Source organism: Salmo trutta, chromosome 21 (genome assembly GCF_901001165.1).
Source record: "Salmo trutta chromosome 21, fSalTru1.1, whole genome shotgun sequence".
Lineage (NCBI taxonomy): Eukaryota > Metazoa > Chordata > Actinopteri > Salmoniformes > Salmonidae > Salmo > Salmo trutta.
The window spans coordinates 50,468,805-50,521,304 of NC_042977.1; the positions used below are offsets into that span (position 1 = coordinate 50,468,805).

The following is a 52,500-nucleotide window of genomic DNA, read 5'->3' on the forward strand; positions in this document are numbered from 1 at the left end:
GCCCTTCCACTGTTCGACCATGGTTTACTCCATCAGCCCTTCCACTGTTTGACCATGGTCTACTCCATCAGCCCTTCCACTGTTGGACCATGGTCTACTCCATCTCTCAGCCCACTGTTGGACCATGGTTTACTCCATCAGCCCTTCCACTGTTGGACCATGGTTTACTCCATCAGCCCTTCCACTGTTCGACCATGGTTTACTCCATCAGCCCTTCCACTGTTTGACCATGGTCTACTCCATCAGCCCTTCCACTGTTGGACCATGGTCTACTCCATCTCTCAGCCCACTGTTGGACCATGGTTTACTCCATCAGCCATTCCACTGTTGGACCATGGTTTACTCCATCAGCCATTCCACTGTTGGACCATGGTTTACTCCATCAGCCATTCCACTGTTGGACCATGGTTTACTCCATCAGCCCTTCCACTGTTGGACCATGGTTTACTCCATCAGCCCTTCCACTGTTGGACCATGGTTTACTCCATCAGCCCTTCCACTGTTCGACCATGGTTTACTCCATCAGCCCTTCCACTGTTTGACCATGGTCTACTCCATCAGCCCTTCCACTGTTGGACCATGGTCTACTCCATCTCTCAGCCCTTCCACTGTTGGACCATGGTCTACTCCATCAGCCATTCCACTGTTGGACCATGGTTTACTCCATCAGCCATTCCACTGTTGAACCATGGTTTACTCCATCAGCCCTTCCACTGTTGGACCATGGTTTACCCCATCAGCCCTTCCACTGTTGGACCATGGTTTACTCCATCAGCCCTTCCACTGTTCGACCATGGTTTACTCCATCAGCCCTTCCACTGTTTGACCATGGTCTACTCCATCAGCCCTTCCACTGTTGGACCATGGTCTACTCCATCTCTCAGCCCTTCCACTGTTGGACCATGGTCTACTCCATCAGCCATTCCACTGTTGGACCATGGTTTACTCCATCAGCCTTTCCACTGTTGGACCATGGTTTACTCCATCAGCCCTTCCACTGTTGGACCATGGTTTACCCCATCAGCCCTTCCACTGTTGGACCATGGTCTACTCCATCAGCCATTCCACTGTTGAACCATGGTTTACTCCATCAGCCATTCCACTGTTGGACCATGGTTTACTCCATCAGCCCTTCCACTGTTGGACCATGGTTTACTCCATCTCTCAGCCCACTGTTTGACCATGGTTTACTCCATCAGCCCTTCCAGTGTTGGACCATGGTTTACTCCATCTCTCAGCCCACTGTTTGACCATGGTTTACTCCATCAGCCCTTCCACTGTTTGACCATGGTTTACTCCATCAGCCCTTCCACTGTTGGACCATGGTCTACTCCATCTCTCAGCCCACTGTTTGACCATGGTTTACTCCATCAGCCCTTCCACTGTTGGACCATGGTCTACTCCATCAGCCCTTCCACTGTTGGACCATGGTTTACTCCATCAGCCCTTCCACTGTTGGACCATGGTTTACTCCATCAGCCCTTCCACTGTTGGACCATGGTTTACTCCATCAGCCCTTCCACTGTTGGACCATGGTTTACTCCATCAGCCCTTCCACTGTTGGACCATGGTTTACTCCATCAGCCCTTCCACTGTTGGACCATGGTCTACTCCATGTAGATCCATTAAGTGTGTTCCGTCTAGTAGCGGTTAGCAGCCTGTGGACCAACCAACCGTATTTGGTCCTTGCAGTTGTCCATGACAGATAACTAGAGGAGGACTGTGGATCCTCCCTGAAGGACTCTGTTCTGTATGGACCAGTACCAGTTGGACCAGTACCAGTTGGACCAGTACTAGTTGGACCAGTATCTGACCATTTGGACCAGTACCAGTTGGACCAGTACTAGTTGGACCAGTATCTGACCATTTGGACCAGTACCATTTGGACCAGTACCAGTTGGACCAGTACTAGTTGGACCAGTATCTGACCATTTGGACCAGTACCATTTGGACCAGTACCTGTTGGACCAGTACCAGTTGGACCAGTATCTGACCATTTGGACCAGTACCATTTGGACCAGTACCAGTTGGACCAGTACCAGTTGCGGTCAGAAGGTTTTGGACCATCCCATGCGGTCCAGCCTGCTCCAGCCTAGTCCTCAGTCCATCTGAGCTGCATCTCTTCCACTGACGCCCAGCGATCACCATCCCAGGTTAGCGGGGGTCAGAGGTTAGTGGTGGTCAGTGGTTAGCGGTGGTCAGTGGTTAGCGGTGGTTAGCGGGGGTCAGTGGTTAGCGGGCGTCAGTGGTTAGCGGTGGTCAGTGGTTAGCGGTGGTTAGCGGTGGTTAGCGGGGGTCAGCGGTTAGCGGGGGTCAGTGGTTAGCGTGGTCAGTGGTTAGTGTGGTCAGTGGTTAGTGGTGGTCAGCGGTTAGCGGGGTCAGTGGTTAGCGGGGGTCAGTGATTAGCGGGGGTCAGTGGTTAGCGGAGGTCAGTGGTTAGTGGGGGTCAGTGGTTAGCGGGGGTCAGTGGTTAGCGGGGGTCAGTGGTTAGCGGGGGTCAGCGATTAGCGGGGGTCAGTGGTTAGTGGTGGTCAGTGGTTAGCAGGGGTCAGCGGTCAGCGGAGGTCAGTGGTTAGCGGGATGGTCAGTGGTTAGCGGGATGGTCAGTGGTTAGCGGGGGTCAGCGGTTAGCGGGGGTCAGTGGTTAGTGGTGGTCAGCGGTTAGCAGGGGTCAGCGGTCAGCGGAGGTCAGTGGTTAGCGGGATGGTCAGTGGTTAGCGGGATGGTCAGTGGTTAGCGGTGGTCAGCGGAGGTCAGTGGTTAGCGGGATGGTCAGCGGTTAGCGTGGTCAGTGGTCAGCGGAGGTCGGTGGTTAGTCGGGGTCAGCGGTTAGCGGTGGTCAGCGGTCAGCGGAGGTCAGCGGTTAGCAGGGGTCAGTGGTTAGCGTGGTCAGCGGAGGTCAGTGGTTAGCGGGATGGTCAGTGGTTAGCAGGGGTCAGTGGTTAGCGGAGGTCAGTGGTTAGCGGTGGTCAGCGGTCAGCGGAGGTCAGCGGTTAGCAGGGGTCAGTGGTTAGCGGGATGGTCAGTGGTTAGCAGGGGTCAGTGGTTAGCGTGGTCAGTGGTTAGCGGTGGTCAGCGGAGGTCAGTGGTTAGCGGTGGTCAGCGGTTAGCGGAGGTCAGTGGTTAGCGTGGTCAGTGGTTAGCAGGGTCAGCGGTTAGCAGGGGTCAGTGGTTAGCAGGGGTCAGTGGTTAGCGATGGTCAGCGGAGGGTAGTGGTTAACGTAGGTCAGTGGTTAGCGTGGTCAGCGGTTAGCGTGGTCAGTGGTTAGCAGGGTCAGCGGTTAGCAGGGGTCAGCGGTTAGCGGGGGTCTGCGGTTAGCGGAGGTCAGTGGTTAGCGTGGTCAGCGGCGGGGGCTCCCAGTCAGGCTGGTAGAAGTGGATGTTGAAGGTTCGAGCCCAGCTGGTGAAGACCCTCTTCTCTGTGATAAAGCGGTGATGGCTGCCACTGCGGTCTCGCTCATGGCTGATGTACATGGCACACTCCTCTGGACCGAGGGGCTCGTAGTAGTGGTAGGGAGAGGGGGAGGACGGGGGCTGGGGCTCTCTAGGAGGGGAACAGAAACACAGGATAGATTATTTGAGAGAGAGAGAGATAGATAGGGAGAGAGAGAGAGACATAGGGAGAGAGAGAGAGACAGAGAGAGAGAGAGTGCGAGAGAGAGACATAGGGAGAGAGAGAGAGAGAGACACATAGGGAGAGAGAGAGAGAGAGGGAGAGAGAGAGAGACATAGGGAGTGAGAGAGAGACATAGGGAGAGAGATAGAGAGAGAGAGACATAGGGAGAGAGAGAGAGAGAGACATAGGGAGAGACAGACAGAGACAGAGAGAGAGAGAGAGAGAGAGAGAGACAGAGAGAGAGAGAGAGAGAGAGAGAGAGACAGAGAGAGACAGAGAGAGAGAGAGACAGAGAGAGAGAGAGACAGAGAGAGAGAGAGAGAGGAGGGAGAGAGACAGACAGACAGAGAGAGAGAGACAGAGAGGAGAGAGAGAGAGAGACAGAGAGAGAGAGAGAGACAGAGATCAGTTCAGGTCAGATCTCACCTGCAGTGGTCTGGAGCCACCATGCCATAGACATTGATGCGGTCACACAGCTCCATAGCTATGGTCATAGTGAACCAACCAGTACTCAACCACGAGTTAGAGATACGCCTGGAGGAGGGAGAGAGGGAGGGGGAGGGGGAGGGAGAGAGGAGGGGGAGGGAGGGAGGAGGGGGAGGGGGAGGGAGGGGGAGGGAGAGAGGGAGAGAGGGAGGGAGAGAGGGAGGGGGAGAGGGAGGGAGAGAGGGAGGGAGAGAGGGAGGGGGAGGGAGGGGGAGGGAGAGAGGGAGGGAGAGAGGGAGAGAGGGAGGGGGAGGGAGAGAGGGAGGGGGAGGGAGGGAGGGAGAGAGGGAGGGAGGAGGGAGGGAGAGAGGGAGAGAGAGAGGGAGGGGGAGGGAGAGAGGGAGAGAGGGAGGGGGAGGGAGGGGGAGGGAGAGAGGGAGAGAGGGAGGGGGAGGGAGGGAGAGAGGGAGGGAGAGAGGAAAAATGGTGGTGGGGGGGATAGAGAGAGAGGGGAAGAGGAGGTGGAATGAGGTTATAGAAGATATCTGATTATCTGGCATAGGTAATCAGTAACTCCCATGTCCATGTAAACTCGTCCACCAGACGTCGCTCCTCAGTAAAAGACACATGACAGCCCGATTGGAGTTTGCCAAAAGGCACCTAAAGACTCTCAGACCATGAGAAACAAGATTCACTGGTCTGATGAAACCAAGATTGAACTATTTGGCCTGAATGCCAAGCGTCACGTCTACAGGAAATCTGTGGCTTTAGATAAATGTACTTAAAACCCTATTGAAGGAATACTCCTTTAGGAAATCTGCTGGACCGGCAAATGGAAGGGTTTTCAGCGGTTGAATTACATTTATTCAAGGGAACCAAGTGTGTAGGAGAGGCGTGCATAAGAAAGGCCGACATTTCCTACGACTGAATCGGGCGCTAAATCCTCTCCAAAGTGATTTTCCTGGTGGTGTCTGAAGGGAGCCTGGTGTAATCAGGACTTGTGTCCCCAATGGCCCCCCTATTCCCTATATAGTGTACTACATTTGACCAGAGATGACTATGAGTCCTGGTCAAATGTAGTGCACTATGTAGGGAATAGGGGGGCCATTTAATCAGATAGGATCCCAGGTGCAGACTTCCAGAGCCACGCCTCAGAGCGAGAGAGAGAGGGAAACAAAGCCTTTCATGCTTTTTGTTTTGTTCAGTATCAATGGGTAGAGATTCAGAATGGAGCACACTATGAGCGAGCGAGATGCCTAACTGCCCCCACTATCTGAGGGAGATGAAACTGTTTCACTATCTGAGGGAGATGAAACTCTGACCCACTATCTGAGGGAGATCCTGAAGCATGCATGAGAGCACCAGCTGTTCTGGACAACTATGTGATTACGCTCTCCGTAGCCGATGTGAGCAAGACCTTCAAACAGGTCAACATTCACAAAGCCGCGGGGCCAGACGGATTACCAGGACGTGTACTCAGAGCATGCGCGGACCAACTGGCATGAGTTTTCACTGACATTTTCAACCTCTCCCTGACTGAGTCTGTAATACCTACATGTTTCAAACAGACCACCATAGTCCATGTGCCCAAGAGAGCGAAGGTAACCAGCTTAAATGATTACAGCCCCGTGGCACTCACATCAGTAGCCATGAAGTGCTTTGAAAGGCTGGTCATGGCTCACATCAACACCATCACATAAACCCTGGACCCACTCCAATTCACATACCACCCCACAGATCCACATATGACGCAATCTCAATCGCACTCCACACTGTCCTTTCCCACCTGGACAAAAGGAACACCTATGTGAGAATGCTGTTCATTTATTACAGCTCAGCATTCAAAACCATAGTGCCCACGAAGCTCATTACTAAGCTAAGGACTCTAGGACTAAACACCTCCCTCTGCAACTGGATCCTGGACTTCCTGATGGGCCGCCCCCAGGTGGTGAGGGTAGGTAACAACACGTCTGCCACTCTGATCCTCAACACTGGGGCCCCTCAGGGGTGTGTACTTAGTCCCCTCTGTACTCCCTGTTCACCCACGACTGCATGGCCAAACACGACTCCAACACCATCATTAAGTTTTCTGACGACACAACAGTGGTAGGCCTGATCACCGACAACGATGAGACAGCTAATAGGGAGGAGGTCAGAGACCTGGCAGTGTGGTGCCTTTCTGTCAATGTGAGCAAGACAAAGGAGATGATCGTGGACTTCAGGAAAAGGAAGGCCGAAGAGGCCCCCATTAACACCTATGGGACTGAAGTGGAGCGGGTCGAGAGTTTCAAGTTCCTTGGTGTCCACATCACCAACAAACTAGCATGGTCCAAACATACCAAGACAGTCATGAAGAGGGCACGACAACACATTTTCCCCCTCAGGAGACTGAAAAGATTTGGCATGGGTCCCCAGATCCTCAAAAAGTTATACAGCAGCACCATCGAGAGCATCCTGACCGGTTGCATCACCGCCTGGTATGGCAACTGCTTGGCATCCGACCGTAAGGCGCTACAGAGGGCAGTGGGTATGGCACACTATATCACTGGGGCCAAGCTTCCTGCCATCCAGGACCTCTATACCAGGCGGTGTCAAGGAAGACCCCAAAAATGTTCAAAGACTCCAGTCACCCAAGTTATAGACTGTTCTCTCTGCTACCACACGGCAAGCGGTACCGGAGCACCAACTCTAGGACCATAAGGCTCCTTAACAGCCCCCCCCCCTCACTTTGTTTTTACACTGCTGCTGCTCGCTGTTTATTACCTATGCAGTCACTTTACAAATCACCTCGACTAACCTGTACCCCAGCACATTGACTCGGTACCGGTACCCCCTGTATATAGCCTCATCACAACCTGGTAACCCTTGTATAGAGCCTCCACATTGACTCTGTACCGTAACACACTGTATATAGCCTCCACATTGACTCTGTACCGGTACCCCCTGTATATAGCCTCCACATTGACTCTGTACCGTAACACACTGTATATAGCCTCCACACTGACTCTGTACCGTAACACCCTGTATATAGCCTCCACATTGACTCTGTACCGTAACACCCTGTATATAGCCTCCACATTGACTCTGTACCGTAACACCCTGTATATAGCCTCCACACTGACTCTGTACCGTAACACCCTGTATATAGCCTCCACATTGACTCTGTACCGTAACACCCTGTATATAGCCTCCACATGGACTCTGTACCAGTAACCCCCTGTATATAGCCTCATCACTACCTGGTAACCCCTGTATATAGCCTCCACATTGACTCTGTACCCCTGTATATAGCCTCCACATTGACTCTGTACCGGTACCCCCTGTATATAGCCTCCACATTGACTCTGTACCGTAACACCCTGTATATAGCCTCCACACTGACTCTGTACCGTAACACCCTGTATATAGCCTCCACATGGACTCTGTACCAGTAACCCCCTGTATATAGCCTCATTATTGTTATGTACATTTACTTTTTGATTTAGTTAACTTTTTTTTCCATTAGTTTATTTAGTAAATATATTAGTAACTCAATTTCTTAAACTGCATTGTTGGTTAAGGGCTTGTAAGTAAGCATTTCACCGTAAGGTCTACACCTGTTATATTCAGCACATGTGACAAATACAATTTGATTTGATTACATTTTTTGGATTTGAGATTAAGTTCTTTCTTCAAAATCAATCATATATATATTTGAAGAAGAAAAAAGCCAAAATGTTGCCAATTCTGATCACGACTTCTAATGTAACTTTTGTAATGTTTTCCTTTCTTTAAAGGAAGCAGTTTACTTATTTATTCAAACTTACTTTGGGAGATAACGCAAATCTTCAAGTCTCATTCACGGTTCATCTCTGACTCCGAGCGACTCCTGTCACACTCAGCATTTTTACAGTACTCTAGCTTGCAGGTAAAACTCACCTGTCCTTGCCCGTCTCCTTCTTGAAGAGTTCGTCAAACTGCAGCATCTTCTGCCTGGAGATCATGTAGACTTTTAGTTTGGGCAGCACCTGGTTCATCAACCTCAGGTTATTGTAGACCAGACCTTTCCCATCCCGCCGCATGTAACTACTGGGCCCCCAGAAGATAAACACTGTGTCCTGGAGGGAGGAGAATGTAATGTTACTACTGATAAACACTGGGTCCTGGAGGGAGGAGAATGTAATGTTACTACTGATAAACACTGGGTCCTGGAGGGAGGAGAATGTAATGTTACTACTGATAAACACTGGGTCCTGGAGGGAGGAGAATGTAATGTACTACTGATAAACACTGGGTCCTGGAGGGAGGAGAATGTAATGTTACTACTGATAAACACTGGGTCCTGGAGGGAGGAGAATGTAATGTTACTACTGATAAACACTGGGTCCTGGAGGGAGGAGAATGTAATGTTACTACTGATAAACACTGGGTCCTGGAGGGAGGAGAATGTAATGTTACTACTGATAAACACTGTGTCCTGGAGGGAGGAGAATGTAATGTTACTACTGATAACACTGGGTCCTGGAGGGAGGAGAATGTAATGTTACTACTGATAAACACTGTGTCCTGGAGGGAGGAGAATGTAATGTTACTACTGATAAACACTGTGTCCTGGAGGGAGGAGAATGTAATGTTACTACTGATAAACACTGTGTCCTGGAGGGAGGAGAATGTAATGTTACTACTGATAAACACTGTGTCCTGGGGGAGGAGAATGTAATGTTACTACTGATAAACACTGGGTCCTGGAGGGAGGAGAATGTAATGTTACTACTGATAAACACTGGGTCCTGGAGGGAGAATGTAATGTTACTACTGATAAACACTGGGTCCTGGAGGGAGGAGAATGTAATGTTACTACTGATAAACACTGGGTCCTGGAGGGAGGAGAATGTAATGTTACTACTGATAAACACTGTGTCCTGGAGGGAGGAGAATGTAATGTACTACTGATAAACAATGGGGGAGAATGTAGTTACTACTGATAAACACTGGGTCCTGGAGGGAGGAGAATGTAATGTTACTACTGATAAACACTGGGTCCTGGAGGGAGGAGAATGTAATGTACTACTGATAAACACTGGGTCCTGGAGGGAGGAGAATGTAATGTTACTACTGATAAACACTGGGTCCTGGAGGGAGGAGAATGTAATGTTACTACTGATAAACCCACTGGGTCCTGGAGGGAGGAGAATGTAATGTTACTACTGATAAACACGGGTCCTGGAGGGAGGAGAAGGTAATGTTACTACTGATAAACACTGGGTCCTGGAGGGAGGAGAATGTAATGTTACTACTGATAACACACTGGGGTCCTGGAGGGAGGAGAATGTAATGTTACTACTGATAAACACTGGGTCCTGGAGGGAGGAGAATGTAATGTTACTACTGATAAACACTGGGTCCTGGAGGGAGGAGAATGTAATGTTACTACTGATAAACACTGGGTCCTGGAGGGAGGAGAATGTAATGTTACTACTGATAAACACTGGGTCCTGGAGGGAGGAGAATGTAATGTTACTACTGATAAACACTGGGTCCTGGAGGGAGGAGAATGTAATGTTACTACTGATAAACACTGGGTCCTGGAGGGAGGAGAATGTAATGTTACTACTGATAAACACTGGGTCCTGGAGGGAGGAGAATGTAATGTTACTACTGATAAACACTGGGTCCTGGAGGGAGGAGAATGTAATGTTACTACTGATAAACACTGGGTCCTGGAGGGAGGAGAATGTAATGTTACTACTGATAAACACTGGGTCCTGGAGGGAGGAGAATGTAATGTTACTACTGATAAACACTGGGTCCTGGAGGGAGGAGAATGTAATGTTACTACTGATAAACACTGGGTCCTGGAGGGAGGAGAATGTAATGTTACTACTGATAAACACTGGGTCCTGGAGGGAGGAGAATGTAATGTTACTACTGATAAACACTGGGTCCTGGAGGGAGGAGAATGTAATGTTACTACTGATAACACTGGGTCCTGGAGGGAGGAGAATGTAATGTTACTACTGATAAACACTGGGTCCTGGAGGGAGGAGAATGTAATGTTACTACTGATAAACACTGGGTCCTGGAGGGAGGAGAATGTAATGTTACTACTGATAAACACTGGGTCCTGGAGGGAGGAGAATGTAATGTTACTACTGATAAACACTGGGTCCTGGAGGGAGGAGAATGTAATGTTACTACTGATAAACACTGGTTCCTGGAGGGAGGAGAATGTAATGTTACTACTGATAAACACTGGGTCCTGGAGGGAGGAGAATGTAATGTTACTACTGATAAACACTGGGTCCTGGAGGGAGGAGAATGTAATGTTACTACTGATAAACACTGGGTCCTGGAGGGAGGAGAATGTAATGTTACTACTGATAAACACTGGGTCCTGGAGGGAGGAGAATGTAATGTTACTACTGATAAACACTGGGTCCTGGAGGGAGGAGAATGTAATGTTACTACTGATAAACACTGGGTCCTGGAGGGAGGAGAATGTAATGTTACTACTGATAAACACTGGGTCCTGGAGGGAGGAGAATGTAATGTTACTACTGATAAACACTGGGTCCTGGAGGGAGGAGAATGTAATGTTACTACTGATAAACACTGGGTCCTGGAGGGAGGAGAATGTAATGTTACTACTGATAAACACTGGGTCCTGGAGGGAGGAGAATGTAATGTTACTACTGATAAACACTGGGTCCTGGAGGGAGGAGAATGTAATGTTACTACTGATAAACACTGGGTCCTGGAGGGAGGAGAATGTAATGTTACTACTGATAACACTGGGTCCTGGAGGGAGGAGAATGTAATGTTACTACTGATAAACACTGGGTCCTGGAGGGAGGAGAATGTAATGTTACTACTGATAAACACTGGGTCCTGGAGGGAGGAGAATGTAATGTTACTACTGATAAACACTGGGTCCTGGAGGGAGGAGAATGTAATGTTACTACTGATAAACACTGGGTCCTGGAGGGAGGAGAATGTAATGTTACTACTGATAAACACTGGGTCCTGGAGGGAGGAGAATGTAATGTTACTACTGATAAACACTGGGTCCTGGAGGGAGGAGAATGTAATGTTACTACTGATAAACACTGGGTCCTGGAGGGAGGAGAATGTAATGTTACTACTGATAAACACTGGGTCCTGGAGGGAGGAGAATGTAATGTTACTACTGATAAACACTGGGTCCTGGAGGGAGGAGAATGTAATGTTACTACTGATAAACACTGGGTCCTGGAGGGAGGAGAATGTAATGTTACTACTGATAAACACTGGGTCCTGGAGGGAGGAGAATGTAATGTTACTACTGATAAACACTGGGTCCTGGAGGGAGGAGAATGTAATGTTACTACTGATAAACACTGGGTCCTGGAGGGAGGAGAATGTAATGTTACTACTGATAAACACTGGGTCCTGGAGGGAGGAGAATGTAATGTTACTACTGATAAACACTGGGTCCTGGAGGGAGGAGAATGTAATGTTACTACTGATAAACACTGGTCCTGGAGGGAGGAGAATGTAATGTTACTACTGATAAACACTGGGTCCTGGAGGGAGGAGAATGTAATGTTACTACTGATAAACACTGGGTCCTGGAGGGAGGAGAATGTAATGTTACTACTGATAAACACTGGGTCCTGGAGGGAGGAGAATGTAATGTTACTACTGATAAACACTGGGTCCTGGAGGGAGGAGAATGTAATGTTACTACTGATAAACACTGGGTCCTGGAGGGAGGAGAATGTAATGTTACTACTGATAAACACTGGGTCCTGGAGGGAGGAGAATGTAATGTTACTACTGATAAACACTGGGTCCTGGAGGGAGGAGAATGTAATGTTACTACTGATAAACACTGGGTCCTGGAGGGAGGAGAATGTAATGTTACTACTGATAAACACTGGGTCCTGGAGGGAGGAGAATGTAATGTTACTACTGATAAACACTGGGTCCTGGAGGGAGGAGAATGTAATGTTACTACTGATAAACACTGGGTCCTGGAGGGAGGAGAATGTAATGTTACTACTGATAAACACTGGGTCCTGGAGGGAGGAGAATGTAATGTTACTACTGATAAACACTGGGTCCTGGAGGGAGGAGAATGTAATGTTACTACTGATAAACACTGGGTCCTGGAGGGAGGAGAATGTAATGTTACTACTGATAAACACTGGGTCCTGGAGGGAGGAGAATGTAATGTTACTACTGATAAACACTGGGTCCTGGAGGGAGGAGAATGTAATGTTACTACTGATAAACACTGGGTCCTGGAGGGAGGAGAATGTAATGTTACTACTGATAAACACTGGGTCCTGGAGGGAGGAGAATGTAATGTTACTACTGATAAACACTGGGTCCTGGAGGGAGGAGAATGTAATGTTACTACTGATAAACACTGGGTCCTGGAGGGAGGAGAATGTAATGTTACTACTGATAAACACTGGGTCCTGGAGGGAGGAGAATGTAATGTTACTACTGATAAACACTGGGTCCTGGAGGGAGGAGAATGTAATGTTACTACTGATAAAACACTGGGTCCTGGAGGGAGGAGAATGTAATGTTACTACTGATAAACACTGGTCTGGAGGAGGAGAATGTAATGTTACTACTGATAAACACTGGGTCCTGGAGGGAGGAGAATGTAATGTTACTACTGATAAACACTGGGTCCTGGAGGGAGGAGAATGTATGTTACTACTGATAAACACTGGGTCCTGGAGGGAGGAGAATGTAATGTTACTACTGATAAACACTGGGTCCTGGAGGGAGGAGAATGTAATGTTACTACTGATAAACACTGGGTCCTGGAGGGAGGAGAATGTAATGTTACTACTGATAAACACTGGGTCCTGGAGGGAGGAGAATGTAATGTTACTACTGATAAACACTGGGTCCTGGAGGGAGGAGAATGTAATGTTACTACTGATAAACACTGTGTCCTGGAGGGAGGAGAATGTAATGTTACTACTGATAAACACTGGGTCCTGGAGGGAGGAGAATGTAATGTTACTACTGATAAACACTGGGTCCTGGAGGGAGGAGAATGTAATGTTACTACTGATAAACACTGGGTCCTGGAGGGAGGAGAATGTAATGTTACTACTGATAAACACTGGGTCCTGGAGGGAGGAGAATGTAATGTTACTACTGATAAACACTGGGTCCTGGAGGGAGGAGAATGTAATGTTACTACTGATAAACACTGGGTCCTGGAGGGAGGAGAATGTAATGTTACTACTGATAAACACTGGGTCCTGGAGGGAGGAGAATGTAATGTTACTACTGATAAACACTGGGTCCTGGAGGGAGGAGAATGTAATGTTACTACTGATAAACACTGGGTCCTGGAGGGAGGAGAATGTAATGTTACTACTGATAAACACTGGGTCCTGGAGGGAGGAGAATGTAATGTTACTACTGATAAACACTGGGTCCTGGAGGGAGGAGAATGTAATGTTACTACTGATAAACACTGGGTCCTGGAGGGAGGAGAATGTAATGTTACTACTGATAAACACTGGGTCCTGGAGGGAGGAGAATGTAATGTTACTACTGATAAACACTGGGTCCTGGAGGGAGGAGAATGTAATGTTACTACTGATAAACACTGGGTCCTGGAGGGAGGAGAATGTAATGTTACTACTGATAAACACTGGGTCCTGGAGGGAGGAGAATGTAATGTTACTACTGATAAACACTGGGTCCTGGAGGGAGGAGAATGTAATGTTACTACTGATAAACACTGGGTCCTGGAGGGAGGAGAATGTAATGTTACTACTGATAAACACTGGGTCCTGGAGGGAGGAGAATGTAATGTTACTACTGATAAACACTGGGTCCTGGAGGGAGGAGAATGTAATGTTACTACTGATAAACACTGGGTCCTGGAGGGAGGAGAATGTAATGTTACTACTGATAAACACTGGGTCCTGGAGGGAGGAGAATGTAATGTTACTACTGATAAACACTGGGTCCTGGAGGGAGGAGAATGTAATGTTACTACTGATAAACACTGGGTCCTGGAGGGAGGAGAATGTAATGTTACTACTGATAAACACTGGGTCCTGGAGGGAGGAGAATGTAATGTTACTACTGATAAACACTGGGTCCTGGAGGGAGGAGAATGTAATGTTACTACTGATAAACACTGGGTCCTGGAGGGAGGAGAATGTAATGTTACTACTGATAAACACTGGGTCCTGGAGGGAGGAGAATGTAATGTTACTACTGATAAACACTGGGTCCTGGAGGGAGGAGAATGTAATGTTACTACTGATAAACACTGGGTCCTGGAGGGAGGAGAATGTAATGTTACTACTGATAAACACTGGGTCCTGGAGGGAGGAGAATGTAATGTTACTACTGATAAACACTGGGTCCTGGAGGGAGGAGAATGTAATGTTACTACTGATAAACACTGGGTCCTGGAGGGAGGAGAATGTAATGTTACTACTGATAAACACTGGGTCCTGGAGGGAGGAGAATGTAATGTTACTACTGATAAACACTGGGTCCTGGAGGGAGGAGAATGTAATGTTACTACTGATAAACACTGGGTCCTGGAGGGAGGAGAATGTAATGTTACTACTGATAAACACTGTGTCCTGGAGGGAGGAGAATGTAATGTTACTACTGATAAACACTGGGTCCTGGAGGGAGGAGAATGTAATGTTACTACTGATAAACACTGTGTCCTGGAGGGAGGAGAATGTAATGTTACTACTGATAAACACTGGGTCCTGGAGGGAGGAGAATGTAATGTTACTACTGATAAACACTGGGTCCTGGAGGGAGGAGAATGTAATGTTACTACTGATAAACACTGGGTCCTGGAGGGAGGAGAATGTAATGTTACTACTGATAAACACTGGGTCCTGGAGGGAGGAGAATGTAATGTTACTACTGATAAACACTGGGTCCTGGAGGGAGGAGAATGTAATGTTACTACTGATAAACACTGGGTCCTGGAGGGAGGAGAATGTAATGTTACTACTGATAAACACTGGGTCCTGGAGGGAGGAGAATGTAATGTTACTACTGATAAACACTGGGTCCTGGAGGGAGGAGAATGTAATGTTACTACTGATAAACACTGGGTCCTGGAGGGAGGAGAATGTAATGTTACTACTGATAAACACTGGGTCCTGGAGGGAGGAGAATGTAATGTTACTACTGATAAACACTGGGTCCTGGAGGGAGGAGAATGTAATGTTACTACTGATAAACACTGGGTCCTGGAGGGAGGAGAATGTAATGTTACTACTGATAAACACTGGGTCCTGGAGGGAGGAGAATGTAATGTTACTACTGATAAACACTGGGTCCTGGAGGGAGGAGAATGTAATGTTACTACTGATAAACACTGGGTCCTGGAGGGAGGAGAATGTAATGTTACTACTGATAAACACTGGGTCCTGGAGGGAGGAGAATGTAATGTTACTACTGATAAACACTGGGTCCTGGAGGGAGGAGAATGTAATGTTACTACTGATAAACACTGGGTCCTGGAGGGAGGAGAATGTAATGTTACTACTGATAAACACTGGGTCCTGGAGGGAGGAGAATGTAATGTTACTACTGATAAACACTGGGTCCTGGAGGGAGGAGAATGTAATGTTACTACTGATAAACACTGGGTCCTGGAGGGAGGAGAATGTAATGTTACTACTGATAAACACTGGGTCCTGGAGGGAGGAGAATGTAATGTTACTACTGATAAACACTGGGTCCTGGAGGGAGGAGAATGTAATGTTACTACTGATAAACACTGGGTCCTGGAGGGAGGAGAATGTAATGTTACTACTGATAAACACTGGGTCCTGGAGGGAGGAGAATGTAATGTTACTACTGATAAACACTGGGTCCTGGAGGGAGGAGAATGTAATGTTACTACTGATAAACACTGGGTCCTGGAGGGAGGAGAATGTAATGTTACTACTGATAAACACTGGGTCCTGGAGGGAGGAGAATGTAATGTTACTACTGATAAACACTGGGTCCTGGAGGGAGGAGAATGTAATGTTACTACTGATAAACACTGGGTCCTGGAGGGAGGAGAATGTAATGTTACTACTGATAAACACTGGGTCCTGGAGGGAGGAGAATGTAATGTTACTACTGATAAACACTGGGTCCTGGAGGGAGGAGAATGTAATGTTACTACTGATAAACACTGGGTCCTGGAGGGAGGAGAATGTAATGTTACTACTGATAAACACTGGGTCCTGGAGGGAGGAGAATGTAATGTTACTACTGATAAACACTGGGTCCTGGAGGGAGGAGAATGTAATGTTACTACTGATAAACACTGGGTCCTGGAGGGAGGAGAATGTAATGTTACTACTGATAAACACTGGGTCCTGGAGGGAGGAGAATGTAATGTTACTACTGATAAACACTGGGTCCTGGAGGGAGGAGAATGTAATGTTACTACTGATAAACACTGTGTCCTGGAGGGAGGAGAATGTAATGTTACTACTGATAAACACTGGGTCCTGGAGGGAGGAGAATGTAATGTTACTACTGATAAACACTGGGTCCTGGAGGGAGGAGAATGTAATGTTACTACTGATAAACACTGGGTCCTGGAGGGAGGAGAATGTAATGTTACTACTGATAAACACTGGGTCCTGGAGGGAGGAGAATGTAATGTTACTACTGATAAACACTGGGTCCTGGAGGGAGGAGAATGTAATGTTACTACTGATAAACACTGGGTCCTGGAGGGAGGAGAATGTAATGTTACTACTGATAAACACTGGGTCCTGGAGGGAGGAGAATGTAATGTTACTACTGATAAACACTGGGTCCTGGAGGGAGGAGAATGTAATGTTACTACTGATAAACACTGGGTCCTGGAGGGAGGAGAATGTAATGTTACTACTGATAAACACTGGGTCCTGGAGGGAGGAGAATGTAATGTTACTACTGATAAACACTGGGTCCTGGAGGGAGGAGAATGTAATGTTACTACTGATAAACACTGGGTCCTGGAGGGAGGAGAATGTAATGTTACTACTGATAAACACTGGGTCCTGGAGGGAGGAGAATGTAATGTTACTACTGATAAACACTGGGTCCTGGAGGGAGGAGAATGTAATGTTACTACTGATAAACACTGGGTCCTGGAGGGAGGAGAATGTAATGTTACTACTGATAAACACTGGGTCCTGGAGGGAGGAGAATGTAATGTTACTACTGATAAACACTGGGTCCTGGAGGGAGGAGAATGTAATGTTACTACTGATAAACACTGGGTCCTGGAGGGAGGAGAATGTAATGTTACTACTGATAAACACTGGGTCCTGGAGGGAGGAGAATGTAATGTTACTACTGATAAACACTGGGTCCTGGAGGGAGGAGAATGTAATGTTACTACTGATAAACACTGGGTCCTGGAGGGAGGAGAATGTAATGTTACTACTGATAAACACTGGGTCCTGGAGGGAGGAGAATGTAATGTTACTACTGATAAACACTGGGTCCTGGAGGGAGGAGAATGTAATGTTACTACTGATAAACACTGGGTCCTGGAGGGAGGAGAATGTAATGTTACTACTGATAAACACTGGGTCCTGGAGGGAGGAGAATGTAATGTTACTACTGATAAACACTGGGTCCTGGAGGGAGGAGAATGTAATGTTACTACTGATAAACACTGGGTCCTGGAGGGAGGAGAATGTAATGTTACTACTGATAAACACTGTGTCCTGGAGGGAGGAGAATGTAATGTTACTACTGATAAACACTGGGTCCTGGAGGGAGGAGAATGTAATGTTACTACTGATAAACACTGGGTCCTGGAGGGAGGAGAATGTAATGTTACTACTGATAACACTGGGTCCTGGAGGGAGGAGAATGTAATGTTACTACTGATAAACACTGGGTCCTGGAGGGAGGAGAATGTAATGTTACTACTGATAAACACTGGGTCCTGGAGGGAGGAGAATGTAATGTTACTACTGATAAACACTGGGTCCTGGAGGGAGGAGAATGTAATGTTACTACTGATAAACACTGGGTCCTGGAGGGAGGAGAATGTAATGTTACTACTGATAAACACTGGGTCCTGGAGGGAGGAGAATGTAATGTTACTACTGATAAACACTGGGTCCTGGAGGGAGGAGAATGTAATGTTACTACTGATAAACACTGGGTCCTGGGAGTGGAGGAGAATGTAATGTTACTACTGATAAACACTGGGTCCTGGAGGGAGGAGAATGTAATGTTACTACTGATAAACACTGGGTCCTGGAGGGAGGAGAATGTAATGTTACTACTGATAAACACTGGGTCCTGGAGGGAGGAGAATGTAATGTTACTACTGATAAACACTGGGTCCTGGAGGGAGGAGAATGTAATGTTACTACTGATAAACACTGGGTCCTGGAGGGAGGAGAATGTAATGTTACTACTGATAAACACTGGGTCCTGGAGGGAGGAGAATGTAATGTTACTACTGATAAACACTGGGTCCTGGAGGGAGGAGAATGTAATGTTACTACTGATAAACACTGGGTCCTGGAGGGAGGAGAATGTAATGTTACTACTGATAAACACTGGGTCCTGGAGGGAGGAGAATGTAATGTTACTACTGATAAACACTGGGTCCTGGAGGGAGGAGAATGTAATGTTACTACTGATAAACACTGGGTCCTGGAGGGAGGAGAATGTAATGTTACTACTGATAAACACTGGGTCCTGGAGGGAGGAGAATGTAATGTTACTACTGATAAACACTGGGTCCTGGAGGGAGGAGAATGTAATGTTACTACTGATAAACACTGGGTCCTGGAGGGAGGAGAATGTAATGTTACTACTGATAAACACTGGGTCCTGGAGGGAGGAGAATGTAATGTTACTACTGATAACACTGGGTCCTGGAGGGAGGAGAATGTAATGTTACTACTGATAAACACTGTGTCCTGGAGGGAGGAGAATGTAATGTTACTACTGATAAACACTGGGTCCTGGAGGGAGGAGAATGTAATGTTACTACTGATAAACACTGGGTCCTGGAGGGAGGAGAATGTAATGTTACTACTGATAAACACTGGGTCCTGGAGGGAGGAGAATGTAATGTTACTACTGATAAACACTGGGTCCTGGAGGGAGGAGAATGTAATGTTACTACTGATAAACACTGGGTCCTGGAGGGAGGAGAATGTATGTTACTACTGATAAACACTGGGTCCTGGAGGGAGGAGAATGTAATGTTACTACTGATAAACACTGGGTCCTGGAGGGAGGAGAATGTAATGTTACTACTGATAAACACTGGGTCCTGGAGGGAGGAGAATGTAATGTTACTACTGATAAACACTGGGTCCTGGAGGGAGGAGAATGTAATGTTACTACTGATAAACACTGGGTCCTGGAGGGAGGAGAATGTAATGTTACTACTGATAAACACTGGGTCCTGGAGGGAGGAGAATGTAATGTTACTACTGATAAACACTGGGTCCTGGAGGGAGGAGAATGTAATGTTACTACTGATAAACACTGGGTCCTGGAGGGAGGAGAATGTAATGTTACTACTGATAAACACTGGGTCCTGGAGGGAGGAGAATGTAATGTTACTACTGATAAACACTGTGTCCTGGAGGGAGGAGAATGTAATGTTACTACTGATAAACACTGTGTCCTGGAGGGAGGAGAATGTAATGTTACTACTGATAAACACTGGGTCCTGGAGGGAGGAGAATGTAATGTTACTACTGATAAACACTGGGTCCTGGAGGGAGGAGAATGTAATGTTACTACTGATAAACACTGTGTCCTGGAGGGAGGAGAATGTAATGTTACTACTGATAAACACTGGGTCCTGGAGGGAGGAGAATGTAATGTTACTACTGATAAACACTGGGTCCTGGAGGGAGGAGAATGTAATGTTACTACTGATAAACACTGGGTCCTGGAGGGAGGAGAATGTAATGTTACTACTGATAAACACTGGGTCCTGGAGGGAGGAGAATGTAATGTTACTACTGATAAACACTGGGTCCTGGAGGGAGGAGAATGTAATGTTACTACTGATAAACACTGTGTCCTGGAGGGAGGAGAATGTAATGTTACTACTGATAAACACTGGGTCCTGGAGGGAGGAGAATGTAATGTTACTACTGATAAACACTGGGTCCTGGAGGGAGGAGAATGTAATGTTACTACTGATAAACACTGGGTCCTGGAGGGAGGAGAATGTAATGTTACTACTGATAAACACTGGGTCCTGGAGGGAGGAGAATGTAATGTTACTACTGATAAACACTGGGTCCTGGAGGGAGGAGAATGTAATGTTACTACTGATAAACACTGGGTCCTGGAGGGAGGAGAATGTAATGTTACTACTGATAAACACTGGGTCCTGGAGGGAGGAGAATGTAATGTTACTACTGATAAACACTGGGTCCTGGAGGGAGGAGAATGTAATGTTACTACTGATAAACACTGGGTCCTGGAGGTAGGAGAATGTAATGTTACTACTGATAAACACTGGGTCCTGGAGGGAGGAGAATGTAATGTTACTACTGATAAACACTGGGTCCTGGAGGGAGGAGAATGTAATGTTACTACTGATAAACACTGGGTCCTGGAGGGAGGAGAATGTAATGTTACTACTGATAAACACTGGGTCCTGGAGGGAGGAGAATGTAATGTTACTACTGATAAACACTGGGTCCTGGAGGGAGGAGAATGTAATGTTACTACTGATAAACACTGTGTCCTGGAGGGAGGAGAATGTAATGTTACTACTGATAAACACTGGGTCCTGGAGGGAGGAGAATGTAATGTTACTACTGATAAACACTGTGTCCTGGAGGGAGGAGAATGTAATGTTACTACTGATAAACACTGGGTCCTGGAGGGAGGAGAATGTAATGTTACTACTGATAAACACTGTGTCCTGGAGGGAGGAGAATGTAATGTTACTACTGATAAACACTGGGTCCTGGAGGGAGGAGAATGTAATGTTACTACTGATAAACACTGGGTCCTGGAGGGAGGAGAATGTAATGTTACTACTGATAAACACTGGGTCCTGGAGGGAGGAGAATGTAATGTTACTACTGATAAACACTGGGTCCTGGAGGGAGGAGAATGTAATGTTACTACTGATAAACACTGGGTCCTGGAGGGAGGAGAATGTAATGTTACTACTGATAAACACTGGGTCCTGGAGGGAGGAGAATGTAATGTTACTACTGATAAACACTGGGTCCTGGAGGGAGGAGAATGTAATGTTACTACTGATAAACACTGGGTCCTGGAGGGAGGAGAATGTAATGTTACTACTGATAAACACTGGGTCCTGGAGGAGGAGAATGTAATGTTACTACTGATAAACACTGGGTCCTGGAGGGAGGAGAATGTAATGTTACTACTGATAAACACTGGGTCCTGGAGGGAGGAGAATGTAATGTTACTACTGATAAACACTGTGTCCTGGAGGGAGGAGAATGTAATGTTACTACTGATAAACACTGGGTCCTGGAGGGAGGAGAATGTAATGTTACTACTGATAAACACTGGGTCCTGGAGGGAGGAGAATGTAATGTTACTACTGATAAACACTGTGTCCTGGAGGGAGGAGAATGTAATGTTACTACTGATAAACACTGGGTCCTGGAGGGAGGAGAATGTAATGTTACTACTGATAAACACTGGGTCCTGGAGGGAGGAGAATGTAATGTTACTACTGATAAACACTGGGTCCTGGAGGGAGGAGAATGTAATGTTACTACTGATAAACACTGGGTCCTGGAGGGAGGAGAATGTAATGTTACTACTGATAAACACTGGGTCCTGGAGGGAGGAGAATGTAATGTTACTACTGATAAACACTGGGTCCTGGAGGAGAGAATGTAATGTTACTACTGATAAACACTGGGTCCTGGAGGGAGGAGAATGTAATGTTACTACTGATAAACACTGGGTCCTGGAGGGAGGAGAATGTAATGTTACTACTGATAAACACTGGGTCCTGGAGGGAGGAGAATGTAATGTTACTACTGATAAACACTGGGTCCTGGAGGGAGGAGAATGTAATGTTACTACTGATAAACACTGGGTCCTGGAGGGAGGAGAATGTAATGTTACTACTTATAAACACTGGGTTCTGGAGGGAGGAGAATGTAATGTTACATGGAACATTACCAACTGTGCTATTTTGTTAGTTTTTTCCCGCATTGTTTCTAACTTATTTTCTACATAATGTTGAAGCTACCATCTCTTATGACCGAAAATAACTTCTGGATATCAGAACTGTGATTACTCATCTCGAACTGGACGAAGATTTTATCTTTAATGATTCCGACGCGAAGGATAACAGCTGGTACGCAATGTCTAATATTAAGGAAGTCTCGAGGTTTTGCTCACCTGAGGTAGAGTACCTCATGATATGCTGTAGACCACACTATCTACCAAGAGAGTTCTCATCTATATTATTCATAGCCGTCTATTTACCACCACAGACCGATGCGGGCACTAAGACCTCACTCAATCAACTCTATAAGGCCATAAGCAAACAAGAAAATGCTCATCCAGAAGCAGCGCTCCTAGTGGCCGGGGACTTTAATGCAGGCAAACTTAAATCAGTTTTACCTCATTTCTACCAGCATGACACGTGCAACCAGAGGAAAAAAAACTCTGGACCACCATTACTACGCACACAGAGACGCATACAAAGCTCTCCCTCGCCCTCCATTTGGCAAATCTGACCATAATTCTATCCTCCTGATTCCTGCTTACAAGAAAAAACTAAAGCAGGAAGTACCAGTGACTCGTTCAATACGGAAGTGGTCAGATGACGCGGATGCTACGCTACAGGACTGTTTTGCTAGCACAGACTGGAATATGCTCCGGGGATTGATCCAATGGCATTGAAGAGTATACCACCTCATTCACCAGCTTCATCGATAACTGCATCGACGACGTCATCCCAACAGTGACCGTACGTACATTTCCCAACCAGAAGCCATGGATTACAGGCAACATCCGCACCGAGGTAAAGGCTAGAGCTGCCGCTTTCAAGCAGCAGGACGAACCAGGCAAGGCGTCAATAGAAGACTAAGATTGAATCCTTCTGCACCGGCTCTGACGGTCGTCGACAAGGGGCATGGCTTGAAAACTATTATGGACTACAAAGGGAAACCGAAGCGCTAGCTGCCCAGGGACGCAAACCTACAAGACGAGCTAAATACCTTTTATGCTCGCTTTGAGGCAAGCAACACTGGAGCATGCATGAGAGCACCAGCTGTTCCGGGCGACTGTGTGATCACGCTCTCCGTAGCCAATGTGAGCAAGACCTTTAAACTGGTCAACGTTCAAAAAAGACGCGGGGCCAGACGGATTACCAGGACGTGTACTCAAAGCATGAGCGGACCAACTGGCAGGTGTCTTCACTGACATAACACTGTGACCTATAGAGTCCCCCAGTAGATAATACTGTGACCTATAGAGTCCCCAGTAGATAACACTGTGACCTATAGAGTCCCCCAGTAGATAACACTGTGACCTATAGAGTCCCCAGTAGATAACACTGTGACCTATAGAGCCGCCAGTAGATAATACTGTGACCTATAGAGTCCCCAGTAGATAACACTGTGACCTATAGAGTCCCCCAGTAGATAACACTGTGACCTATAGAGTCCCCAGTAGATAACACTGTGACCTATAGAGTCCCCAGTAGATAACACTGTGACCTATAGAGTCCCCCAGTAGATAACACTGTGACCTATAGAGTCCCCAGTAGATAACACTGTGACCTATAGAGTCCCCAGTATATAACACTGTGACCTATAGAGTCCCCCAGTAGATAACACTGTGACCTATAGTGTCCCCCAGTAGATAACACTGTGACCTATAGAGTCCCCCAGTAGATAACACTGTGTCCTATAGAGTCCCCCAGTAGATAACACTGTGTCCTATAGAGTCCCCCAGTAGATAACACTGTGACCTATAGAGTCCCCAGTAGATAACACTATGACCTATAGAGTCCCCCAGTAGATAACACTGTGACCTATAGAGTCCCCCAGTAGATAACACTGTGACCTATAGAGTCCCCAGTAGATAACACTGTGACCTATAGAGTCCCCCAGTAGATAACACTGTGACCTATAGAGTCCCCAGTAGATAACACTGTGACCTATAGAGTCCCCCAGTAGATAACACTGTGACCTATAGAGTCCCCCAGTAGATAACACTGTGACCTATAGAGTCCCCAGTAGATAACACTGTGACCTATAGAGTCCCCAGTAGATAACACTGTGACCTATAGAGTCCCCCAGTAGATAACACTGTGACCTATAGAGTCCCCCAGTAGATAACACTGTGACCTATAGAGTCCCCCAGTAGATAACACTGTGACCTATAGAGTCCCCCAGTAGATAACACTGTGACCTATAGAGTCCCCCAGTAGATAACACTGTGACCTATAGTGTCCCCCAGTAGATAACACTGTGACCTATAGAGTCCCCCAGTAGATAACACTGTGTCCTATAGAGTCCCCCAGTAGATAACACTGTGACCTATAGAGTCCCCCAGTAGATAACACTGTGTCCTATAGAGTCCCCCAGTAGATACCACTGTGACCTATAGAGTCCCCAGCAGATAACACTGTGACCTATAAGTCCCCCAGTAGATAACACTGTGACCTATAGAGTCCCCAGTAGATAACACTGTGACCTATAGAGTCCCCCAGTAGATAACACTGTGTCCTATAGAGTCCCAGCAGATAACACTGTGACCTATAGAGTCCCCCAGTAGATAACACTGTGACCTATAGAGTCCCCCAGTAGATAACACTGTGACCTATAGAGGCCCCCAGTAGATAACACTGTGACCTATAGAGTCCCCCAGTACATAACACTGTTAACCTATAGAGTCCCCAGTAGATAACACTGTGACCTATAGAGTCCCCCAGTAGATAACACTGTGACCTATAGAGTCCCCCAGTAGATAACACTGTGACCTATAGAGTCCCCAGTAGATAACACTGTGACCTATAGAGTCCCCCAGTAGATAACACTGTGACCTATAGAGTCCCCCAGTACATAACACTGTGACCTATAGAGTCCCCCAGTAGATAACACTGTGACCTATAGAGTCCCCCAGTAGATAACACTGTGTCCTATAGAGTCCCCCAGTAGATAACACTGTGACCTATAGAGTCCCCCAGCAGATAACACTGTGACCTATAGAGTCCCCCAGTAGATAACACTGTGTCCTATAGAGTCCCCCAGTAGATAACACTGTGTCCTATAGAGTCCCCAGCAGATAACACTGTGACCTATAGAGTCCCCCAGTAGATAACACTGTGACCTATAGAGTCCCCCAGTAGATAACACTGTGACCTATAGATTCCCCCAGTAGATAACACTATGACCTATAGAGTCCCCCAGTAGATAACACTGTGACCTATAGAGTCCCCCAAAAGATAACACTGTGACCTATAGAGTCCCCCAGTAGATAACACTGTGACCTATAGAGTCCCCCAGTAGATAACACTGTGACCTATAGAGTCCCCCAGTAGATAACACTGTGACCTATAGAGTCCCCCAGTAGATAACACTGTGACCTATAGAGTCCCCCAGTAGATAACACTGTGTCCTATAGAGTCCCCCATTAGGTAACACTGTGACCTATAGAGTCCCCCAGTAGATAACACTGTGACCTATAGAGTCCCCCAGTAGATAACACTGTGACCTATAGAGTCCCCAGTAGATAACACTGTGACCTATAGAGTCCCCCAGTAGATAACACTGTGACCTATAGAGTCCCCAGTAGATAACACTGTGACCTATAGAGTCCCCCAGTAGATAACACTGTGTCCTATAGAGTCCCCAGCAGATAACATTGTGACCTATAGAGTCCCCCAGTAGATAACACTGTGACCTATAGAGTCCCCCAGTAGATAACACTGTGACCTATAGAGTCCCCCAGTAGATAACACTGTGACCTATAGAGTCCCCCAGTAGATAACACTGTGACCTATAGAGTCCCCCAGTAGATAACACTGTGTCCTATAGAGTCCCCCATTAGGTAACACTGTGACCTATAGAGTCCCCCAGTAGATAACACTGTGACCTATAGAGTCCCCCAGTAGATAACACTGTGACCTATAGAGTCCCCAGTAGATAACACTGTGACCTATAGAGTCCCCCAGTAGATAACACTGTGACCTATAGAGTCCCCAGTAGATAACACTGTGACCTATAGAGTCCCCCAGTAGATAACACTGTGTCCTATAGAGTCCCCAGCAGATAACACTGTGACCTATAGAGTCCCCCAGTAGATAACACTGTGACCTATAGAGTCCCCCAGTAGATAACACTGTGACCTATAGAGTCCCCCAGTAGATAACACTGTGACCTATAGAGTCCCCCAGTAGATAACACTGTGACCTATAGAGTCCCCCAGTAGATAACACTGTGACCTATAGAGTCCCCCAGTAGATAACACTGTGACCTATAGAGTCCCCCAGTACATAACACTGTGACCTATAGAGTCCCCAGTAGATAACACTGTGACCTATAGAGTCCCCCAGTAGATAACACTGTGACCTATAGAGTCCCCCAGTAGATAACACTGTGACCTATAGAGTCCCCAGTAGATAACACTGTGACCTATAGAGTCCCCAAGTAGATAACACTGTGACCTATAGAGTCCCCCAGTAGATAACACTGTGACCTATAGAGTCCCCCAGTAGATAACACTGTGACCTATAGAGTCCCCCAGTAGATAACACTGTGACCTATAGAGTCCCCCAGTAGATAACACTGTGACCTATAGAGTCCCCCAGTAGATAACACTGTGACCTATAGAGTCCCCAGTAGATAACACTGTGACCTATAGAGTCCCCAGTAGATAACACTGTGACCTATAGAGTCCCCCAGTAGATAACACTGTGACCTATAGAGTCGCCAGTAGATAACACTGTGACCTATAGAGTCCCCCAGTAGATAACACTGTGACCTATAGAGTCCCCCAGTAGATAACACTGTGACCTATAGAGTCCCCCAGTAGATAACACTGTGACCTATAGAGTCCCCCAGTAGATAACACTGTGACCTATAGAGCCCCCCAGTAGATAACACTGTGACCTATAGTGTCCCCCAGTAGATAACACTGTGACCTATAGAGTCCCCCAGTAGATAACACTGTGTCCTATAGAGTCCCCCAGTAGATAACACTGTGACCTATAGAGTCCCCAGTAGATAACACTGTGACCTATAGAGTCCCCCAGTAGATAACACTGTGACCTATAGAGTCCCCCAGTAGATAACACTGTGACCTATAGAGTCCCCCAGTAGATAACACTGTGACCTATAGAGTCCCCCAGTAGATAACACTGTGACCTATAGAGTCCCCCAGTAGATAACACTGTGACCTATAGAGTCCCCAGTAGATAACACTGTGACCTATAGAGTCCCCCAGTAGATAACACTGTGACCTATAGAGTCCCCCAGTAGATAACACTGTGACCTATAGAGTCCCCCAGTAGATAACACTGTGACCTATAGAGTCCCCCAGTAGATAACACTGTGACCTATAGAGTCCCCAGTAGATAACACTGTGACCTATAGAGTCCCCAGTAGATAACACTGTGACCTATAGAGTCCCCCAGTAGATAACAATGTGACCTATAGAGTCGCCAGTAGATAACACTGTGACCTATAGAGTCCCCAGTATATAACACTGTGACCTATAGAGTCCCCCAGTAGATAACACTGTGACCTATTGTGTCCCCCAGTAGATAACACTGTGACCTATAGAGTCCCCCAGTAGATAACATTGTGACCTATAGAGTCCCCCAGTAGATAACACTGTGACCTATAGAGTCCCCAGTAGATAACAATGTGACCTATAGAGTCCCCAGTATATAACACTGTGACCTATAGAGTCCCCCAGTAGATAACACTGTGACCTATAGTGTCCCCAGTAGATAACACTGTGACCTATAGAGTCCCCCAGTAGATAACACTGTGACCTATAGAGTCCCCCCAGTAGATAACACTGTGTCCTATAGAGTCCCCCAGTAGATAACACTGTGACCTATAGAGTCCCCCAGTAGATAACACTGTGTCCTATAGAGTCCCCCAGTAGATAACACTGTGACCTATAGAGTCCCCCAGCAGATAACACTGTGACCTATAGAGTCCCCCAGTAGATAACACTGTGACCTATAGAGTCCCCAGTAGATAACACTGTGACCTATAGAGTCCCCCAGTAGATAACACTGTGTCCTATAGAGTCCCCAGCAGATAACACTGTGACCTATAGAGTCCCCCAGTAGATAACACTGTGACCTATAGAGTCCCCCAGTAGATAACACTGTGACCTATAGAGTCCCCCAGTAGATAACACTGTGACCTATAGAGTCCCCCAGTAGATAACACTGTGACCTATAGAGTCCCCCAGTAGATAACACTGTGACCTATAGAGTCCCCCAGTACATAACACTGTGACCTATAGAGTCCCCAGTAGATAACACTGTGACCTATAGAGTCCCCCAGTAGATAACACTGTGACCTATAGAGTCCCCCAGTAGATAACACTGTGACCTATAGAGTCCCCCAGTAGATAACACTGTGACCTATAGAGTCCCCAGTAGATAACACTGTGACCTATAGAGTCCCCCAGTAGATAACACTGTGTCCTATAGAGTCCCCCAGTAGATAACACTGTGACCTATAGAGTCCCCCAGTAGATAACACTGTGACCTATAGAGTCCCCAGTAGATAACACTGTGACCTATAGAGTCCCCCAGTAGATAACACTGTGACCTATAGAGTCCCCAGTATATAACACTGTGACCTATAGAGTCCCCCAGTAGATAACACTGTGACCTATAGAGTCCCCTAGCAGATAACACTGTGACCTATAGAGTCCCCCAGTAGATAACACTGTGTCCTATAGAGTCCCCCAGTAGATAACACTGTGACCTATAGAGTCCCCCAGTAGATAACACTGTGACCTATAGAGTCCCCCAGTAGATAACACTGTGACCTATAGAGTCCCCCAGTAGATAACACTGTGACCTATAGAGTCCCCCAGTAGATAACACTGTGACCTATAGAGTCCCCAGTAGATAACACTGTGACCTATAGAGTCCCCCAGTAGATAACACTGTGACCTATAGAGTCCCCCAGTAGATAACACTGTGACCTATAGAGTCCCCCAGTAGATAACACTGTGACCTATAGAGTCCCCCAGTAGATAACACTGTGACCTATAGAGTCCCCAGTAGATAACACTGTGACCTATAGAGTCCCCAGTAGATAACACTGTGACCTATAGAGTCCCCCCAGTAGATAACAATGTGACCTATAGAGTCGCCAGTAGATAACACTGTGACCTATAGAGTCCCCAGTATATAACACTGTGACCTATAGAGTCCCCCCTGTAGATAACACTGTAACCTATTGTGTCCCCCAGTAGATAACACTGTGACCTATAGAGTCCCCCAGTAGATAACATTGTGACCTATAGAGTCCCCCAGTAGATAACACTGTGACCTATAGAGTCCCCAGTAGATAACAATGTGACCTATAGAGTCCCCAGTATATAACACTGTGACCTATAGAGTCCCCCAGTAGATAACACTGTGACCTATAGTGTCCCCAGTAGATAACACTGTGACCTATAGAGTCCCCCAGTAGATAACACTGTGACCTATAGAGTCCCCCAGTAGATAACACTGTGTCCTATAGAGTCCCCCAGTAGATAACACTGTGACCTATAGAGTCCCCCAGTAGATAACACTGTGTCCTATAGAGTCCCCCAGTAGATAACACTGTGACCTATAGAGTCCCCCAGCAGATAAAACTGTGACCTATAGAGTCCCCCAGTAGATAACACTGTGACCTATAGAGTCCCCAGTAGATAACACTGTGACCTATAGAGTCCCCCAGTAGATAACAATGTGTCCTATAGAGTCCCCAGCAGATAACACTGTGACCTATAGAGTCCCCCAGTAGATAACACTGTGACCTATAGAGTCCCCCAGTAGATAACACTGTGACCTATAGAGTCCCCCAGTAGATAACACTGTGACCTATAGAGTCCCCCAGTAGATAACACTGTGACCTATAGAGTCCCCCAGTAGATAACACTGTGACCTATAGAGTCCCCCAGTACATAACACTGTGACCTATAGAGTCCCCCAGTACATAACACTGTGACCTATAGAGTCCCCAGTAGATAACACTGTGACCTATAGAGTCCCCCAGTAGATAACACTGTGACCTATAGAGTCCCCCAGTAGATAACACTGTGACCTATAGAGTCCCCCAGTAGATAACACTGTGACCTATAGAGTCCCCAGTAGATAACACTGTGACCTATAGAGTCCCCAGTAGATAACACTGTGACCTATAGAGTCCCCCAGTAGATAACACTGTGTCCTATAGAGTCCCCCAGTAGATAACACTGTGACCTATAGAGTCCCCCAGTAGATAACACTGTGACCTATAGAGTCCCCAGTAGATAACACTGTGACCTATAGAGTCCCCCAGTAGATAACACTGTGACCTATAGAGTCCCCAGTAGATAACACTGTGACCTATAGAGTCCCCCAGTAGATAACACTGTGACCTATAGAGTCCCCTAGCAGATAACACTGTGACCTATAGAGTCCCCCAGTAGATAACACTGTGTCCTATAGAGTCCCCCAGTAGATAACACTGTGTCTTATAGAGTCCCCAGCAGATAACACTGTGACCTATAGAGTCCCCCAGTAGATAACACTGTGACCTATAGAGTCCCCCAGTAGATAACACTGTGACCTATAGAGTCCCCCAGTAGATAACACTGTGACCTATAGAGTCCCCCAGTAGATAACACTGTGACCTATACAGTCCCCCAGTAGATAACACTGTGACCTATAGAGTCCCCCAGTAGATAACACTGTGACCTATAGAGTCCCCCAGTAGATAACACTGTGTCCTATAGAGTCCCCTATTAGATAACACTGTGACCTATAGAGTCCCCCAGTAGATAACACTGTGACCTATAGAGTCCCCAGTAGATAACACTGTGACCTATAGAGTCCCCCAGTAGATAACACTGTGACCTATAGAGTCCCCAGTAGATAACACTGTGACCTATAAAGTCCCCCAGTAGATAACACTGTGACCTATAGAGTCCCCCAGTAGATAACACTGTGACCTATAGAGTCCCCCAGTAGATAACACTGTGACCTATAGAGTCCCCCAGTAGATAACACTGTGACCTATAGAGTCCCCAGTAGATAACACTGTGACCTATAGAGTCCCCAGTAGATAACACTGTGACCTATAGAGTCCCCCAGTAGATAACACTGTGACCTATAGAGTCGCCAGTAGATAACACTGTGACCTATAGAGTCCCCAGTATATAACACTGTGACCTATAGAGTCCCCCAGTAGATAACACTGTGACCTATAGTGTCCCCCAGTAGTGACCATAGAGTCCCCCAGTAGATAACACTGTGACCTATAGAGTCCCCCAGTAGATAACACTGTGACCTATAGAGTCCCCCAGTAGATAACACTGTGACCTATAGAGTCCCCAGTAGATAACACTGTGACCTATAGAGTCCCCCAGTAGATAACACTGTGACCTATAGAGTTCCTCAGTAGATAACACTGTGACCTATAGAGTCCCCAGTAGATAACACTGTGACCTATAGAGTCCCCCAGTAGATAACACTGTGACCTATAGAGTCCCCCAGTAGATAACACTGTGACCTATAGAGTCCCCCCAGTAGATAACACTGTGACCTATAGAGTCCCCCAGTAGATAACACTGTGACCTATAGAGTCCCCCAGTAGATAACACTGTGACCTATAGAGTCCCCCAGTAGATAACACTGTGACCTATAGAGTCCCCCAGTAGATAACACTGTGACCTATAGAGTCCCCCAGTAGATAACACTGTGACCTATAGAGTCCCCCAGTAGATAACACAGTGACCTATAGAGTCCCCCAGTAGATAACACTGTGACCTATAGAGTCCCCAGTATATAACACTGTGACCTATAGTGTCCCTCAGTAGATAACACTGTGTCCTATAGAGTCCCCCAGTAGATAACACTGTGACCTGTAGAGTCCCCCAGTAGATAACACTGTGACCTATAGAGTCCCCCAGTAGAGAACACTGTGACCTATAGAGTCCCCAGTAGATAACACGGTGACCTATAGAGTCCCCTAGTAGTTAACACTGTGACCTATAGAGTCCCCAGTAGATAACACTGTGACCTATAGAGTCCCCCAGTAGATAACACTGTGACCTATAGAGTCCCCAGTAGATAACACTGTGACCTATAGAGTCCCCCAGTAGATAACACTATGAAAGCATTAATGAAAACACTTATGCGGGGATTCAATCATAAGTTTATTTTGTCGACAATCGCACTGCACTATTGACAATGTGCCTTTTTTTAGAGGGAATTTAATTGAATGTTTTTTTGGGGTTGTAAGTAAAACCTGTATCAACAACAGTCCTATATTGTCCCCAGGAGTAAAACATTCATCAACAACATGCAGAAAGAACTAATGAAAGTACATCAGATCAGGACACAGAGAGGAGAGGCTAAATAGGGACTTGGTAACCCTGTCGTAATATGTGTAGTTTCGAGTCGAGAGTATTGCCGTTCAAACACAAGATCCACATTTGAAATCCCAGAGAATCATCTAACCTGGGAAGCGTTGAGCAGTTCGTGTCGGTTCCGCAGGACCCTCTGCATGCTGGAGTGAGCGATGACGCGCAGCGAGGTACGACGCCCGACGTCTCGCCCGTAACCCAGCGCCGTGGGGGCGTCGTTCATACGGATCACACACTCCGCCCGGTCGATCTCCTCGCCGCGACCACCACCCATCAGGTGACCAGAGCTGGTGACCAGCGCACAGCTGCGGCAGTGCATTTTCAGAGGCTGGGGGGAAGAGAGGAATGTTTTGTTATTTTAGTAGAGAGAGGGAGGAAGAGGACCAGAGGGACAGGAAAAGATGGACAGGACCAGAGGGACAGGACCAGAGGGACAGGACCAGAGGGACAGGACCAGAGGGAGAAGACCAGAGGGACAGGACCACAGGGAGAGGACCAGAGGGAGAGGACCAGAGGGAGAAGACCAGAGGGACAGGACCAGAGGGAGAGGACCAGAGGGACAGGACCAGAGGGACAGGACCAGAGGGAGAGGACCAGAGGGAGAGGACCAGAGGGCCAGGACCAGAGGGAGAGGACCAGAGGGACAGGACCAGAGGGAGAGGACCAGAGGGACAGGACCAGAGGGACAGGACCAGAGGGACAGGACCAGAAGGAGAGGACCAGAGGGACAGGACCAGAGGGACAGGACCAGAGGGGAGAGGACCAGAGGGACAGGAACAGAGGGACAGGACCAGAGGGAGAGGACCAGAGGGAGAAGACCAGAGGGACAGGACCAGAGGGACAGGACCAGAGGGACAGGACCAGAGGGACAGGACCAGAGGGAGAGGACCAGAGGGAGAGGACCAGAGGGAGAAGACCAGAGGGACAGGACCAGAGGGACAGGACCAGAGGGAGAGGACCAGAGGGAGAGGACCAGAGGGAGAGGACCAGAGGGAGAAGACCAGAGGGACAGGACCAGAGGGAGAGGACCAGAGGGACAGGACCAGAAGGACAGGACCAGAGGGACAGGACCAGAGGGACAGGACCAGAGGGACAGGACCAGAGGGAGAGGACCAGAGGGAGAGGACCAGAGGGAGAAGACCAGAGGGACAGGACCAGAGGGAGAGGACCAGAGGGAGAGGACCAGAGGGAGAAGACCAGAGGGACAGGACCAGAGGGACAGGACCAGAGGGGAGAGGACCAGAGGGACAGGACCAGAAGGACAGGACCAGAGGGACAGGACCAGAGGGAGAGGACCAGAGGGGAGAGGACCAGAGGGACAGGACCAGAGGGAGAGGACCAGAGGGACAGGACCAGAGGGACAGGACCAGAGGGACAGGACCAGAGGGACAGGACCAGAGGGACAGGACCAGAGGGACAGGACCAGAGGGAGAGTACCAGAGGGAGAGTACCAGAGGGACAGGACCAGAGGGGAGAGGACCAGAGGGACAGGACCAGAAGGACAGGACCAGAGGGACAGGACCAGAGGGAGAGGACCAGAGGGAGAGGACCAGAGGGACAGGACCAGGGAGGGGAGAGGACCAGAGGGAGAGGACCAGAGGGAGAGGACCAGAGGGACAGGACCAGAGGGACAGGATCAGAGGGGAGAGGACCAGAGGGAGAAGACCAGAGGGACAGTACCAGAGGGACAGGACCAAAGGGAGAGGACCAGAGGGACAGGACCAGAGGGACAGGACCAGAGGGAGAGGACCAGAGGGAGAAGACCAGAGGGACAGGACCAGAGGGAGAGGACCAGAGGGACAGGACCAGAGGGACAGGACCAGAGGGAGAGGACCAGAGGGAGAGGACCAGAGGGCCAGGACCAGAGGGAGAGGACCAGAGGGACAGGACCAGAGGGACAGGACCAGAGGGAGAGGACCAGAGGGACAGGACCAGAGGGACAGGACCAGAGGGACAGGACCAGAAGGAGAGGACCAGAGGGACAGGACCAGAGGGACAGGACCAGAGGGGAGAGGACCAGAGGGACAGGAACAGAGGGACAGGACCAGAGGGAGAGGACCAGAGGGAGAATACCAGAGGGACAGGACCAGAGGGACAGGACCAGAGGGACAGGACCAGAGGGACAGGACCAGAGGGAGAGGACCAGAGGGAGAGGACCAGAGGGAGAAGACCAGAGGGACAGGACCAGAGGGACAGGACCAGAGGGAGAGGACCAGAGGGAGAGGACCAGAGGGAGAAGACCAGAGGGACAGGACCAGAGGGAGAGGACCAGAGGGACAGGACCAGAAGGACAGGACCAGAGGGAGAGGACCAGAGGGACAGGACCAGAGGGACAGGACCAGAGGGACAGGACCAGAGGGAGAGGACCAGAGGGAGAGGACCAGAGGGAGAAGACCAGAGGGACAGGACCAGAGGGAGAGGACCAGAGGGAGAGGACCAGAGGGAGAAGACCAGAGGGACAGGACCAGAGGGACAGGACCAGAGGGGAGAGGACCAGAGGGACAGGACCAGAAGGACAGGACCAGAGGGACAGGACCAGAGGGAGAGGACCAGAGGGGAGAGGACCAGAGGGACAGGACCAGAGGGAGAGGACCAGAGGGACAGGACCAGAGGGACAGGACCAGAGGGACAGGACCAGAGGGAGAGGACCAGAGGGACAGGACCAGAGGGACAGGACCAGAGGGACAGGACCAGAGGGACAGGACCAGAGGGAGAGTACCAGAGGGAGAGTACCAGAGGGACAGGACCAGAGGGGAGAGGACCAGAGGGACAGGACCAGAAGGACAGGACCAGAGGGACAGGACCAGAGGGAGAGGACCAGAGGGAGAGGACCAGAGGGACAGGACCAGGGAGGGGAGAGGACCAGAGGGAGAGGACCAGAGGGAGAGGACCAGAGGGACAGGACCAGAGGGACAGGATCAGAGGGGAGAGGACCAGAGGGAGAAGACCAGAGGGACAGTACCAGAGGGACAGGACCAAAGGGAGAGGACCAGAGGGACAGGACCAGAGGGACAGGACCAGAGGGAGAGGACCAGAGGGAGAAAACCAGAGGGACAGGACCAGAGGGAGAGGACCAGAGGGAGAGGACCAGAGGGACAGGACCAGAGGGACAGGACCAGAGGGAGAGGACCAGAGGGACAGGACCAGAGGGACAGGACCAGAGGGAGAGGACCAGAGGGACAGGACCAGAGGGACAGGACCAGAGGGACAGGACCAGAGGGACAGGACCAGAGGGAGAGGACCAGAGGGACAGGACCAGAGGGACAGGACCAGAGGGAGAGGACCAGAGGGACAGGACCAGAGGGACAGGACCAGAGGGACAGGACCAGAGGGAGAGGACCAGAGGGAGAGGACCAGAGGGACAGGACCAGAGGGAGAGGACCCAGAGGGACAGGACCAGAGGGAGAGGACCAGAGGGACAGGACCAGAGGGAGAGGACCAGAGGGACAGGACCAGAGGGAGAGGACCAGAGGGACAGGACCAGAGGTGGACTCCAATCAAGTTGTAAAAACATCTCAAGGAGGATCAATGGAAACAAGATGCACCTGAGCTCCATTTCGAGTCTAATAGCAAAAGGACTGAGTACTTTTGTAAATAAGATATTTCTGTTTTTTTATTTGTAATAAATTTGCAAACATTTCTAAAGAACAGTTTTTGCTTTGTCATTATGGGGTATTGTGTGTAAATTGATGAGAAAAAAACGATTTAATCCATTTTAGAATAAGGCTGTAACGTAACAAAATGTGGAAAAAGTGAAGGGGTCTGAATACTTCCTGAATGCTCTGTCTGGTTTTCTTTATGCATATCCCCGTAGGAATTATTCCCAACGACTGCTGTAAAAGCTCCTGGCATTATAGAAGGCTGATCTTTGACTAGGCCATATGGATAAAGAGAGAGTGTGTTGTGTGTGTTGTGTGTGTGTGTGTGTGTGTGTGTGTGTGTGTGTGTGTGTGTGTGTGGTGTGTGTGTGTGTGTGTGTGTGTGTGTGTGTGTGTGTGTGTGTGTGTGTGTGTGTGTGTGTGTGTGTGTGTGTGTGTGTGTGTGTGTGTGTGTGTGTGTGTGTGATCACCCCGAGACAGGACAAACAAACTCCGTTCTTTAAATCAATGATACGCAAACCAGGTGTAGAAACACTGAAATATCTCCTTGGCAACAATATGATAATAACTCATATTCTAATGAGCATGACAATAACGAAGCCAGTGTGGTGCCCCTGGCCAATCATCACTGCTTTGAGTGGTGCTCCCACAGAGAACAGGAAATGTGCAATACTCAATATGATGAGAGACAGAGAGAAAGTGGCGGAGAGGGAGAGAGGGTGAAAAAGAGAAACAGAAAGAGAGGGGAAATACCAATTAGGATCAACAGCAACAGCTGGGTTTTTTTAAGAGCGCTATCGAGACAATAATATATATATAATAATGATATGTGTGGATCAGGACGCCCGCTGAGACCGGTCTGCCCCTCACCATGTCTCACCACCCATTAGACAGCATTCTGGGTAGGAAGAGAGGGGAGAGTCTCCACTGGGAGCTAATGAAGAAAGGGGAACGAGGAAACGAAAGAGAGGAGGAGAGGTAAATTATGAGAGGGAATGGACAGAGGGAATGGACAGAGGGAATGGACAGAGGGAATGGACAGAGGGAATGGACAGAGGGAATGGACAGAGGGAATGGACAGAGGGAATGGACAGAGGGAATGGACAGAGGGAATGGACAGAGGGAATGGACAGAGGGAATGGACAGAGGGAATGGACAGAGGGAATGGACATAGGGAATGGACAGAGGGAATGGACAGAGGGAATGGACAGAGGGAATGGAGGAGAGGAGAGAAAGAGGAGAGGAGACGGAGGCAATTAAGAGGATTCTCGTGGCCGGTGATCATTCTGAGAATGACAGCTAGAACCGCCCAATACATGCTAGAGCTCCCTGTACATGTTAGAGCTCCCTGTACATGTTAGAGCTCCCAGTACATGCTAGAGCTCCCAGTACATGTTAGAGCTCCCAGTACATGTTAGAGCTCCCAGTACATGTTAGAGCTCCCAGTACATGTTAGAGCTCCCAGTACATGCTAGAGCTCCCAGTACATGTTAGAGCTCCCAGTACATGCTAGAGCTCCCAGTACATGTTAGAGCTCCCAGTACATGTTAGAGCTCCCAGTACATGCTAGAGCTCCCAGTACATGTTAGAGCTCCCAGTACATGTTAGAGCTCCCAGTACATGTTAGAGCTCCCAGTACATGTTAGAGCTCCCAGTACATGCTAGAGCTCCCAGTACATGTTAGAGCTCCCAGTACATGCTAGAGCTCCCAGTACATGTTAGAGCTCCCAGTACATGTTAGAGCTCCCAGTACATGTTAGAGCTCCCAGTACATGTTAGAGCTCCCAGTACATGTTAGAGCTCCCAGTACACGTTAGAGCTCCCAGTACACCATTAGAGCTCCCAGTACATGTTAGAGCTTCCAGTACATGTTAGAGCTCCCAGTACATGCTAGAGCTCCCAGTACATGCTAGAGCTCCCAGTACATGTTAGAGCTCCCAGTACATGTTAGAGCTCCCAGTACATGTTAGAGCTCCCAGTACATGTTAGAGCTCCCAGTACACGTTAGAGCTCCCAGTACATGTTAGAGCTCCCAGTACATGTTAGAGCTCCCAGTACATGTTAGAGCTCCCAGTACATGTTAGAGCTCCCAGTACACGTTAGAGCTCCCAGTACACCATTAGAGCTCCCAGTACATGTTAGAGCTTCCAGTACATGTTAGAGCTCCCAGTACATGCTAGAGCTCCCAGTACATGCTAGAGCTCCCAGTACATGTTAGAGCTCCCAGTACATGTTAGAGCTCCCAGTACATGTTAGAAGAGCTCCCAGTACATGTTAGAGCTCCCAGTACACGTTAGAGCTCCCAGTACATGTTAGAGCTCCCAGTACATGTTAGAGCTCCCAGTACATGTTAGAGCTCCCAGTACACCATTAGAGCTCCCAGTACACCATTAGAACTCCCAGTACACCATTAGAGCTCCCAGTACACATTAGAGCTCCCAGTACATGTTAGAGCTCCCAGTACATGTTAGAGCTCCTAGTACATGCTAGAGCTCCCAGTACATGTTAGAGCTCCCAGTACATGCTAGAGCTCCCAGTACATGTTAGAGCTCCCAGTACATGTTAGAGCTCCCAGTACACCATTATAGCTCCCAGTACATGTTAGAGCTCCCAGTACACGTTAGAGCTCCCTGTACATTTTAGAGCTCCCAGTACATGCTAGAGTTCCCAGTACATTTTAGAGCTCCCAGTACATGTTAGAGCTCCCAGTACATCATTAGAGCTCCCAGTACACCATTAGAGCTCCCATTACATGTTAGAGCTCCCAGTACACCATTAGAGCTCCCAGTACACCATTAGAGCTCCCAGTACATGCTAGAGCCCCCAGTACACATTAGAGCTCCCAGTACATGCTAGAGCTCCCAGTACATGTTAGAGCTCCCAGTACATGTTAGAGCTCCCAGTACATGTTAGAGCTCCCAGTACATGTTAGAGCTCCCAGTACACGTTAAAGCTCCCAGTACATGTTAGAGCTTCCAGTACATGTTAGAGCTCCCAGTACATGCTAGAGCTCCCAGTACACCATTAGAGCTCCCAGTACATGTTAGAGCTTCCAGTACATGTTAGAGCTCCCAGTACATGCTAGAGCTCCCAGTACATGCTAGAGCTCCCAGTACATGTTAGAGCTCCCAGTACATGTTAGAGCTCCCAGTACATGTTAGAGCTCCCAGTACATGTTAGAGCTCCCAGTACACGTTAGAGCTCCCAGTACATGTTAGAGCTCCCAGTACATGTTAGAGCTCCCAGTACATGTTAGAGCTCCCAGTACATGTTAGAGCTCCCAGTACACGTTAGAGCTCCCAGTACACCATTAGAGCTCCCAGTACATGTTAGAGCTTCCAGTACATGTTAGAGCTCCCAGTACATGCTAGAGCTCCCAGTACATGCTAGAGCTCCCAGTACATGTTAGAGCTCCCAGTACATGTTAGAGCTCCCAGTACATGTTAGAGCTCCCAGTACATGTTAGAGCTCCCAGTACACGTTAGAGCTCCCAGTACATGTTAGAGCTCCCAGTACATGTTAGAGCTCCCAGTACATGTTAGAGCTCCCAGTACACCATTAGAGCTCCCAGTACACCATTAGAACTCCCAGTACACCATTAGAGCTCCCAGTACACATTAGAGCTCCCAGTACATGTTAGAGCTCCCAGTACATGTTAGAGCTCCTAGTACATGCTAGAGCTCCCAGTACATGTTAGAGCTCCCAGTACATGCTAGAGCTCCCAGTACATGTTAGAGCTCCCAGTACATGTTAGAGCTCCCAGTACACCATTATAGCTCCCAGTACATGTTAGAGCTCCCAGTACACGTTAGAGCTCCCTGTACATTTTAGAGCTCCCAGTACATGCTAGAGTTCCCAGTACATTTTAGAGCTCCCAGTACATGTTAGAGCTCCCAGTACATCATTAGAGCTCCCAGTACACCATTAGAGCTCCCATTACATGTTAGAGCTCCCAGTACACCATTAGAGCTCCCAGTACACCATTAGAGCTCCCAGTACATGCTAGAGCCCCCAGTACACATTAGAGCTCCCAGTACATGCTAGAGCTCCCAGTACATGTTAGAGCTCCCAGTACATGTTAGAGCTCCCAGTACATGTTAGAGCTCCCAGTACATGTTAGAGCTCCCAGTACACGTTAAAGCTCCCAGTACATGTTAGAGCTCCCAGTACATGTTAGAGCTCCCAGTACACGTTAGAGCTCCCTGTACATTTTAGAGCTCCCAGTACATGCTAGAGCTCCCAGTACATGTTAGAGCTCCCAGTACATGTTAGAGCTCCCAGTACACCATTAGAGCTCCCAGTACACCATTAGAGCTCCCAGTACATGCTAGAGCTCCCAGTACATGTTAGAGCTCCCAGTACATGTTAGAGCTCCCAGTACATGTTAGAGCTCCCAGTACATGTTAGAGCTCCCAGTACACGTTAGAGCTCCCAGTACACCATTAGAGCTCCCAGTACATGTTAGAGCTTCCAGTACATGTTAGAGCTCCCAGTACATGCTAGAGCTCCCAGTACATGCTAGAGCTCCCAGTACATGTTAGAGCTCCCAGTACATGTTAGAGCTCCCAGTACATGTTAGAGCTCCCAGTACATGTTAGAGCTCCCAGTACACGTTAGAGCTCCCAGTACATGTTAGAGCTCCCAGTACATGTTAGAGCTCCCAGTACATGTTAGAGCTCCCAGTACACCATTAGAGCTCCCAGTACACCATTAGAGCTCCCAGTACACCATTAGAGCTCCCAGTACATGCTAGAGCTCCCAGTACACATTAGAGCTCCCAGTACATGTTAGAGCTCCCAGTACATGTTAGAGCTCCTAGTACATGCTAGAGCTCCCAGTACATGTTAGAGCTCCCAGTACATGCTAGAGCTCCCAGTACATGTTAGAGCTCCCAGTACATGTTAGAGCTCCCAGTACACCATTATAGCTCCCAGTACATGTTAGAGCTCCCAGTACACGTTAGAGCTCCCTGTACATTTTAGAGCTCCCAGTACATGCTAGAGTTCCCAGTACATTTTAGAGCTCCCAGTACATGTTAGAGCTCCCAGTACACCATTAGAGCTCCCAGTACACCATTAGAGCTCCCATTACATGTTAGAGCTCCCAGTACACCATTAGAGCTCCCAGTACACCATTAGAGCTCCCAGTACATGCTAGAGCTCCCAGTACACATTAGAGCTCCCAGTACATGCTAGAGCTCCCAGTACATGTTAGAGCTCCCAGTACATGTTAGAGCTCCCAGTACATGTTAGAGCTCCCAGTACATGTTAGAGCTCCCAGTACACGTTAAAGCTCCCAGTACATGTTAGAGCTCCCAGTACATGTTAGAGCTCCCAGTACACGTTAGAGCTCCCTGTACATTTTAGAGCTCCCAGTACATGCTAGAGCTCCCAGTACATGTTAGAGCTCCCAGTACATGTTAGAGTTCCCAGTACACCATTAGAGCTCCCAGTACACCATTAGAGCTCCCAGTACATGTTAGAGCTTCCAGTACATGTTAGAGCTCCCAGTACATGCTAGAGCTCCCAGTACATGTTAGAGCTCCCAGTACATGTTAGAGCTCCCAGTACATGTTAGAGCTCCCAGTACATGTTAGAGCTCCCAGTACACGTTAGAGCTCCCAGTACATGTTAGAGCTCCCAGTACATGTTAGAGCTCCCAGTACACGTTAGAGCTCCCAGTACACCATTATAGCTCCCAGTACATGTTAGAGCTCCCAGTACACGTTAGAGCTCCCTGTACATTTTAGAGCTCCCAGTACATGCTAGAGCTCCCAGTACATGTTAGAGCTCCCAGTACATGTTAGAGCTCCCAGTACATGTTAGAGCTCCCAGTACATGTTAGAGCTCCCAGTACATGCTAGAGCTCCCAGTACATGTTAGAGCTCCCAGTACACCATTAGAGGTCCCAGTACACCATTAGAGCTCCCAGTACATGTTAGAGCTCCCAGTACACCATTAGAGCTCCCAGTACACCATTAGAGCTCCCAGTACACGTTAGAGCTCCCAGTACATGCTAGAGCTCCCAGTACATGTTAGAGCTCCCAGTACATGTTAAAGCTCCCAGTACATGTTAGAGCTCCCAGTACATGTTAGAGCTCCCAATACATGTTAGAGCTCCCAGTACATGTTAGAGCTCCCAGTACATGTTAGAGCTCCCAGTACATGTTACAGCTCCCAGTACACGTTAGAGCTCCCAGTACATGTTAGAGCTCCCAGTACATGTTAGAGCTCCCAGTACATGTTAGAGCTCCCAGTACATGTTAGAGCTCCCAGTACATGCTAGAGCTCCCAGTACACCGTTAGAGCTCCCAGTACACCATTAGAGCTCCCAGTACATGTTAGAGCTCCCAGTACACCGTTAGAGCTCCCTGTACACCATTAGAGCTCCCAGTACACCATTAGAGCTCCCAGTACATGTTAGAGCTCCCAGTACACCATTAGAGCTCCCAGTACACCATTAGAGCTCCCAGTACACCGTTAGAGCTCCCAGTACACCGTTAGAGCTCCCAGTACACGTTAGAGCTCCCAGTACATGTTAGAGCTCCCAGTACACCGTTAGAGCTCCCAGTACACCGTTAGAGCTCCCAGTACACCGTTAGAGCTCCCAGTACACGTTAGAGCACTCTTGTGTTGGATCTTATTGTCTTCCAGGGGAGAGGGTGCAAAAAATGGGAGCCAGCCTTCAGCTTTGCAAAGCCGGGAGAACTCCGATCCATTGCCAAATAGGGTTAGTAAACATAGTCACCGAATTAAACCAGTGCCATTTCATGTCCTGGGCCCATATTCATAAAGCATCTTAGAGCAGGAGTGCTGATCTAGCTAGCTAGTAATGCATCAGTCAAAATGAAATGCTAGAAAATGTCCAACATATCTAAGAACTTATTCTTATTCTAAAAAAACATTGAGATGATACCTTTACAATTGCTTTACCATGTAATTAGATTTTTTGTTGTTGAATGTTGTTAAAACCAAATTATATATGGATGTGGCTGTAAATGCCACATCATCATTCTCCATCGACCAGTGTGCTTCAATAGGACAAAGTGGAAAGAGTCACTCTCTGTGCTACCATTATGAATGATAGTGTTGTGTACAATGTACTGCTGAAATACCAGGGTTGTTTCTAACAATATATTCCACTCATTATCTGAATTTCATTTCCATACACTGTAAGCAAAGAGACAGGCAATACTGTATAAGCTAACAATGGTGCAGGAGGGGATGCCTGCCGTTTCACGGGTTCAATTGTGCTATTTTCTGTGTTTTTTTTCGCATTGTTATCAACTTATTTTGTACATAATGTTGATGCTACAGTCTCTTATGACCGAAAAGAGCTTCTGGATATCAGATCAGAGATTACTCACCTCGAACTTGATGAAGATGTTTTCTTTAATGAGTCTGACGTGAAGGATATACTGCTTCTCTGAGACCCAAATCCCTGTCATTCACGTAAAGAAAATACGGAAATACAGGGGGCGGAGCTTTGTGAGAATTCGGCTGTAACGGGGTGAGTGACCGGTTGCAGGAGAGCAGAGATGGGTGATAACAGGAGAACTTTAATATACACCCAAAGGCACAGGCGAGGCAGCACAAAGCACAACCACGTTAACATGAAACGGATTAAACAAAACAAACAAACCTAGGTTTGAAACAAACCTAGCGCAAGCCAGCCTGTAGCGTAACACCACAACACAAAGAACAATTCCATACACAAACATGGGGGGAAACATGGGGGGAAACAGACGATAATATACATTCAGTCTGATGAGGGAATGTGAACCAGGTGTGCGGGAAAACAAGACAAAACAAATGGAAAATGAAAGGTGGAGCAGCGATGGCTAGAAAACCGGTGACGTCGATCGCCGAACGCCGCCCCGAACAAGGAGAGGGACCGACTTCGGCGGAAGTCTTGACATCGGCGGCGATGAGTGGGTAACCCGCCTCTACCATCTGTTCTATTGGCCATCATGCTTATCACTAAATAATAAACTGAATGAGCTCCGTTCGAAACTATCCTACCAACGTGACATTCAAAAACTGTGATATCTTATGTTTCACCGAGTTGTGGCTGAAATACGACACAGATAATATACAGTTGGCTGTGTTTTCCGTGCACTGGCAGGACAGAACAGCTACGTTCGTTAAGACGAGGGGTGGGGGTGTGTGTCTATTTGTCAATAACGACGACGCCAAAGAACATGGCTGACGTTTAACATTCTCCAATTGTGTTATTTGGTTCATTTTGCGTGAAGAAAGAATGTAGGAAAGGGGCCGTAGATCGGGCAGCCTTCTGAGAATCCATAGGCGAGCGAGTAAACTCCCACTGCCATCCGTTCTTCTTGCTAACATGCAATCATTGGAAAATAACATTGATGACCTAGTATTAAGATTATCCTACCAACGGGACATTAAAAACTGTAACATCTTATGTTTCACCGAGACGTGGCTGAATGACAATACGGACAATATAGAGGTAGCGGGATTTTCCATGTACCAGCAGAACAGAGACGCTACCTCTGGTAAGACGAGGGGTGGGGGTGTGTGTCTATTTGTCAATAACAGCTGGTACGCGATGTCTAATACTAAGGTAGTCTGAGGTAGAGTATCTCATGATAAGCTGTAAACCAAACTATCTACCATGAGAGTTTTCATCTATATTTTTCCACCACAAACCGACGCTGGTACTAACATGGCACTCAACCAACTCTATAAGGCCAAAAGCAAACAAGAGAATGTTCAACCAGAAGCAGCGCTCCTAGTGTCCAGGGAATTTATTGCCGCCAAACCGCTTTACCTATATTTTACACAAAATCCTCTGTGCTACCAGAGGAAAAAGAACTCTGGACCAACTTTACTCCACACACAGAGACGCGTACAAAGCTCTCCCTCGCCCTCCATTTGGAACATCTTACCATAATTCTATCCTCCTGATTCCTGCTTACAAGCAAAAACTAAAGCTGGAAGTACCAGTGACTCAGTCAATATTGAAGTGGTCAGATGACGTGGATGCTACGCTGCAGGACTGTTTTGCTACGCTGCAGGACTGTTTTGCTAGCACAGACTGGAATATGTTCCGGGATTCATCCAACGGCGGAGTATACCACCTCAGTCACCGGCTTTGCCAATAAGTGCATCGATGACGTCGGCCCTAAAGTGACCGTACGTACATATCCCAACCAGAAGCTATGGATTACAGGCAACATCCGCACCAAGCTAAAGCCACTTTCAAGGAATGGGACACAAATCCGGACGCTTATAAGAAATCCTGCCGTGCCCTCAGACGAACAGGCAAAGCGTCAATACAGAAATAAGACTGAATCCTACTACACCAGCTCTGACGCTCGTCGGATGTGGTACGGGTTGCAAAGGGAAACCCAGCTGCGAGCTGCCCAGTGACGTGAGCCTACCAGACGGACAAAATGCCTTTTTATGCTCGCTTCGAGGCAAGCAACACTGAAGCATGCACGAGAGCACCTGCTATTCCAGACGACTGTGTGATCACGCTCTCCGTAGCCGATGTGAGTAAGACCTTTAAACAGGTCAACATTCACAAGGCCGCGGGGGCCAGATGGATTACCAGGACGTGTACTCAAAGCATGCGCGGACCAACTGGCAGGTGTGTTCAGTGACATTTTCAACCTCTCCCCTGACAGAGTCTGTAATACCTACATGTTTCAGGAAGACCACCATAGTCCCTATGGGACTATGCCCAAGAAAGTGAAGGTAATCAGCCTAAATGACTACCGCCCCGTAGCACTCATGTAGTCCCGTGAGTGCAACCCAGTATCTCTACTTGCACATCATCATCTGCACATCTATCACTCCAGTGTTAATGCTAAATTGTAATTATTTGCCTCTATGGCCTATTTATTGCCTTACCTCTCTACTCTTCTACATTTGCACGCACTGCACATAGATTTTTTTCTATTGTGTTATTGACTGTACGTTTGTTTATGTGTAACTCTGTGTTGTTGTTTTTGTTGCACTGCTTTGCTTTATCTTGGCCAGGTCACAGTTTTAAATGAGAACTTGTTCTCAACTGGCCTACCTGGTTAAATAAAGGTGAAATAAAAAAATAAAAAACTCATGTCGGTAGCCATGAAGTGCTTTGAAAGGCTGGTCACGTCAACACCATCATGCCAGAAACCCTAGTGTAATGTGGCCCTGTGTGTAGCTGGTGTAGAGAGTCAGGCGCAGGACAGCAGAAATGAGTAATCAATGTACTTTACTCAAAATACAAAAATACAAGGCAAATATACTAGCCCACAAATAACGGGCTGATTTACAAAGAACAATCACTCACAAACAAACATTGGGAACAGAGGGTAAAGTAATAAACAGGTAATTGGGTGAGTGAAACCAGGTGTGTAAGACTAAGACAAAACAAATGGAAAATGAAAAGTGGATCGGCGGTGGCTAGAAGGCCGGTGACGTCGACCGCCGAATGCCGCCCAAAAAGGAGAGGAGCCGACTTCGGCGGAAGTCGTGACACCTAGACCCACTCCAATTCGCCCCAACAGATCCACAGATGACGCAATCTCAATCTCAATCACACTCCACACTGCCCTTTCCCACCTGGATCTGAACACCTATGTGAGAATTCTGTTCATTGACTACAGCTCAGTGTTCAACACCATCGTGCACACAAAGTTCATCACTAAGCTAAGGACTCTGGGACTAAAACACCTCAGTCTGCAACTGGATCCTGGACTTCCTGACGGGCTGCCCACAGGTGGTAAGGGTAGACAACAACACATCTGCCACGCTGATCCTCAACACAGGGGCCCCTCAGGGTTGTATACTTAGTCCCCTCCTGTACTCCCTGTTCTCCCATGACTGCATGGCCAACATGACTCCAACACCATCATTAAGTTTGCTGAGGACACAACAGTGGTAGGCCTGATCAGCGACAATAATGAGACAACCTATAGGGAGGAGGGCAGAGACCTGGCAGTGTGGTGCCTTTCTGTCAATGTGAGCAAGACAAAGGAGCTGATCGTGGACTACAGGAAAAGGAAGGCGGAACACGCTCCCATTCACATTGACGGGGCTATAGTGGAGCAGTCGAGAGTTTCAAGTTCCTTGGTGTCCACATCACCAACAAACTATCATGGTCCAAACACACCAAGAAGGTTGTGAAGAGGGCACGACAACACCTTTTCCCCCTTAGGAGACTGAAAAGATTTGGCATGGGTCCCCAGATTTTCAAAAAGTTCTACAGTTGCACCATCGAGAGCATCCTGACTGGTTGCATCACCGCCTGGTATGGGAACTGCTCGGTATCTGACCGTAAGGCGCTACAGAGGGTAGTGCGAACGGCCCAGTACATCGCTGGGGCCAAGCTTCCTGCCATCCAGGACCTCTATACCAGGTGTTGTCAGAGGAAGGCCCAAAAAATTGTCAAAGACTCCAGTCACCTCAGTCATAGACTGTTCTTTCTGCTACCGCATGGCAAGCGGTACCGGAGTGCCAAGTCTAGGTCCAAGAGTGCGCAAATCTGTCATCAAGGCAAAGGGTGTTTTACTTTGAAGAATCTAAAATCTAAAATATATTTAGATTTTTGTTAACACTTTCTTGGTTGCTACATGATTTCATATGTGTTATTTCATAATTTTGATGTCTTTACTATTATTCTACTGTCACGCCCTGACCTTAGAGAGCCGTTTTATTTCTCTATTTGGTTAGGTCAGGGTGTGATGTGGGGTGGGCATTCTATGTCGTCTATTTCTTTGTTTTTGGCCAGTATGGTTCCTAATCAGAGGCAGCTGTCTATCGTTGTCTCTGATTGGGAATCATACTTAGGCAGCCTGTTTTCCACCTGAGTTTTGTGGGAGGTTATTTTCTGTTTAGTATTCTGTTACCTGACAGAACTGTTGGCTTTTCGTTTTGTTACTTTGTGCGAGTGTTTTTTGATCAATACAAATCATGAACATTTTCCACGCTGCGCTTTGGTCCACTCATTCTGACGAGAGCTGTTACATCTACATTGTAGAAAATAGTAAAAATAAAGAAAATAAAGAAAAAGCCTTAAATGAGTAGGTGTGTCCAAACTTTTGACTGGTACTGTATGTTTTTCAATAATTTAGAAGGCTGAAATCTAACAGTACAGCTCCCACAAGCTTCTTATCAATTTCTTTTAATCAATCATCAGTCATTTGTGTCAGTGCAGTACATGTTGAGTGCCCTTCTTTATAAGCATGCTGAAAGTCTGTTGTTAATTTGTTTACAGAGAAATAGCATTGTATTTGGTCAAACACGATTTTTTTTTCACCAGCTTGCTAAGAGCTGGCAGCAGGCTGATTGGTCTGCTGTTAGAACCAGTAAAGGCCGCTTTACCACTTTTGGGTAGCGGAATGACTTTGGCTTCCCTCCAGGCCTGAGGACAAAGACTTTCCTCTAGGCTCAGATTAAAGATATGACAGATAGGAGTGGCTATAGTGTCAGCTACCATCCTCAGTAGCTTTCCATCTAAGTTGTCAATACCAGGAGGTTTGTCATTATTGATCGATAACAATAATTATTAGTTTTGTTATGCATAAATACGATGGCTCACTGTTCGTTGTTGGCATTTCGTGCCTAAGTTTGCCCACCTTGCCAATGAAGTTAATCATTAAAATAATTGGCAACATCAAATGGTTTTGTGAAGAATGAGCCATCTGATTGGATGAAAGATGGAGTGGAATTTGTCTTTCTGCCCATAATTTCATTTAAAGTTCTCCAAAGTTTTCCCCCATCATTCTTTATATCATTGATATTGGCTTCATAATACAGTTTCTTCTTCTTTTTGTTGAGTTTAGTCACATCATTTCTCAGTTTGCAGTAAGTCAGCCAGTCAGATGTGCAGCCAGACTTATTAGCCACTCCTTTTGCCTCCATCTCTTTCAACCATACAGTTTATCAATTCCTCATCAATCCATGGAGCCTTAACAGTTCTAACAGTCAGTTCCTCATCAATCCATGGAGCCTTAACAGGTCTAACGGTCAGTTCCTCATCAATCCATGGAGCCTTAACAGTTCTAACAGTCAGTTCCTCATCAATCCATGGAGCCTTAACAGGTCTAACAGTCAGTTCCTCATCAATCCATGGAGCCTTAACAGGTCTAACAGTCAGTTCCTCATCAATCCATGGAGCCTTAACAGTTCTAACAGTCAGTTTCTTAACAGGTTCATGTTTATCAATAATTGGAAGAATCAATTTCATAAATTCATCAAGTCCAGCATCTGGATGCTCCTCATTAATCACATCAGACCAACAAATATTTTTAACATCATCCACATAAGAGTCACAGAAAAATATTTTTTATGTCTTATACACTATTGGAACTTGGGGTCTATATTGTGATCACTGCATCCAATGGGTACGGATACAGCTTTAGAACAAAGTTCTACAGTATTAGTAAAAATGTGATGGATACATTTATTTGCATTTATTTGTATTTTTTATTTTCACCTTTATTTAACCAGGTAGGCTAGTTGAGAACAAGTTCTCATTTGCAACTGCGAACCTGGCCAAGATAAAGCAAAGCAGTTCGACACAAACAACAACACAGAGTTACACATGGAATAAAACAAACATACAGTCAATAATACAGTAGAACAAAAGAAAACAAAAAGTCTATATACAGTGAGAGGTAGGGGTACTGTTTGTTATAACATGTAGTACTAGAGAGGTAGGGGGTACTGTTTGTTATAGCATGTAGTACTAGGGAGGTAGGGGTACTGTTTGTTATAACATGGAGTACTGGCGAGGTAGGGGGTACTGTTTGTTATAACATGGAGTACTAGAGAGGTAGGGGGTACTGTTTGTTATAACATGTAGTACTAGAGAGGTAGGGGTACTGTTTGTAGTACTAGGGAGGTAGGGGGTTGTCACGTCCTGGCCAGTATAAGGGTTAATTGTTATTGTAGTTTGGTCAGGACGTGGCAGAGGGTATTTGTTTTATGTGGTTCAGGGTGGTGTGTTAGTTAGGAGGGCGTTTGATTTATTATTTCAGGGTTTTGAGTTGTGGTCTATGTTTATGTATTTCTATGTGTAGTCTAGTGAGTGTGTTTCTATGTTGGGTTAATTGCGGTGGACTTCCAATTGAAGGCAGCTGTTTGGTGTTGCCTTTGATTGGAAGTCCTATATTAGTTGGGTGTGTTTGTCTGTGCATTTGTGGGAGATTGTTTCTTGTTTTGCTGAGTGAGCCTTTCAAGACTGTTTCGTCGTTCGTTTCGTTTTGTTATTTTTGTATGTTCATTTTGAGTAAATAAATGTCAAGATGAGCGTATACATACCTGCTGCGTTTTGGTCCTCCATTTCCAACGACAAGCGTGACAGAATCTCCCACCAGCTAAGGACCAAGCAGCAGAGGAAAGGGGAGTTCGAGTTGGACTGGCGGGAGAGATGGACCTGGGAGGAAGTTCTGGACGGGGCTGGACCTTGGCACCAGGCTGGGGAGTACCGTCGCCCACAGGAGGAAATTGAGGCAGCCAAGGCAGAGAGGCGGAGGTACGAGGCCTTGGACGCGCTGAGGGAGAAGCACGAGAGGCACCCCCAATAATTTTTTTGGGGGGGGCACACGGGTAGTTTGGCTAGGCCTAGGAAGAGCCGGAAGCCAGCTACCCGTGGTTATATGGAGGAGCGTATGAGGTGGAGAGCGCCATGTTTCGCTGAGGAGCGCACTATCTCACCCATACGCACGCACAGTCCGGTGCGCGTTATTCCAGCCCCTCGCAGGTGCCGTGCTAGAGCGGGCATCCAGCCTGGTAGGAGGATGCCTGCGCAGCGCATCTGGTCGCCGGTACGCCTCCGAGGACCAGGCTACCCAACTCCCGCTCTATGCACGGCTACCATCAGGCCCCTGCACAGCCCAGTCTGCCCTGTACGAGCACCCCGCTCGTGCAGGGCTACTAGTTCCATCCAGCCAAGGCGGGTTGTGCAGGAGGTAAGATCAAGACCGACTGTGCGCCTCCATAGCCCTGGGTTTCCAGCGCCTGTCTCTCGTGCGGACCCGGAAGTGCGACTCGTCCTGTTCCCGCTCCCCGCACTAGCCTGGAGGTGCGTGTTCACAATCTGGTACGCCCAGTACCAGCACCACGCACCAGGCTTCAAGTGCGTAAACCCAGCCTCGCCAGTCAACAGTCACCAGAGCTGCCCGCCAGTCAAAAGTCACCAGAGCTGCCCGCCAGTCAAAAGTCACCAGAGCTGCCCGCCAGTCAACAGTCACCAGAGCTGCCCGCCAGTCAACAGTCACCAGAGCTGCCCGCCAGTCAACAGTCACCAGAGCTGCCCGCCAGTCAACAGTCACCAGAGCTGCCCGCCAGTCAACAGTCACCAGAGCTGCCCGCAAGTCAACAGTCACCAGAGCTGCCAGCCAGTCAACAGTCACCAGAGCTGCCAGCCAGTCAACAGTCACCAGAGCTGCCCGCCAGTCGACAGTCACCAGAGATGCCCGCCAGTCAACAGTCGTCAGAGCTGCCCGCCAGTCAACAGTCGTCAGAGCTGCCCGCCAGTCAACAGTCGCCAGAGTGGCCAGACTTCCCTGAACTGCCGGAGTGGCCAGACTGCCCTGAACTGCCGGAGTGGCCAGACTGCCCTGAACTGCCGGAGTGGCCAGACTGCCTCGAGCTGCCGGAGTGGCCAGACTGCCCCGAGCTTCCGGAGTGGCCAGACTGCCCCGAGCTGCCGGAGTGGCCAGACTGCCCCGAGCTGCCGGAGTGGCCAGACTGCCTCGAGCTGCCGGAGTGTCCAGACTGCCCCGAGCTGCCAGACTGCCCAGACTGCCCCGAGCTGCCAGACTGGCCAGACTGCCCCGAACTGCCAGAGTGGCCAGACTGCCCCGAACTGCCAGAGTGGCCCGACTGCCTGGAACGGCCAGAACCGGAGCCACCTCCTGATATAGGTGGGTTGGGGAGGGGAGGGTGTAGCACAGTGCCGTCGTTGACGGCAGCCACCCTCCCTTCCCTCCCTTTTAGTAGAGGGGAAATTTGTTTTGTTTTTTGGGGTTGTGGTTTTTTGTTTTTTTTGTTTTTTTAAGGTGCTTCCGGGGTTAGCACCTTTAAGGGGGGGGGTACTGTCACGTCCTGGCCAGTATAAGGGTTAATTGTTATTGTAGTTTGGTCAGGACGTGGCAGAGGGTATTTGTTTTATGTGGTTCAGGGTGGTGTGTTAGTTAGGAGGGCGTTTGATTTATTATTTCAGGGTTTTGAGTTGTGGTCTATGTTTATGTATTTCTATGTGTAGTCTAGTGAGTGTGTTTCTATGTTGGGTTAATTGGGGTGGACTTCCAATTGAAGGCAG

At 47.8% G+C, this 52,500-nt stretch overlaps 1 protein-coding gene across 1 annotated transcript; it reads right to left on the minus strand.

The window, feature by feature from the left end:
- Positions 1–2,501: 2,501 nt before the first annotated feature.
- st6galnac5a (ST6 (alpha-N-acetyl-neuraminyl-2,3-beta-galactosyl-1,3)-N-acetylgalactosaminide alpha-2,6-sialyltransferase 5a) lies at positions 2,502–32,957 on the minus strand (the record flags this gene model as incomplete). Its single annotated transcript, XM_029703908.1, has 4 exons — positions 2,502–3,544; positions 4,043–4,150; positions 7,961–8,139; positions 32,712–32,957. Coding segments are annotated over 4 exons (762 nt in total), but the record flags the coding sequence as incomplete, so codon positions are not given.
- Between the last annotated feature and the right edge of the window lie 19,543 nt (positions 32,958–52,500).